Genomic DNA, 72089 nt, shown 5'->3' on the forward strand with positions numbered 1-72089 from the left:
AAAACATCCTAGGAAGAGAACAGTGTCTCTACCACCTGCAAAGTGTGATATTCAATCACACAGGCATATATTTAGCCTCCTGGTGTTTCGTTTTGAGACTGACAAACTTGGATGGAGTTTCCAGGAGAATAATAAGGATGTAAGGACAAATATTCTAGCACATCAGTTAAAACAGGTCTGTCTGGAATACTTACTTATGTCTGTTTATGAAGCAGTGGGCCGCAGTTAAAATCCACCACCTGCTGAGGATCGATCCTCCGCAGATATGTCTCCTGCGGTGAAGAATACTCACCTGCCATGGAAAATCTGTAATGTCTGCAGGTTCCCCGCCTACGATTTCCAAAGTTTCTGACTTCTCAAGCCTGCTACTTTTTCTTTGGCCACAGGTCACTGAAAGCAAAAAGAAGGAAGAGGGACAAGAGAACCAGGGCTCGACTGTCAAGGTTGGTTGGCTTGGAAGAAACTTAAGTTTAGTGCCCCTTCTTCTTGCCTCCCCAGCACACAGATAGCAGTGGCTTAGCCAGGTTAACTAGCACCAGGCAGGAGATCCATCAAACAAGAATGATACTTCCTAATGCTGGTGAAAGGCATCACAATTGTAATGATGTGTTTATCGGGAACAATGGCTCCTTCTTTCACCACAGCTTTGCTTTTTGGAAGGCTCTCCCTCTGAGGGCTTGTGCGAAGGGAGACACTACCACAAACCCTGGAGCTGGATCTTTTTATTGCCTTTCAGTAAGGAAGCCTAAATGGGAATATTCATTTATTTGAAAATAGGCCCCAGTGTCCTCTGAAAAATAAGGCCGTGGTATGGTACCTTGGCATAGACCATAATAAAATCCTTCTCCTTAGCTCTGGACTTATATTTTCAATTCTATACCTGGATGACACAGACACCAGAAATTCTACAGGCAAAGGGAAATTGATCAGCCCCTTCCTTCCTGATTGCTGTCCTGTATTTCCTACTGTGATTAGTGGCACCGCTTTTCATTTAATTTAATTCTAGGAATTCCAATTGCACCTTAAAAGGAATGAAAATTTTGGCATTTTCTATGTGGTAGGATTGTTTTGAGATCTTTTATTGTCTTCTAAATGTCATTTGAGTAATGAGAAAAATAAATATCATAAAATCTAAAACATCGAGTGCTTACTACTTGCCAGGCACCATTCTGTTTTGCACAAAACAATTTAATTATCTGTTAGGGTTAGGACAGCTGGCCAAAACCCAAAAGTTTGTAACTGAACCAAGATTTGAACCTAGGTAGTCTGGCTCCAGAATCTCTTTTCATTACCACTGGGCAAACTGCTTTCTAATTGCTAACCATGCTTATGCATAGGGAGAAAAGACAATGACATTAAAAAATTTCCATAGACATGTATAATATGAAAGGTATACCTATTCAAACCATCTCCACACCACACATCACTACCACCCATGTTACCATCACCAAATATCACCATAGCCATACAACTCCACCACCACACAATACCAGTACTACGTATCCCCATCACATATCCCCACATCACAGGTTACCACACCACACTACCTTGCCACCACACAACACAATATACAACCTCACCACCACATGTCCCCACCATGTCACCCTCATCACACCGCTCATTACTACCACATTTTCCCACAACCAATGCATGTCACCACCACTGCCAAGCACCAGCCCTGCTACTGCTTATCTCTGCCTTTGGGTTTCTCTCTTCCAACTTTCCTGGCCCTTCAGCAACCCAGAAGTACCATGCTCCTTCCTACCCCAGGGCTTTTCTCCATGCCTCTACCAGAAAGACAGGCTTCTATCTCATATGCCGCTCTTTGCCTGTTTAATTCCTGTGTATCCCTCACATTTTAGCTCAATTATAAAGTCCTTTAAGAAATCTTCCTTGCCTTTCAAGATTACATAAGCTACCCTCCATATAACTTTCTTTCCTGACACCCTACTTTCCACTAACAGCAGAAATTAACTATTTGTGAAACTGCTAAAGTCTATTTCCTCCATTAAATTCTAATCTCTATGAAGGCAAGAGACATGTTTTGCTAATTTTCGTATCCCCATTATCTGATTTAGAGACTGGTACATGGTGGAAACCCAATACATACTTATGAATAAATGGATGGATGGGTGGATAGATGGATGGATAGGGTGGACAGTAAAGGTCTTAATATCAGTGGTAAAATCCTTGACATACTAATGACCTGTACAGGTGATCAGGAATTGAGGGACCTTAGTTCAAAATGCTGCCCCCCCCCCACACACACACCTAAAGAATTGGCTGTTCTTTGAGTTCCTAATTCAGAAAGCCTTGGGCAGGAGGAGAATAAGTGGCTCATACAGGTGTCATTTCATTTGAAGATACAAAGAGAATAAGGAGCTGTTGCTTAGGAATATCTTCCTCACCCACATTGCTCCTGTCAAGAAAGACATTTAGGAATTCTCAGTGGAACACCACACACGGCAAGGACCCTGAACCCGAACCTCCAATGAAAATGTTGAGTTTTCAGGGTCGAAAAGGGAATCTTGGAATTAATCTACAATAAAGCAAAGTTGGATCTCTGGGAAATTTTCTAAATACTTGAATAAGATAATGATTTTTGAAAGTTTAAACAAAACTACTGAAGATTAAGATTCAGATTGGATTCATGGTTAAAATCTCTAATATATCAGTCTTTTGCAACATAATAACTACTACTTATTGAATACCTACTATGAGTCAGCTTCTGCATTTTGCATATGTGTGAGACACTTAATATTCCCAGTGAAACTCTAAGATATGTTTTATTATTCCCATTTTATAGTTGAAGAAATCATCTCTGAGACATCATGTGATTGCCCATGATTATTTAGCTTGTATGGGGCAGATGGGGATTTTTCAGTCGTGTGTGTTTGGTTCTGAAGTCTAATTATTTATGTTTCTTGCCCATAGCTTTCACAGTATATCTATATTTCAACAAAGTCTCTGCTCAATTCTTTGAGAATCTTATTGGCTAAAATGATTGTATGTGATTTGATGACTGCTCTCTAAGATGAACATCAAACAGGTTGAGACATTATATCCAAAGCATTGGTCTTCAACTCTGTGTGTACCTGCAATTATGGAGTGAGATGGAGAAAAGATTTCACCTGGAGAGCTAAGTCTGACTGGGAGGCAGTGGCTATCTGTAGTCCTCTATGTAAGACAAGTTTAAAGGTGCATCTAAGTGCAATAGAAAAAAGGACTATGATCTATCAGTAGTTTTTGCTAAAGGTCTGGGGATGTTAGATTGGCAGTAGGATACCAAACCAGGCTAGTGCTAATAGATACCTTTAAAATTTAAATGGGTAAAAACTCATCTTAATCCTGGGGGAAAAGTACACAATAAGGCCTGACATGAAACTGAGCAAGAACTAATATTACAAATGAGAGAATTGAGATTGAAAGATATCTGGGCCAGATCTGAATCCTGGCCATGGGCCATCAATATCAAACTCAATAAAAGCCTTGCAACTCCAGATAGAAAAATAATAGATCCAAAGCTCTAGACTGTGAAGGGAGCTTGGAAGTTTTCATATGAAAATATCAACCATAAGATGCTGATAACATGATATCACTGCTAAGTTCTCTACTTCATAGATGGCAGCATTTGAATGGTTGTCAGTCTGGAGCCACACAGGCAAGAATGACATTAACAATTGGAGTATATTCAGAGATGAGTGGCCAACATAAGAAACCTTACAAGAAACATGAAAGGAAAGAAGACTCAGATGGGCCTTCAGATTCTTGCAGGACTTTCTTAAAGATGAGGTATCAGGGTTGTTCAGATCCACCATCAGTGGGTAAAAACTACAGAATGATATAAAAAATCTTACAGAAGTCTAAAACTTCTGCCATATTGTTATATTCCACATTGTTGTTATTTGCACAGAATTGAGGCTGATCTGGACAATCTGAGACTGTGAACATGAAATTCAGGAGAGTCCAGAGCCCAGTTATATATTCTTTGTATTAAATATTTGTATATTATTTGCGGGATTTCTCTATAGGGGAATAGGCTACCTGTAGAGTCTTTAGTTTTCTCAAGGAGTGCACTTGTGATGAGCACCAGGGGTTGTATGGAAGTATTGAGTCACTATATGGCACACCTAAAGCTAATATTAGACTGTATGTTAGCTAAGTGGAATTTAAATAAAAACTTTAAAAAATGAGGGGATTTAATAAGATTATCTCTAAGGTTCTTTCCCATTTTAACACACTGTACTTTTACAGTTCAAAATGGTGAGAGGGAAATATTTTTACCTGAATTACATTAATGTAAAATGTCATCTTTATTTAAATTCTTATATTTAAAATATATATTTTAGCCTCCTTATTAATTTTTCCTTAAGAGGTATATCACTTCAATTACAATGTTTTAAATGCTTTATTGATATTGATGTCAGGCTGCCAAACGTCATGCATACTGAAATGTCCATGTATTTACATGAAAAGTCTCATGCAAGTACAATGATTTTTTTTATATTTTCATATGTTAATGGTTCAACTTCATTGAAAATTACATAGAATTGGGACTGACTTGAAAAATAAAAGACCTGTGGTTGTGAATTTTAGGAGAATCCCTGGGAGCCCAGGGGGCTCTATTTTCTGTAGATAGAGAACCAAATGAATTTTTGAGTCTGTCAGCACCACAGAGCAAAATTCCTGGGGGTGTTTCAGAGATGTCCCTTTGCAAGTCCCACCTGAATGAAATAACTTCAGACTCTAGATTTTTCCCAAGGGACTGACTGATCCAGACCCAGGGATGTGACCAAGCAGATTAAGATAGGAAGGTCTCATTTCAGCTTTTTAGTCCAAAGTGTTTTCTCTTTGCTCATACTATCAAGCTGTCTTAGACAAATAATCTTTCTCCCCAAAGATTCTACGGATATGTTGGTGACTATGAGAGAACGAGAAGAATGACCAGAGAGACAGAACTCAAATGTGCAAAAGGCACTCTGGTCGTAGCATGAAACTTCCTGATTCTGCCCTAGCTGGCAGGGCACCTGGTGAAGAGGGAAGGAAATGAGTTTTGGAGTCAGAAGTTCTGCGTTGCTTGCATTATTTGCTGGCTGTGTGACTTGGAGCCGGTGATTTAACATCTCTAAGCTTCAGTGTTCTCATCTTTAACACAAATGTAAGTTAATGTAACATTTCATGTGACATTGATTTAGAGGGATGGCATTTGGCTTCACTCTAATCTGGATCAAGGAGAAAGAGGTCTGAGTTTTGCCCAAAACCCTTGGTGAAATCTGAGGTCATCACTGGGCAAAATTTTAGTGGGAGAAAGCATTTGCTGGTTGTCTTCCTACATCAATGGTCATATTTATGCTCTTCTGCTAAATCTTCCTGTCCTTCCAAAATCCAAGGCTCAATTCTTAGACCACCTCTCTCTCTTTGCACTTTAACAAAGTATGTCCTGGGGTATCTCCTCCCAGCCATAACTTTGAATATCATCTTTATACAGAAGATCTCACATTTGACCTCTCAGATCTCTTCACTTAGCCCTCAACTCTTTAACCAACTGCCCTACTCACAAGAATGTCTAAGAGGCACCTCAAACTTAATGTGGCCCAAATAGAACTCTCAGCTTACTTGACCCCAGTAAAGTCAAATCTGCCTTCCTATATGCTTCCCACAGTTATATTTTGCATCTGTTTGCTTAGGCAAGAAATTCATCTGGGAGTTATCCTTGACAACTCCTTTTCTCTGTCTCCTGGCATCCAATGCATCAGCCAGTCCAGTCAGCATTATCAAAAGATATCCAGAAACCAACCACTTCCCTCCATGCCTGCTGCTCTAAACCCATCCAGACCATCACGCCTTCATGCTCACTCACTCTTGCCCCTGCACACATTTCCTCTGCAGCAACCGGTGTCTCTTTCTCAAGTACCTCTCATTTCTCACTCTCCTATTTAGGCTCTTTGATGGCTTCCCATTGTAACCAGAATAAAATCCAAAGTCCTTCCTCTGCCTTTATAAGGCTCAGCATGGTCTGGACCCCACTGGTCCCTCTGAGCCCATCTCTCTTCAGTGACCCCTTCCCATTCACTCTGTCTGCCCCAGTGACATCAATCTGTATGCCTCCAAAACATACTGAGCTCATTCACTGCACAGGGCCTTTGCACTTGCTGTCACATCTGCTTGGAAATATGTCTCCTTCTTATCAGATGGCTCTCGATGCCTTTTTGAGGTTTCCTGAAAGCCTTCCTGAGACCACCTACTAGTAGAGTCTCAACAACCACCTACAGGCCTTCCATCATATAAGCCCATATTTGTGCTTTATACCATTTAATAAGAACTGAAATTAACTTATTTACTCATTTTATATGTTTAATATGTCCTTCCCCTCATTAGATAGTAAAACTGCCTGAGTATAGGAAATGAATATGCCATTCTCTGTTATAAACCAACTCCTAAAACAACTCCTGGCACATGGTAGAGGTTTATAATATTTGTCAACCAACAACTGACTGAACATAACACAAGTCTCCAGAAATTCTCAGAACCCAGGGGGAATCCATAGTAGCTATTAATACACTGCCTTCATTATAGTTATATCATGTTACTGTTTTGCATTAGGCCAATAAGGCTCTACATGATCCTTCAGAATGTTTTCAAAGAGAAAGCACCCTTACTCATGACCTTGAAGCTGTAGGAATGTGGCTAGTTTCATCTCCAGCTTGATGGCTGGTTACCCCTCTCAAAGGCTTGTTACCCCTCTCAGCCATCCACTATGGAAAACTCTGGGACCTAACATACACATAAAATACACACATGCATGCATACACACACACAGAGACACACACACACACACACACACCTCAGTCTTCTCCACATATAACTTCAAAGTTGAAGGTGTTGTGGGAGCAATGATCTGAAAGTCTGGTCCATGTGCCTGGGAGGGCATCAGATTCACTTTAAGGACTTAATAAAAGTGCAGTTCCCTGGATCCGCTCCCCCCCCCCCCGCCCTGAGCTGTGGAATCAGCATCCTAGAACGTGACCTTTTGAACAAGGTCCCCAGGTGATCCTCCTGCACCCCAGTGAGCAAGGGCCCCAGTGAGGCACAGACACAAAAACACCACGAGCCACCTACATTCTAGGGAGCTGTGTATCCAGGGCAGCAGCAGGGCAACCAGCAGCAGAGTACTGCTTTTCCATCCCTCCATCCTTTCATTGGCCCTGGTCTTTACTCAGGTCAATGGAAAGCCTTCAGGTGAGACTGTACAAATTCAATTCAGTGGGACCAAGTCTGAGCGTTGCTCTGTGTGCCTACTATCTCACAGCCTGACCATCAGGGTCACAATAGAGCATTGGGTGAAGCAGCCATGGTCCAGACAAAGCAGCCAAGTGGCATCCTGCCTCCAGGACCTGATGATTTCCATGAGCCAATCCTCTGGGATGTGGAGGCCAGTTTGGAACTGGGGACAGGGGCAGGAGAGTAGGAGACCTCCATACCAGTTGGGATCCTGTAAGTCGAGGCATCTCAGATTCACTAATGCATCAGGACAAAAGAGCTGAAGCCACTCCCTAGGAGAAAGGATCTGAGGCTTCTGGTCCAAACAGCTCAGGTGATACAGCAGAGTGAGGATAGCCTCAGACACCTAAACAAGAGAACTCGCATCACCTGGGGGACCTAAGAGGAACTACTGAACTTTGAGCCTCAGATTACTCCTCTGCACAATAGAGATAACAATGATACAACATTATATTGTTGGGAGGATTAATGAGATAATGTGTGTATCTTAGCACAGGCAAATACCAAGCCCATGATTTTAATTCTCTACTAATATCATTTCTACCAATGTCTTCTCCCTACTAATTGCATCTCCACAGGCTCTGGCAAATGAGGTTACATTGACCAGCACTGTCTAAAGCAAGACCTGCATAAAGTACATCTCCATGCAGGGTGGTTTTCATTGATACAGTTCATTCACTTGTTCAATAGTTTAGCTAGCATTTTATGCAGCACTTTCTACATGCCAGGCTTGTGAGATGATGCAAAGATGAACAATATTTGTTCTCTGTCTCCTAGAAGCTCTTTCCCATCTGGAAGAGACATGTGACCAAAGACATCAACAATACAGTGGCTTAAGTGTATCACTGTGAACTGTAGAGAGGTGCCCAACCCAGTCTGGGAGGAACATGTGTATGTGGTGGATGGTGGAAAGAGGATATTAGGGAAGATTCTCCAGAGAAAATAAGCTCTGTCTGGGCTGAGTCCGGCTACAAAGAGAAATGGTATTAAGGATGGACAGACAGGCATTTGTTATGGGTTGACTGGTGTCTTTCCAAAAGTCTTCTTTTGAAGTCCCAAACCATAGTACCTTAGATTGTGACCTTATTTGGAAATAGGGTTGTTGCAGATACAATTAGTTAAGATGAGGTTGTCCTAGAGCAGGGTTGGTCCCTAATTCAATATCACTGATGTCCTTGTAAAAAGGGAAAACTTGGATACACACATACACAGGGAGAATACCAAGTGAAGATTAGAGTTAGGCTGCCACAAGACAAGGAACTACCCAAAGCTAGGAGAGGCCTGGAACAGATCCCTCCCTAGTGCTTTCAAGGGAGCATGGTTTCCTGACACCTTGATTTTGGACTTTTGGCCTCCAGAACTCCAAACAATAAATTTCTGTTGTTCTGAACTACCCAGTTTGTGGTACTTTGTAATGGCAGTCCTAGGAAACTAATGATGGCATTCTAGAAGGGCAGAAAACATGTGCAAAAATACCAAGGTGTATGGGAACTACAGTATCTTTTTTTTTTAAAGATTTTCTATTTTTTATTTTTAAAGATTTTATTTATTTATTTGAGGTGAGGGAAGGCAGAGGGAGAGGGAAAAGCAGGTTTCCCACTGAGCAGGGAACCTGATGAAAGGCTCGATCCCAGGACTCTAGAATCATGACCTGAGCTGAAGGCAGATGCTTAACCAACTGAATGACCCAGACACCCCAATATTTATCTATTTGTTTTAGAGACAGGGAGAGAGAGAGAGAGAGATCATGAGTGGGAGGGGCATAGGGAGAGCAAGAGGGAATCCCAAGCAGACTCCTCGCTGAGTGCAGAACCTGATGCAGGGCTTGACATCAGGAGATCACTGCCTGAGCTGAGACTGAGTCAGACGCTTAACATACTGTGCCACCCAGGTGCACCCTATGGGAACTTTCAAGTTAAACCATATATAATTGCTGTTTTAGAAGCTCCAAAATAGTCTTAATATTGGCAATTTCAAATGGTACACTAAAACATTGAGCTGGAATAATGTACAAGTTTGAGCAGGAGAAAGAGGTCAATTTATTGAATAAAGCTCAAATCTAAATAAACAGTCTTCCCTACTATGCCGCCACTGAATAATTCTCAAAAGAAATCACCATGCATATGACAGGTATATGGGGAGCAAGGATTATTACTAAAGACTGGCAAGGAGCTAGAGATGTAAACATTCTCCAAAATTCTATACATAATGGATTTCCATTTCAGGGGAAAAGACTATAGACATTTTTCTTTGCCTTACTGTCTAGAGGCTTTAAAATTTATCTTTAAAACTCTGGAAATATCCCATCAGAATAAGAAAAAGGCAGATGAAATATTAGGAAGTTAGTTCATGTTATTGGGTATAGACTTTTCACACAATAAGCATTTACAATACTTCTCATAGCTGTAAGCAAAGCATCAGAATTCATCCACTTAGCTCATATTTTTCTATGCTAGAAGGGGGCCTGAAATGGGAGAGAAAGCTTCCTCACTACTGTTCTTTGGAAAACAGCATGAAGTTGAATTTCATTGAGGCTATAAATGTTTTCATCCTTTGGGGTGCTGGAGAGCTTGTGTGTATGAGGTGGAACAGGGCAGAAATAAAGAAATCCCAGTGTCATCCACAATCCTGCTCAATTTAACCACACCGTGTCCATGGCTGGTCCTGGAGTCCAGAACAAGAAAACACAGCATATGCATTATCTACTTAGACCCCAAAGAATCCTCAAATCTCCCAGCACATCAGTAGGTGAATTCACACTTTTATCAAAACACCATTATATAAAGATGTGTCCGCCATAAAGTCTCACAATGTTTATAGTAGCTTCATTCATAATCGCTAAAAACTGGTAAACCCTACATGTCCTTCCTCAGGTGAATGGATAAAACTGTGATCCAGACAAGAGCACCACTATTCAGCAAAAACAAAAACAAAAACAAAACAAAAACAAAACAAAAACACAAAAACACACAAAAAACAAAAAAAAAACCCTATATATACATGCAACAACATGATCTCAGATTCATTATGCTAACTTGAAGAAGCCAGACACAAGACACTACACTCTGTATGATGCCATTTAGATGGCATTCTGGAAAAGACAAAGAGCAGGCCGAGAGAATATATCAGTTGTTGTCAGGGAATGAGGTTTGGGGAAGGGGATGGGTTACTAGGGGCAAGGGGAACTTTTCTTGGGAGGATAGGAAGTTTCTGTGTCTGGATTGTGGTGGTGGTTACACAGCTGTTGATATCTGTCAGGATTCATAATACCATACAGACTAAAAAGGTGAATTTGCTAAATAAATATAAATTATACCGTATAAATCAGAGTTTTTTAAAAAAAGCCTTAACACTTTGTGCTCTTCGAAAAAGCCACTGATGTGAACCATAAAAGAATTGTCCAGTTTGTTGAAGGCCTTTTTGCTGTGACTTCAAGGGCCAAACTTGTGGGGGGGAACCATTTTTTAATACTGTCTTAGTCTGCTCCAGCTGCCATAGCAAAATGCCACAGACTGGGTGGTTTATGCAACAGGAATTTATTTTCTCACTGTTCTGGAGGCTGGGAGTTTGAGATCAAGGTGCCAGATTATTCAGTTCCTGGTGAGGACCTTCTTCCAGGCTTGCACAAGGTCAGCTTCTCACTGTGTCCCCACATGGCCCTCCACAGTGAGTGTTCATGGAGGCAGGAAGAGATTCAGAGAGACAGAGTGAGAGAGAGCACACACTCTGGACTCTCTTCTTATAAAAACACTAATCCTACAACATCAAGGCTCCACCCTTATGACCTCGATTAACTTTAATTAATTCTTTATGTAATTACGCCTTATTTACTTATTGGGCTCCATCGCCAAATACAGCCACACTGGAGGCCAGGGCTCCTACATATACCTTTTTCGACCGTAACACCCAGCAGACAGGACACTCCGGTGCCCCCGAGGCCGCAGTACCCATCCGGGTTCTTGCTCAGGTACTGTTGATGGTAATCCTCCGCGGAGTAGAAGGTTTGTCCCTCCCGAATGTCGGTCGTGATCAGGCCATAGCCGTGCTCCGAAAGAACCTGGGGAGAGAAAGGCGCTGTGAGGACTGGATGCTGGGCAGAGAGGGTCTGAAGGAGGGCTGTGGGGTCAGGCCGTGAGGGAGGCAGACGCGGGCGGCTTGGGGTGTACCGTGGGTCCTTGTGGGCGCGGGCTCTGCTGCTTCCCAGCTGGGTTATTCTGGGCAAGCTCCTACTGCCCCGTGCCTCAGGTGACTGGGGATGAAATCCAGTTTCCTGACTCTGTAATTTGCCTTCTACCCATGACACAGCGCTGCCCCTGGAGCAGGCTGGGAGCCTCGGTTTTGGCCCTGGGGGGTCTGTGTGGAAAGGACGCCAGGGTTTCCCAGGGGAAACAGCAGGAACATGTGGTTCCCAGGCTGTCCTGGGAAGAAGGGGCCTTCCTGAGGGCACTCCAGCAGGGCTGCGGTAGGAGGGGCTGGAGGGGCTGGCAGGATGGGAAGGGAGGGCTGCGGCCCAGCCCAGTGCTGTCCTCTCTGCTGCCAGCTCAGAACAGGCGCCCTGCCACTCACAGGCTGGACCGAGGAGTCCCCGCTCGCTGTGGTTCTAGGGAGCTCGGGCCCTGCCAGGGGGCCTCGGAGAGCACGGGGTCCCCTGGGTCTGTGCTCTGCCACTCTGACTCGGGAGCCAGGGGACTGAGCTCAGGAGAGGTCGTGGCCTGAGGGCCTTTGTGGGTTCATCGCTGCCCTCTGTGACCTACTTTAATGCCTCATGGCATCTGCTGCCACAGAAAGAAACAGACCCGGTAAACACAAGTGGGGGAGGAGAGCAGAGCTATTTGGGGCAGGAGACAGATTAAGAAATAGACATTGTTCCCCGTGGATCTTAGCCCGTTTCCTTTCCCTTCTGGATTTCAGCTGTGCCCTAATTCTTTCTTGTTGCAGGCTGCTCGGAGCATTTGGGCACAAAGCTACAGAGACTCGACCCCTAGGTTTGCGGATTCCATTTTGGACAGGGGCGCAAGGTGGGTCCTCGGACTTCTTTTTCCATGAGGGAACTACCTGTTTGCTGATAGCTCATCTGTCAAGAGGGGTGGGTGAAGTCCTTGTGTTCCCCATCCTTCCACTGCTGGACCTGCCACTGAGCACTCCCCTAACTCAGAGCTTCCATGCAGGCCTCTGACGGCTCTAAAGCTGCAGGCCCCATGGTGAAGGGAGATAACCCTGAGTGTATCAATTAGGGAGGGTCCAGAGAAGGAAACAGAATTCCCCTCAGAAAGTTCGAATAAAAGTACTTTAGTACTTAGTACTAAGTACTTTAGTACTAAGAAAGAGTTATGGACATCTTAAAGGACCCATATGTAGGAGGCATTCCAGGCAAGAGAAGGTAAGACAAGGAGAGAAAATATACTTACTGGAATCCACTGAGAATAGCAGGTGTGGAGGAGGGGCACCAAGCAGGCATCAAGTCAACGAGGGTCTCCACCACTGGCAGCATAATGTCTGAATGGAAAGGGACAGGGAGGAAATACCTTCAAGCTCCCTCACCTGCTGCCTATACCTTCTGTCAGTATCAGTATCTCACACTGCTGAGGGCAAGCCAAGTAACATTCAGTATCTCAGCTGACTCGGCCCCTAGGAGCTGGCCTACCTGACCCAGGGAAGGGAATCTGCAGTAGGGAAATGGGGGACAAATGGAAATTAGCTATATGGAATCATCTAGTGCTTATCCCAGAGAATGGAATTGAAAGCTATAAGGCACTCTTATCTTAGGGCTGATAAAGATATCAGGCTCATTAAGCTTTTTCATGTACAGTATACTGTGCTCAGGGCTTTGCCAGTGTTATCTCACTTAACCCTTATAGCAAGTGTCTGAGAAAATGACTCTTGCTTTCCACATTCAGTAGACCAACATGCCAAATATTGTATTGATACAATACAATATCTATGGTTGATATTGGGCACCCTCTCTGCCTTTCTAAAGTCCCCTAAAAATTATAGAAGCTGAAAGCTTGGGGCTACATTTCTGAGAATTCCAGCAGCTTTCAAATTTGGAACCATAGCTAAGTTTCAGGAAGCAGAGAACAGGGAGAAACCATTATTTTCCAATAGCAGCTAAGTGCAGGCACACATATTTTAGCAGATGACAGTTGTGAGGTTCTTGCCATTATCTTTGAGTATCCTCCTGCAAATGGCCACTCTAATGCTGAAGAGAGTAAGATCATTAGCAGTGGGTTCCCACGATTTTTGAAGTTTGTTAAACTCTGAAAAGCAAGCAACTTTTTCCTGACTTTTGCACTCAAGCCCTTTTAATAGTTCTGTAAGCTTCTGTTTTTATGCCCTAAATCCCCTTCTACTTGAGATACATTGTGTTTTCTGTTATCCTGATAGAATATTGTTGGATATAGTATTTGGTACTAAAAGTAATTCCAGGGAGTTTAGCTGCAAAGATGGGAATCTATTTATTGTCTGGCCTGGTTTGATGTGCAGACAGTAATGACCTTGTCACTGGCAGAAAATGGGATTCTGGCACCAAGGAAGTGTTGAAAAAGAAAAACAAAGCTGAGGGCATCATGTTGCCTGATTTCATGCTATATTACAAAGCTATAATCACCAAGACAGCATGGTATTGGTATAAAAACAGACACATAGATCAGTGGAACAGAATAGAGTCTCCAGAAATGGACCCACAATTCTATGGTAAACTAATTTTTGACAAATCAGGAGAAAATATGGAAAAAAGACAGCCTCTTCAAAAAATGGTGGCAGGAAAAGTGGCCAGCCATATACAGAAGAATGAAACTGAACCATTCCTTTACACCATTCACAAAGATCAACTCTAAATGGATGAAAGACCTCAATGTGAGACAGGAATCCATCAAAATCCAAGAGGAGAACACAGGCAGTAATCTCTCTCTTCAACATGGGCTACAGTAACTTCTTTCATGACACGTCTCCAAAGACAAGGGAAACAAAAGCAAAAATGAACTTTGGGGACTTCATCAAGATAAAAAGGTTCTGCATAACAAACAGGCAACAGAACTAAGCGGCAACCCACAGAATGCGAAAAGATATTTGCAAATGATATTACAGATAAAGGGCTAGTATCCAATTTCTATAAAGAACTTCTCAAAGTCAACACCCAGAAAACAAATGATTAAGTCAAAAAATGGACAGAAGACATGAACAGACTCTTCTCTAAAGAAGACATACAAATGGCCAACAGACACATGAAAAAATCTTCGACATCATTAGCCATCAGGGAAATTCAAATCGAAACCACAATGAGATACCACTTTACACTAGTTAGAATGGCAACAATTAACAAGGCAAGAAACAACAAGTGTTGGTGTGGATGTAGAGAAAGGGGAATCCTCTTACACTGTTGGTAGGAATTCAAGCTGGTACAGCCACTCTGGAAAACATATGGAGGTTCCTCAAGAAGTTAAAAATACAGCTACCCTATGAGCCAGCAATTGCACTACAGGGTATTTACCCTAAACATACAAATGTAGTGAAAAGAAGGGGTACATGCCCCCCAATGTTCATAGCAGCAATGTCCATAATAGCCAAACTGTGGAAGGGGCTGAGATGCCCTTCAACAGATGAATGGATAAAGAAGATATGGTACATATATACAATGGAATATTACTTAGCCATCAGAAAGGATGAATACCCACCATTTGGGTCAACACAGATGAAACTGGAGGGGATTATGCTAAGTGAAATAAGTTAATCTTGAGAAAAACAATTATCATATGGTTTCACTCATATGTAGAATATAAGGAATAGCACAGAAGACACTAGGGAAGGAAGGGAAAACTGAAGGGTGGGAAATCAGAGGGGGAGACAAACCATGAGAGACAATAGACTTTGGGAAACAATCTGAGGGTTTCAGAAGGGAGGGGGTGGGGGAACGGGGTAGCCCAGTGATGTATATTAAGGACAGCACGTGTAGTAATGAGCACTGTGTTATGTACAAACAATGAATCACTGAACACTACATCAAAAACTAACATAACATAATAAAAAAAATCCTACTGCTGGGATTACCTAACATAAAAGATTTAGCATATATAAGAATAAGAGCACACAGAATAGAGGCAGGAATGGAGCTATACTGGAGGGAGGATTCAACACCATACAGTGATGTTAATCCAGAGGAAGAAATAAAAAGTACTCAAAACAATTTAAAAAGTGAGATTCTGGGAGCTCATGGTATGCAATGTCAAAACAGCTTCTCAAGTTATTACTTGCCTTTCCTGGAATCAGTTACCTATTAAGAGAGATCAGGTGGCTTTTGCAATAGAATACTCTGGTGGAAGAGATAAGTACTAGGACTACAGCAATGGACAGCTTACAGAAAACAAACCCAACTATCTTGGGGCTTTTCAACTCAAAGGTATTATCCAAGGGACAGAGAAGCTTCTACAATTGCACTAAAAGAATCTCATATCTATCCTATCAAAAATCCAACCCAAAGTAGGTCCTGTAGGTGGCAGAATTACAACATAACTTCAATTCACAGCTTCTTTAGATGCTCACATAAAAGTGATTAATTGGGAAAGAAGGTGACCAAGAAACTTGCAATAGCATATTTGGATGGATTAAGATTAATCAGTGTATTTTAAGACCCCAAATCCCATTGAGCTTTCCATCCTGTCAGAGGCAGCCCTCTACCTCTTTCTTGGAAGGTCTGTCTTCCCTGCTCGAAGACTATAATGACTTGGCTGAAATAGTCACTTTTCCCAGGTGATGCTGATTCTCTCAACACACTTCTACCGCACCTCTCATAGGAGTCAAAACTAAAAGTAGAGTCATTCTGATAGACTTTGTAGGGGATCAGTTCAAATCTGACCCAAAAAGTATATGCATTAAAAGAACTATATTCTGCTAATGTATGAGAATGAATTATGACAGGGTTAGGTGAGGGATAAAGTAAAATGTGATTAGGCCAAATTTACACATAAGAGAAATTCTGTATTTAAATGAGTTAGCTGAATCAGCTGGAAATGACTCTGACAAATAATGTCCTACCTGAAATGGGATTCCTTTGTGGAGTCTAAAAGAAGGCATCCAAAACCTTGGATAAGACTGTCAGAATGGATTTATTAAATGTGACCTTCTCACCCACCCTCTAACTCTATCCCTCAGATGAGTCCCAAGGACACTGTGTTAGATTAGGCATTGAAAAATCATTTCCGAGAGGCGCATCAGCATTCTTACAATACCCTGTCGTGACCATCATCTGCAGGCTGAGGATGATGTGACACACAAACAAAGATTGGGGAAGATTGACTACACTTGACCTCTTCTTTTGTGGAATAGACAACAATTTTTTTAAATCATAGTAATAGACGTTTATTTTGTATACAGATGTGACCACTTTGCCCACATGCTTTTGCCACCCCATCACACATAACTTACTAAATGCTGTTATTCATCATATGGTTTTCCATTTGGCATAACTTCTGACCCTCTGGTTATAATGCAGTAGAAGTGAGGCAATAAGCTGATGTCCATGAGATTCACTGATCTTACCCTGCATCTTACCATTCAGGAGCAGCATGTCTTCTAGAACAGTCGAATGGCCTATTGAAGGTTCCATAACCGAGCCTATTGTGTCTAACAATATATGAGGTTGGAAAGCTCTTTTACAAAGAACGGTGTATATTAAGAACCTGTATTCAATAGATGGCGCCAATTCTCCCATGTCTGGAAAACATAGGTTTGTAAATCAAAGGATAGAAATGGGACTGGTTTCAATTACTATTCACCTAATGATCCATTCAAAAATGTTTTACCCATTTCACCACAACTTTGAGCTTTGAAGGTTTAGCGGTCTTGGTTTCCAAAGGAGGGTTGCTTCTTCCAGGAAATGCAATGGATCTATTGACCTGTGCGTTGGGACAGCTACCTGCCCATTTGGAGCTCCCCATGCCATTGAACCAAGAAACTAAGAAGGAGTTAAGATGCTGACTGAAATGATTGACACTGCTCATCAAGAGAAGAATTTTACTGCAAGTAGACATTAGACAGGGAGGAGTCCACGAAATCTTCCAGGGATGCTCTTAGTATTTCATTATCCCAAAGGAGAAACTGAAAATTGTAACAACTCAACATAGGCAAAACCACAAAGAGCTCAGAAATGAAAGTTTGGGTCAAACCACCAAGTAAAGAGCCACAATCAGCTGAGCTTCATTCAAGTTGGATGAAGGAATTCACACACACCAGCCATGACTCCAGTTTTTTACTCAAGAACTGTAGTAGCTGCCCAGATTTTCTTGTTTGTGTATAGCAATTTCCTTTTTTTCCTTCCCACCAACCTCCTGTTGGTGGTCATTAAATTTATTATTCAGTCTTTTTTTAAAAAAAGATTTTATTTATTTGAGAAAGGGAGAGAGAGCATGAATAAGGGGGAGAAGCAGAGAAGAGGGACAAGCAGACCCCTTGCTGAGCAGGGAACCTGATGCAGGGCTCAATCTCAGGACCCTGGGACCATGACCTGGGCCAAAGGCAGACATATAAGTGACTGATCCATCCAGGTGTCCCTATTATTTAGTCTTTAGATACAAGGTTGGGATGGCCAAGGAGCTGAACCATTCAGATCTGCTTTGGGAGAAGCGGTTGCAAGAGTGTAGTTGATAACAACTTTCAGCTGCTGCTCCTTTGGGTCCATCAGGCAGTCAAGCCAAGAACACCCTTTTCTTTTCTTTTTTATTTTCAAAAATTTTATTTATTTATTTTACAGACAGAGATCACAAGTAGGCAGAGCAGCAGGCAGAGAGAGAGGGGGAAGCAGGCTCCCCGCTGAGCAGAGAGCCCAATGTGAGGCTCGATCCCAGGACCCTGGGATTATGACCTGAGCCGAAGGCAGAGGCTTAACCCACTGAGCCACCCAGGCGCTCCAAGAACACAATTTTCTTGGGCTTCACCCAGGCAATGATTGAGAGTCACAGGCAGGGGGTACTAGAGCAGGTCCATTATTATCCAACATGGCAATCTTTGCTCAGGAGCTCACATCAATTGATCAAGACTTCCTCAAGCCTGCCCTGGGGTTTGAAGATGCCCTGCATACTGCCACTTCCCTGCATTTTAGTCTTCCTAAGCATTTCCCCCAATAAATCCTTTTTATATATAATTCTTAGTATCTACTTCTTGGCGGATCCAAAGTGACACAAAGACCCAAGTGGGAATTCCTGAAAGAGGAATGATTATCACCCAGAGATGGATATTGTGATTTATGAGACTTTTGGTTCCTGCTTTGAGGAAGAGGATCAGAGTGCTTGTGTTTCTATGAAAAATATTTGTATTGTGTTGGGCAGATGCCTGTTATTGTTGCTATTCTTGTTTTCTAGAATTTTTAACTAGTGGAAGTTTGTGTATGTAAGCTGAGAAGCCAAAGTGGTCTGGGTTTTCTAGCTAGTTTTTAGTAGCTCTCAAAATCCAGTTCCCTAAATCCTAAATCTTCATTTTTCTGTTTTGTGAGATCTATTAGCCTATGAATTGCAGTTTCCAGCTCCCTTGCACTGACATTTTAGATGTGATTTGGGGTCCAATGAGATGCACCTTAACCAGTATTTGAGATGTAGAAGGGAGGCAGTAGCGGTGGTCACTGAAACTGGGTTCCAGTAGAGACAAGTTTTTATCGTGACTTAACTCTTCATTCCCTCCATGTCATCAGCCTCAGGGCTGTGAGAGAACTGGGCAGGGGACAGAGAAAGCTGCATTTTTTGCTTCTTCCCAATTTCTGGCTGCAGCACCAGCCGCCTGGCCTCAGGTCAGAACCACAAAGATGTGGCCTGAAAATTAGCAGAGACTCATGACTTATGCTTATAAAATCCTGGACAAATGGGAGAAAAAACCGTCTAAACGAATCCTGCTCTTGTAGTGAGATTCTATCTGCTAACTTTACCCAGATATGCTTTGTTCTTTTATCCTTATTTTCCCTTTAACCATCTCTCATAAGTACTAGTTTTGCTCTTCCTTATGCATCTTGCCTTGCCAAATGAGAAGAGATTATAAACATTTAAAGTGTTCTTTTTCCTTTTCATTTCATCTTATAAGTTATGGTAAGATATTTAAGACAAAAGTGGTACAAATGATAATATAATAAACACCATGAATACTTCACACTTCAAGAAATAAAACACTATGAACCTACTTGAAGGTCTCTGTGGGTCTCTCTACCTCCTCCAGTAATAATAAATGGCCTAAGCTGTGTGTTTATCAGTTGAATTTTTAAAATTTATTTTTTATTTAAATTCAGTTTATAAGTGTATAATGTATTATTGGTTTCAGAGGTAGAAGTCAGTGATATATCAGTCTTTTACATTTTTACAAAATTCTTTAATTTCTGACTTAACAGAAGAACTACATTCTCATATGTCTCCACATTCAATGCACGGGAACATCACATATGCAATTTTATATTTTGAACCTATGATTTGCTGAACTTATCTGTGGGCATCTGTAGGGAACTAGAGTTGCTAGTTTAGAGGAAAAAACAAGATACCTAGTCAAATTTGAATTTCAGATAATCGATTAATACTTTTTAAATATTCTTCAGATATGTCATGCTGCATATTTATATTAACATTTTTTTCATTGTTTATCTGACATTCAAATTTAACTTTGCGACATATATTTTATCTGGCAGCTCTACCTATATGAAGATACTTGTCTCTAGAGAAGATTTGCTCCTATTTCTGAGAGATTTCCTGGGATACACCCAACTGGGACCATTTTTTCAGTTTGGTGTTTTCTGGGTTATGTACAAGGTTCACTTTGAGCTGCAACACCCTTATGAGGATAGGGTCATGTTTACCCTTTCTCTGAGAATGCTTTTCCCATCTCTTGCTGAGGCTGTAACAAAGAACAATCTCCTTTTGCAGAGGATGGGTTTTTTTTCTAACTTGTAATCCTTTAAGTGTCCATTCTTTGAGAAGAGTTCTCAGTTTATACCACGTACCTTCCAAAAGCTTGTCCCCCAAATGACCATTAAAATCCAAGAGTCTAGATTTATGCAACCTGTTCCTATATCTTAATGTTCTAGACCTCTTGTTGGATTTTCATTCTTGATAACTCTGGACTCCTACTTCTATTTTGTATTTGACTCCCTAAACTTTTCTTTACTTTCTTATGGGATCAGCTGTGCATTTTGAAGGATGTCTGTTGGATTTTAGCTTTCATTTGTAGATGTTTACTAAAAAGAATTTTTTTTCAAATTATCTTGTAGCCCATATTAGCTCAGAAATATTCCATTTTTATTTCCTTTAACAAATGTGAGAAAGATGCCAAAAAAGAAATTGATCTGAAAGTCAAGAAATATGAATTTTAGTCCTGAATCTGTTCATGACTTTTAACAAAACCTTGACTTCTTTAGAGCTCAGTTTCCTTAAATATAAAAGGAAGGTTAGGATGGATTTCCATTAGTGTTTTTCAAATGGTGATTCACATTTCACGTCCTATTATTATTGAGCCATGCAATTTAGTGGATGGCAACTAGTATATAGGAAGCATATGTATTGTTTCATGAAAATTTACCTTCAGATGTGTATGTGTGCGTGTGTGTGTGTGTCCTAGGCCATGATTTTGTATCTACTCCTTACTGTGTGTTACATAGGTTATCATTAGAGGCATTGATCCCCCTCATTGGTCAGAACATTCCCTGCAGTGAATACTCTCTAGTGGGCATTGATGCGAAACACAGAAGTTTCTCCTCAGGTCCACTCACATGCCTTTTTTCCAGACTTTTTAACTTTAGATATTTCCATCTTGCTTTCCCAAGCCCTTGACCAGCCAGCCAAGCTGTTTACCACTGCCCATGAGGTCTTATTTCATACTATCTATTTCTCCATACAAAGGAGATGACCAAATGCACTCTTCAGAGCTCTGCCGACAAGGGTATTGCTCCTCGTCGTCACATCATTCAAGGTCAGCCCTGAGAAGGTCTCTATTGTGGCAGAAGTCCACCTTCATGGCCTCTGTGGAACCAGAAATGAGAGCTTTTCCTCTGTCATCAGCTGGCATAGGGCCTCTTATTAAGTCAATATATAAGCAGAGAGAGAAGCTTTGTTGCAACAAAGAGAGGGGACACGGGGGCCTAAGCAAGCTGTTTGTGTTAATTACTTAGACTTGCTTGTGCTCAATCTTAAATTTTCATTAGAATATGGAGTGTTTCTAGCCTGCCAAACCATGTGAATTGGTGGTTTATTATAGGTAGTTCTTGTCTCATAGTTACTTGGTGTCTCATGGCTAGGTACTCACTCTGCTATAACTCTAGCTCATCAGGAATTGCTTTACCAATTCTCAGCTGCAGAAGGCAGATTGCTTCAGATCCATAACAGTCTACAATTGTCTTATTCTGGCTTGCTAGAGACTCCATACAATGTCTATATCTATCATAGTAACATTGACACACATACATTGTGGGATTGATTGGGGTGGGGAAGCTATAGTGGAGAAGTATTAGAATACACACGATCCCCTGAACTCTCATTACTTTAGTCTGAGCACAGACGGTCTGTAAATACCATCATTAGTATTCCAGGAGAGAGGACCTCTGTGGCCATAATTCTCTACATTTTTACTAGATGGGGGAAAACAAGGAACATCTCTGGAACTATGTAATATTTGATGCTTCATGGATTGAGAAAGTGATCTTGTTTGAAAAGAGGAATTTCAGGAGCTCAGCAATAAAGAGTGTTAGCCTCTTCTTTTTTTTTTTCCCTATTTATTTATTTATTTATTTTTTATAAACATATATTTTTATCCCCAGGGGTACAGGTCTGTGAATCACCAGGTTTACACACTTCACAGCACTCACCATAGCACATACCCTCCCCAATGTCCATAACCCCACCCCCATTCTCCCAACCCCTCTCCCCACAGCAACCCTCAGTTTGTTTTGTGAGATTAAGAGTCACTTATGATTTGTCTCCTTCCCAATCCCATCTTGTTTCATTTATTCTTCTCCTACCCCCTTAACTCCCTATGTTGCATCTCCACTTCCTCATATCAGGGAGATCATATGATAGTTGTCTTTCTCTGATTGACTTATTTCACTAAGCATGATACCCTCTAGTTCCATCCACGTCGTCGCAAATGGCAAGATTTCATTTCTTTTGATGGCTGCATAGTATTCCATTGTGTATATATACCACTCTTCTTTATCCATTCATCTGTTGATGGACATCTAGGTTCTTTCCATAGTTTGGCTATTGTAGACATTGCTGCTATAAACATTCGGGTGCACGTGCCCCTTTGGATCACTACGTTTGTATCTTTAGGGTAAATACCCAGTAGTGCAATTGCTGGGTCATAGGGTAGTTCTATTTTCAACATTTTGAGGAACCTCCAGGCTGTTTTCCAGAGTGGTTGCACCAGCTTGCATTCCCACCAACAGTGTAGGAGGGTTCCCCTTTCTCCGCATCCTCGCCAGCATCTGTCATTTCCTGACTTGTTAATTTTAGCCATTCTGACTGGTGTGAGGTGATATCTCATTGTGGTTTTGATTTGTATTTCCCTGATGCCAAGTGATATGGAGCACTTTTTCATGTGTCTGTTGGCCATCTGGATGTCGTCTTTGCAGAAATGTCTGTTCATGTCTTCTGCCCATTTCTTGATTGGATTATTTGTTCTTTGGGTGTTGAATTTGCTAATTTCTTTATAGATTTTGGACACTAGCCCTTTATCTGATAAATGATTTGCAAATATCTTCTCCCATTCTGTCAGTTGTCTTTTGGTTTTGTTAGCTGTTTCCTTTGCTGTGCAAAAGCTTTTGATCTTGATAAAATCCCAATAGTTCATTTTTGCCCCTGCTTTCCTTGCCTTTGGCAATGTTCCTAGGAAGATGTTGCTGTGGCTGAGGTCGAAGAGGTTGCTGCCTGTGTTCTCTTCAAGGATTTTGATGGATTCCTTTCTCACATTGAGGTCCTTCATCCATTTTGAGTCTATTTTCGTGTGTGGTATAAGGATATGATCCAATTTCATTTTTCTGCATGCGGCTGTCCAATTTTCCCAACGCAATTTATTGAAGAGGCTGTCTTTTTCCCATTGGACATTCTTTCCTGCTTTGTCGAAGATTAGTTGACCATAGAGTTGAGGGTCTATTTCTGGGCTCTCTATTCTGTTCCATTGATCTATGTGTCTGTTTTTGTGCCAGTACCATGCTGTCTTGATGATGACAGCTTTGTAATAGAGCTTGAAGTCCGGAATTGCGATGCCACCAACTTTGGCTTTCTTTTTCAATATTCCTTTGGCTATTCACGGTCTTTTCTGGTTCCATATAAATTTTAGGATTATTTCTTCCATTTCTTTGAACAAAATGGATGGGATTTTGATAGGAATTGCATTAAATGTGTAGATTGCTTTAGGTAGCATAGACATTTTCACAATATTTATTCTTCCAATCCAGGAGCATGGAACATTTTTCCATTTCTTTGTGTCTTCCTCAATTTCTTTCATGAGTACTTTATAGTTTTCTGAGTATAGATTCTTGGCCTCTTTGGTTAGGTTTATTCCTAGGTATCTTATAGTTTTGGGTGCAATTGTAAATGGGATTGACTCCTTAATTTCTCTTTCTTCTGTCTTGTTGTTGATGTAGAGAAATGCAACTGATTTCTGTGCATTGATTTTATATCCTGACACTTTACTGAATTCCTGTACAAGTTCTAGCAGTTTTGGAGTGGAGTCTTTTGGGTTTTCCACATATAGTATCTTATCATCTGTGAAGAGGGATAGTTTGACTTCTTCTTTGCCTATTTGGATGCCTTTAATTTCCTTTTGTTGTCTGATTGCTGAGGCTAGGACTTCTAGTACTATGTTGAATAGCAGTGGTGATAATGGACATCCCTGCCATGTTCCTGACCTTAGCGGAAAAGCTTTCAGTATTTCTCCATTGAGAATGATATCTGCGGTGGGTTTCTCATAGATGGCTTTGAAAATATTGAGGTATGTGCCCTCTATCCCTACACTTTGAAGAGTTTTGATCAGGAAGGGATGCTGTACTTTGTCAAATGCTTTTTCAGCATCTATTGAGAGTATCATATGGTTCTTGTTCTTTTTTTTATTAATGTATTGTATCACATTGATTGATTTGCAGATGTTGAACCAACCTTGCAGCCCTGGAATAAATCCCACTTGGTCGTGGTGAATAATCCTTTTAATGTACTGTTGAATCCTATTGGCTAGTATTTTGGTGAGAATTTTTGCATCTGTGTTCATCAAGGATATTGGTCTGTAGCTCTCTTTATTGATGGGATCCTTGTCTGGTTTTGGGATCAAGGTGATGCTGGCCTCATAAATGAGTTCGGAAGTTTTCCTTCCATTTCTATTTTTTGGAACAGTTTCAGGAGAATAGGAATTAGTTCTTCTTTAAATGTTTGGTAGAGTTCCCCCAGGAAGCCGTCTGGCCCTGGGCTTTTGTTTGTTTGGAGATTTTTGATGACTGTTTCAATCTCCTTACTGGTTTGGGTCTGTTCAAGTTTTCTATTTCTTCCTGGTTCAGTTGTGGTAGTTTATATGTCTCTAGGAATGCATCCATTTCTTCCAGATTGTCAAATTTGTTGGCATAGAGTTGCTCATAGTATGTTCTTATAATTGTCTGTATTTCTTTGGTGTTAGTTATGATCTCTCCTCTTTCATTCATGATTTTATTTATTTGGATCCTTTCTCTTTTCTTTTTGATAAGTTTGGCCAGGGGTTTATCAATCTTATTAATTCTTTCAAAGAACCAGCTTAATTGATTTGTTCTATTTTTTTTTTTTTTTGGTTTCTATTTCATTGATTTTTGCTCTGATCTTTATGATTTCTCTTCTCCTGCTGGGTTTAGGGTTTCTTTCTTGTTCTTTCTCCAGCTCCTTTAGGTGTAGGGTTAGGTTGTGTAGCTGAGACCTTTCTTGTTTCTTGAGAAAAGCTTGTACCGCTATATATTTTCCTCTCAGGACTGCCTTTGCTGTGTCCCACAGATTTTGAACCATTGTGTTTTCATTATCATTTGTTTCCATGAATTTTTTCAATTCTTCTTTAGTTTCCTGGTTGACCCATTCATTCTTTAGAAGGATGCTGTTTAGTCTCCATGTATTTGGGTTCTTTCCAAATTTCCTCTTGTGATTGAGTTCTAGCTTCAGAGCATTGTGGTCTGAAAATATGCAGGGAATGATCCCAATCTTTTGATACCAGTTGAGATGTGATCTATTCTGGAGAATGTTCCATGTGCATTAGAGAAGAATGTGTATTCTGTTGCTTTGGGATGAAATATTCTGAATATATCTGTGATGTCCATCTGGTCCAGTGTGTCATTTAAGGCCTTTATTTCCTTGTTGATCTTTTGCTTGGATGATCTGTCCATTTCAGTGAGGGGAGTGTTAAAGTCCCCTACTATTATTGTGTTATTGTTGATGTGTTTCTTTGATTTTGTTATTAATTGGTTTATATAGTTGGCTGCTCCCACGTTAGGGGCATAGATATTTAAAATGGTTAGATCTTCTTGTTGGACAGATCCTTTGAGTATGATATAGGGTCCTTCCTCATCTCTTATTATAGTCTTCGGCTTAAAATCTAATTGATCTGATATAAGGATTGCCACTCCTGCTTTCTTCTGATGTCCATTAGCATGGTAAATTGTTTTCCACCCCCTCACTTTAAATCTGGAGGTGTCTTTGGGTTTAAAATGTGTTTCTTGTAGGCAACATATAGATGGGTTTTGTTTTTTTATCCATTCTGATACCCTGTGTCTTTTGATTGGGGCATTTAGCCCATTAACATTCAGGGTAACTATTGAGAGATATGAATTTAGTGCCATTTTATTGCCTGTAAAGTGACTGTTACTGTATATTGTCTCTGTTCCTTTCTGATCTACTACTTTTAGGCTCTCTCTTTGCTTAAAGGACCCCTTTCAATATTTCCTGTAGAGCTGGTTTGGTGTTTGCAAATTCTTTCAATTTTTGCTTGTCCTGGAAGCTTTTTATCTCTCCTTCTATTTTCAATGATAGCCTAGCTGGATATAGTATTCTTGGCTTCATGTTTTTCTCATTTAGTGCTCTGAATATATCATGCCAGCTCTTTCTGGCCTGCCAGGTCTCTGTGGATAAGTCTGCTGCCAATCTAATATTTTTACCATTGTATGTTACAGACTTCTTTTCCCTGGCTGCTTTCAGGATTTTCTCTTTGTCACTAAGACTTGTAAATTTTACTATTAGGTGACGGGGTGTGGACCTATTCTTATTGATTTTGAGGGGGTTCTCTGTACCTCCTGGATTTTGATGCTTGTTCGCTTTGCCATATTGGGGAAATTCTCTCCAATAATTCTCTCCAATATACCTTCTGCTCCCCTCTCTCTTTCTTCTTCTTCTGGAATCCCAATTATTCTAATGTTGTTTTGTCTTATGGTGTCACTTATCTCTCGAATTCTGCCCTCGTGGTCCAGTAGCTGTTTGTCCCTCTTTTGCTCAGCTTCTTTATTATCTGTCATTTGGTCTTCTATATCACTAATTCTTTCTTCTGCCTCATTTATCCTAGCAGTGAGAGCCTCCATTTTTGATTGCACCTCATTAATAGCTTTCTTGATTTCAACTTGGTTAGATTTTAGTTCTTTTATTTCTCCAGAAAGGGCTTTTATATCTCCCGAGAGGGTTTCTCTAATATCTTCCATGCCTTTTTTGAGCCCGTCTAGAACCTTGAGAATCGTCATTCTGAACTTTAGATCTGACATATTACCAATGTCTGTATTGATTAGGTCTCCAGCCTTTGGTACAGCCTCCTGTTCTTTCTTTTTTTGTGGTGAATTTTTCCATCTTGTCATTTTGTCCAGATAAGAGTATATGAAAAAAGCAAATAAAATACTAAAAGGGTGGCAAAGACCCCAGGAAAATATGCTTTAACCAAATCAGAAGAGATCCCAAATCATGAGGGGGGAGAAGGGATAAAAAGAGGTTCAGAAAGGAAAAAAAAAAAAAAGGAAACAATTAAAAAAAGAAAACGAATAAAAAAAAAATAAAAAAAAAAAAAATATATATATATATATATATATATATTCTTTTCTTTTTTATATTTTTATATATTAGATAAACTAGTTAAAAACGTTAAAAAAGAAAAGGGTAAAAGTTAAAAAAATTAGCAGAAGAAGAGAGAAAAAAAATTGAAAAAGAAAAAAATTAAATTAACTGCAAGACTAAAGAATCATGGGGAGAAAGCCATGAGTTCCGGTTGCTTTGCTTTCTCCTCCTCTGGAATTCCGCCGCTCTCCTTGGTATTGAAACTGCACTCCTTGATAGATGAACTTGGTCCTGGCTGGATTTCTTGTTGATCTTCTTGGGGTGGGGCCTGTTGTAGTGATTCTCAAGTGTCTTTGCCCCAGGCGGAATTGTACCGCCCTAACCAGGGGCTGGGCTGAGAAATCCGCTTGGGTTTGCTTTTGGGAGCTTTTGTTCCCTGAGCACTTTCCCTAGAGTTCCAGAGGACGGGAATGAAAATGGCGGCCTCCAGGTCTCCGGCCCAGAGGAGCCGAGAGCTCGGGGCCCCACTCCTCAGTGCGCCCTCAGAGAACAGCGCCCATTTACTCCCGTCTGCCTGACCTCCAGCCACGCTCCGAGCTCACTGAGCCTGCGACCGGTTCAAGGTAACCCCGAGCTGTGAGCTCACTCCTCGGCTCTGTCTCTGTAGCCGGCTTCCCCGTTCTAATACCTGAAAGCTTTGCGACACTCAGACACCCCCGATCCTTCTGTGACCCTGCGGGACCTGAGGCCATGCTGACCCCGCGTGGGCTTCACCCCGGTTTAGCCTCTGGAGCGATGTCCCTCAGCGGAACAGACTTTTAAAGTCCTGATTTTGTGCTCCGTTGCTCCGCTGCTTGCCGGGAGCCGGCCCCTCCCCCCGCGGTCTATCTTCCCGCCGCTTTGGATTCACTTCTCCGCCAGTCCTACCTTTCAGAAAGTGGTTGATTTTCTGTTTCTAGAATTGCTGTTCTTCTTCTCTTCGATCTCCCATTGGATTTGTAGGTGTTTGCAATCTTTAGATAAGCCATCTAGCTGATCTCCTGCTACCTGAAGTAGTCTCAGTCTGCTACTTCTCCTCCATCTTGACTCTCAGCCTCTTCTTTTTCTTTTTTTTTACAATTTTTAAAATAATTTTTTATTATAATATTGTCCTTCATTGAGCTAACTCAGGCCTACTGAACCAGGCCTCTGTTGAACTATCAAAAATAGGAAGAAAATGAGCCTTCAGGATCATTCAAATTTTTATTCTCACATTGATGTAGTATCATTGGATCTACTGATCATCTGGCCAAAGTGACAGGTCAGTTTGTACTGCATCTTGAATTCAATGCAAAATCTTCTCTTGCTTTGAGCTCCACAATCAACTGGAAACCTTCTGAGGTACTGATAAGTGGGTTGGAGCATTATTTTCAATGATAGTATATGCTATCTACAAGCCCCAAGAAGGACTCACCAACTGCTGTGCCCCTTTTTTTAGTGACAGGAGGTGTAAGTGCAGTAAGTTGTCCTCTCTCTTAGAGTGGATGCCCTGAGATGTTCCGGCCATTAGACCCCTAGAAACTTTACTAATGTATTAGGCCTCTGAATCTTTATCTTTCATTCTCTGCTCTGGAGTGATAAGTCTAATCAGGACATTCAAAGTACTTTCCAATTCCTATTCCCCAGGGCTGATAAGCAAGATGACATTAATATAGTGGAGTAATGTGATACTCTATAATGTGACAGAGAGCAAGACAGTTAACATGGTCCTGGGGCAAGATAGTGGATATGAGCTACTATACTTTCCAGGTCAATGCAAACCAATTTTAATCTTCTTTTTTAGAGGAAATGGAAAAGAATGAATTTTCCAGATCAATAATTACATATCATGTGCCAGAGTATGGGTTGTAATAATGATGCCACATAAGGCATAACAGCTCAGTTGGGGCTGCCAATTGATAAAATGTATGGCAAGTATATTATTGTCTGCCATGATTCATCTGGATTTCTGCAGGGACCTTTCCAGTAAATTGAATGGAGATATAATGGGGATTCTTCTTTAAGTCTTGAGAGTGGCATTAATATTGGCAATTTCACCTGGGATGCAGTACTGCTTCTGGATAACTATCATAGTGGAAATTGTGATGTGGTGCTCAAATTCTCCATTTGAATCTCTCTGACTTATTACCCTATCTGTCAAATCTCTTTGGGAATTGCCTTGGCTGAAGAGAGCCTCTTCATCTAAAGTCATGACTGAAGTTTTCTGAAGGAACCCCACATTGAATGACTGATCAATATAGGGAATATAAAGTTCTAGCTTCCTCACCTCCATTAGAAACAACTGTGGAAGGCCATCCCAGCTTCAGAGGACCTCATGGAGTTGTTGAGGCCTTTACTGAATTTGTATCACAGTCCAGGATTTCCTTTAGCTGGTCCTACTTCATTCTTTCCACAGGTGTTTATCCTAAAGGCATTCCTTAACAAACCTCTTAGATAGTCTCAGAATCTGTTTCCTAAGGAATCCAAACTATGACAACTATCTTGTTCAATAGTGACATTATCAGGGTTTTTCTACCATAAATGTTCTTAAACTAGAGATGAATAGAAGGGTCCGGGTTCTGCTTGCTGCCAAGTATAACCATCCTTGTGTGCACCCAAGAACCAGAAAAATGAATCTATTAGATGGGGTTCATAAATCTGTTGTATCTACTTTAACTCAAACTTGGGCCAGAACCATAACAGGGAGGTCTTAATGAGATTTTGGGTCCCTATTAACAGTATCATCTCAGATGACATATCCAACTGCTTTCAAAATATCTGAGTAATCTCCTTTCCCCCAGAGTACAGGTACCCTGGCAAGTGAAAAGGGTGTTGACCCAAGAAGGGATGAAGGACAGGGCCAATAATTCAATCTGCTACAGCAAGCATGAATGTGTATAAAAGAACTGAGAGTAGGAGGGAAAAATTTTCAGATTGAGTGATGAGGGACTCTAAAGAAGTGATGTTTAAAAATGAGACCTGGCTAATAAGCAAGAGTTAGCATAAGGAAGATTGGTGAAAAGAATGCTCCAGGCAAAGGACAAGAATGTGGAAAGGCCCTGGAGGAGAAAACTTGTCCCATTGGAAGAATGGAAAGATCAGTGTGGTTGAGCCTGGTAAATGAAGTGGAGACATCAGTGGGAGAGACAGGATTTGTGGGCTACATCAGGAATATCCAGAGTTACAGTCAAGAGGTTTTCAAAAGTAGTCAAGGTTCAGGATTTCATAAGCTTCTGAGTGATGTGTATGAAACAGGAAATATTTGGAAAAATGTTTGTTATCCAATTTAAATAAAGCTCCATTACTTCAATTTAAAGGCTTCCCTATTTAATGACATAATAAAGTATGAACAAGCCTCTCTTAGAGAAGTAAAATCTTTACTCCTAGGCTACAGCTTCTGTGAAACACTAATGTTTCCCTTTGAAGTATCCTCTTAAATGTCATCCCCTGAATCATGCCCATTTTCACATCCTTCCTACCCTGCAAGCCCCAGACACCTCAGGAAGATCTACCTGGCCCCCTCTTAATGCACAAAATACTTCATACTGTGAAGTGAGTTATTAATACACATATTAGCACAATATGTGCACATACATATAGCACAACTATTCTTACATAGGATTTAAAACTGTCTACTTATGTCTCACTACAAAAGAGGAGTTAAGTTTACCCATGGGTAACCCCAGAGAATAGTCTAAAGTTTGTTCAGAAAGTAACTCCACCCCGTCCCAACAAGTGCCATAAACAAGGAAAGACTGAAATACAGAAGAAACGAAGAAAATATGTTCATCTCTACATTTTGCCTCCATTAAAGCAATAAACTGGTAGTTCTCAAACATCAGCTACATGAATATGGCCAAATGATAGCTCATAATTTTTTATTTGTATCTTTGAAAGATAACTGTTTAAACAAAATTAGAAACCATTTTCTCTTTCTCTTTCTTTTGGTTTATAATGTAAATAAGCAAATTGTATGATAGCAATTGAATAAAGGTTAAAGATGAGGGGAAGAAGGGTACTATTAGAAGGTTTTTATACTAAACATGGATTGTTCACTAAACATTCACTAAACATGTGAAGCTAGTCTGTCACAAGTTAAAAATGTATAATGTAAGCCAGGGTAGCAAATTTTTTCTTAAAGGAACAGATAGTAAATATTTTAGATTTGTGTGCCATAGAGTGTCACAGTTTGCTTACCTCTTCTGTTTTAACTTGAAAAAAGCTATAGACAATGTAAATGAATGGGTGTGGCTGCCTTCCAATATCTGATTTACAGAAACACCCACAGGCCATAGTTTCCCAACTCCTAGTATAAACCTTAAATCAGTCACTAAAATAAAACATTTATTTTTTTATTTTTATTTTTTTTTAATTTTTAATTTTTTAAATTTCTTTTCAGTGTACCAGAATTCATTGTTTATGCACCACACCCAGCACTCCATTCAGTACGTGTCCTCCATAATACCCACCACCAAGCTCACCCAACTTCCCACCCCTCACCCCTTCAAAACCCTCAGATTGTTTTTCAGAGTCCATAGTCTCTCATGGTTCACCTCCCTCTCCAATTTCCCTCAACTCCCTTCTCCTCTCTATCTCCCCATGTCCTCCGTGTTATTTCTTATGCTCCACAAATAAGTGAAACCATATGATAATTGACTCTCTCTGCTTGACTTATTTCACTCAGCATAATCTCTTCCAGTCCCATTCATGTTGATACAACACATGAAAAAATGTTCATCATCACTAGCCATCAGGGAGATTCAAATCAAAACCACACTGAGATACCACCTTACACCAGTTAGAATGGCCAAAATTAACAAGACAGGAAACAATGTGTGTTGGAGAAGATGTGGAGAAAGGGGAACCCTCTTACACTGTTGGTGGGAATGTAAGTTGGTGCAGCCACTTTGGAGAACAGTGTAGAGATTCCTTAAGAAATTAAAAATAGAGCTTCCCTCTGGCCCTGCAATTGCACTACTGGGTATTTACCCCAAAGATAAAGATGTAGTGAAAAGAAGGGCCATCTGTACCCCAATGTTCATAGCAGCAATGACCACGGTCGCAAAACTGTGGAAAGAACCAAGATGCCCTTCAATGGATGAATGGATAAGGGAGATGTGGTCCATATACACTATGGAGTATTATGCCTCCATCAGAAAGGATGAATATCTAACTTTTATTTTTATTTTTTAAAAAGATTTTATTTAGTTATTTGAGAGAGAAAGTGAGTGAGAGGGAGAGAGAATACAAGTCAGCCATGGGAGCAAGGTGGAGGGAGAGGGAGAAGCAGACTCCCCACTGAGCAAGGAGCCTGATGTGGGACTTGATCCCAGGACTCTGGGATCATGATCTGAGCTAGAAGCAGATGCTTAACTGACTGAGACACCCAGGATCCCCAATAAAAATTTTAAAAATTTCTAACTAGTAAGCCAAAAAAGATGATACAATGGGGTCATAAAAAATAATTAACTCAAAAAAGGTATTTTTAAAAGGACAAGTAGGAAAGGAATTGCAAGGTGCTAAACTTAAATTCAATCATATCATGAGTTACATTAACTATAAATACACCAATTAAAATGCAGATGTTGCCAAATTAGGTAAAACAGCAGTATCCAATTATCTACTGCTTATAATTAAGTCACATCAAATATAAAGACACAAATTGATTAAAAGTAAAAGAATGGGAAAAGTTATATCATGATAAAACTAGTCAAATTAAAGCTAAAGTGCCTATCTTAGTATTAGAGAAAATAGACTTTAGAGCAAAGAATGTAACAAGAATAAAGGTTATTTCATAATTATAAAGTGGCCAATTAAGAGGAATAAAAATCCCAAACCTTGTGCACCCAACAACTTCAAGAGACCTAAAACAAAAACTGATAGATTTTTGAGAAATAATAGACAAATTTAGTTGCAGATGTCAGTACTCCTGAGTAATTGGTAAATAAGTATATCAGTTCATATATAGAAGTAATTGACAATATGATCAACCAACTTGATCTAATTTATATTTATCAAACACTCCATCCAATGACAACAGAGTACACATTTTCCCCCTGAGTACCTCAAGGCATTTATCAAGATAGACTATATTCCAGGTCATAAAAATAGTCTCAATAAATTTTAAGCAATTCAAGTTATACAATGTATATGCTAGGACATATTTTAAAAGGACAATTAAAGATTATAGAGATATTTAAAGAGTAACATTATGAAAACACCATTTGCCCAAAAAAGTTGATAACTTAGATGGAAATAGACAAATTCTTTGAAAGACACAAATTACCAAACTGCCAAAACTCACTCAAGAATAAATAGATAGGCGGCGCACCTGGGTGGCTCAGTGGGTTAAGCCTCTGCCTTCAGCTCAGGTCATGATCCCAGGGTCCTGGGATCGAGCCCCGCATCGGGCTCTCTGCTCAGCAGGGAGTCTGCTTCCTCCTCTCTCTCTGCCTGTCTCTCTGACTACTTGTAATCTCTGTCTATCAAATAAATAAATAAAATCTTTAAAAAAAGAATAATTAGATAGGAGTGCCTGGGTGGCTCAGTTGTTAAGTGTCTACCTTTGGCCCAGATCATGACTCCAGGCTCCTGGGATCAAGTCCTGCATCAGGCTCATTGCTCAGCAGGGAGCCTGCTTCTCCCTCAGCCTCCCACTCCCCCTACATGTGCTTTGTCTCTCACAATCTGACAAATTAATAAATTTAAAAATCTTAAAAAATAGATCATTACATGCCTATTAAAATAGTTAAAATCTAGAATACTGATAATATAAAATGTTGGTGAGGATGTGGAGCCACAGAAACTCATTTATTGCTGGTGGGAATGCAAAATGGTACAATCTGGAAAAGTTTGGCAGTTTCTTACAAACTTAATTTGCTGGCAATTATGCTTTATGGTATTTACCCAAATGAGTTGAAAACTTATGACCACACAGAAATTTGGCATGAATATTTTATAGCAGCTTTGCATATAATTGCCAAAACATGGAAGTAAACAAGATGTCCCTTGGTAGGTGAATGGACATCCAGTACATCCAGAAAATGGAGTCATTTTCAACAATAAAAAGAAATGAGCTATCAAGGTAAGAAAAGACATAGAGAAAACTTAAATTCACATTAAAACAAGTCAGTCTAAAAATAAGCCAATCTCAAAAGTCCACACACTGTATGATTCCAACTACATGACACTCCAGAAAAGGCAAAACTACATAGGCAGTAAAAAAATCAGTAGTTGCCAGGAATTTAGGAGTAGAGGATGAATAGGAGGAGCACACCTCATTTTTAAAGCAGTGAAACTATTCTGTATGATATTGTAATGGTGGACATGTCATTATACATTTGTTAAAACCCATAGAATGTGCCACATAAAGGATGAACTCTAAACTATAAACTTCAGTTAATAATCTACCAATATTGAATTAGTAATTGTAATAAATGTGCCATACTACTGCGAAATGTTAAAAATAGGGGAAATTGGGAGGGGGTGGCGGTATTTGGGAACTCTCTGTACTTTCTGCTCAGTTTTTCTGTAAACCTGTACCTACTCAAAAAAGTATATTAACTGGTGGTTGCCAGAGGGAAGTGGGTGGGTAAAAGGTGAAATACATAAAGGAGACCAAGGGTATACTTATCTTGATGAGCACTGAATAACATATAATATTGTTGAATCATTATATTGATTTTTTTAAAAATAATATCACACTGAATGTTAATTATACCCCAATAAAATTTTTTTGAATACCAAAAAGTCTATAAAATTTTTAAAATGTTAAAGTGAAAACAAAACAAGACAAAACAAACAAACAAACAAAAATGGTCTTTGCAACTTTGAGTTAGGCAAAGATTCCTTAGTTACAACATCAAAGCATGAACCATAGAAAAAAAGTTGGTAAATTGGGATTCATGAAAATTTAAAACTTTTGTGTCTCAAAAGTCATGAGGAAAGCTTTGGGTTAATAGGTACATTCATTCTCTTGATTGTGGTGATCATTTCATGAGTGTATACGTATGTCAAAACTTACCTAATTCTATACGTCAATGTGTACAATTTATTGTACATGCAAAGCTGTTAAAACTTTAAAAATTTAAAAGAATGACCCAGAGAGCTTCTAATGCAGATGCCTTGGGCCTCACCCCTAGAGCTCCTAATTTTGTAAGGCTGAGATAAAATCCAGGAATCTGCATTTTTACCAGACATCCAGATAATTTTAGTCCTAGGGAGGAAGGAAAAATTCCTCCAGACTGTCTCAGACTCCACATTGCAACATCAATCCTTCTCTGGGTCTCCAGTCTGCTAGTCTTCCATTCAGATTTCAGACTTACCATCCTCCATAATTGCATGAGTCAATTTCTTAAATAAAACTCTAATTCTCTCCCTCCCCCTCATACACAATTTTTTCTGTTTCTCTGGAAAACTCTAATATGGTCAGTAAAATAATAATATCCCATAAAAATAATCACTTTGAGACTCCTTGAAAAGATTCATAAATTTGATTGTGGCTACATAAATGTGGTTCATACACATTTGAAGACATGAACCTTACATATTTACATCCCTTTATTTTTACAATGCCCAATACACATTCATTATTCACAAGGTATCTGAATGAATGAATGTTTTTCTCTTTATGGACTCCCATGGGGTGACGTATTGTTGATTGTCTTCTTTGCATCTTCTAATTTGGGTCATGTCCATGTCAGGTTGACTCAACCAAGAAAGAACCTTGGAAAGACTCTACAACTGGTCTCTGACTGCACTTTATAGCCCTGATCTTTAAATATTGTTTCACAGTTTTCTAAGAACAAATTCTTATCCTTTGTATTTTTGTTTGGGCACACCAGCTATTCTGATTCCTCTTAGTGACAGGACCTACTGGCTTTCTTGTCCTTGAATTTTCATCCATTCCCATTTTAGAAGTAATGACTTTGACCACTCAACAGTGGCCCTCATTCAGTTACCCATGTCTATGGAAAGGGCAGATTTTGCTGATTCCTCCAAGCCACTTCATTAGGCTAACATTTTAGTTGGTGATATTAAGAGGAGGGAAAGAAAGGTATGATCTCTAAGTCTCAAGTCATAATCACCCTACTTTCAACTCTAAATAGGACAAGAAACTCCTGATCCTAACTCTACCATAGACTTTACTTCATGACTGGCCCAGGATGAAAGCATTTTTACCTCAGCTGGTCATCTCCCTGTGTTTGGGTCTGTGTAAAGCACTGGGATGATGGAATTAAAGCTGGTCACATGTTTGGCAATACTATGTTCCATGAAAGAAGTAAAAGAATTTACTCAATAACACAAAATGTCAGTGATGAAAGACCTTGAAATTCATGTGATCAAATCTCCTTACTCATAGATAAAGAAATCAAGGTCCAAAAACATAAGTGACTCCTCAAGGTTTGATTTCCAACACTATCCTGAAGCCTTCTTTGACCTTTTTGGAGGTCATCTTTATTCCTCTGAGATCCCCAATGTACTGCTTGTACCTCTTTTTAGTGCTGTATCTGGTCTTGCTTCATTAGATTTGCAATATGCAATATTTGGGAGACTAAATGTCTAACTTCCAGGGTTTAGCAGAGAAGATAAACTCATATCAATGTTTCATAGATGTTTTTGTAAAAATGGGAGGGGAAAAAAGGAGGAGGAGAAGAAGTAAAGATGAGTCTAAAGCTTAGTGATTTGATTTATCACTAGTAAACATGGTGGCAAACAACATTTGAGAACCCACGCCCAACAATAATGGATATATTGGAACATGAAGCAGGGAGCTTCTCCAGGCTCCTGAGATGGTATAGGCTTTTCCCTCCTTTTCTGTTTCCTCCTGGATCCATTGAATAAATTGAGCGACAGACACAAACATACCGGGCCTCCCCCTGAAGCCAGATCTTGTACCCCAACTGAAGACACCCACTTGGAAGAGCCTCTGGGTTCCATGAGTAGTACAGACCATAGGTGCCCCACTGTCTCCCTGAGAATGAGAGAATGAAGAAAGTACAGTCTGCAAGGAATCAACAGTAGCTCTAAAAAGAAGGCAGGATGAGGGGGCCCTAGTGGCATGGACTAGGGGCCTCTCTCCAGGGTACTATCCTGAGAACCTAGAAAGTGGTGGGACGTGGAAGATGGGGCTGAGGCAAGGGCTGAGTACCTGGCAATCGCCTTTGGTGCCTGGTTCCTTCCAAGCACAAACCATGTTCCTAGAGAGCTGGTCTACTCTCTTGCTGCATTCTCTCCAGCTAATCTGCATCACTCTCAGCTTCTGCAGGTACACGTTTAAGTTGTCCTTTAGGTCTGGGAAATGAGGAAGCTAGTGTGAGAATGAGTGCTGCATCAACCACTGAAAGTGGTTGATCAGGGTGGAAGCCACGGAATGATGCAAACACTTTGCAAACCATAGACTCACAGGGTACAAAGGCCTTAGAGGTGACCTAATGTAATGCCCCACTCAATCTCCTCCTCAAGATCTCCAATAAGTGGTTCTTTCATTTATGCTTGTATGTATTCTCTTTGGGAAACTCATTCCTTCTGGAAGCAGTCTACTAAACTCACAGCACCAGTACTTGCCAGGTAAACTTAGAATAAACTTTCTCCATGGCTCTACTATCTCTCCACAGGCATGGTTGGTCCCTGTGCTGAGGTTCAGAACAACACAGCTTCTGAGTCAGTGTTGTCCAGTGTCTCTGCTAGGTCAGTGGAGAAACCAGGAAAATGACCCGCCTATTACTGCCAATTTGTGGAAAGGAAAAAACTAATTCTAGAGGACCTTCTAGCTTCCCCATCCCATTCCCACCCTCCCAGAGGTTCTCACTGTCTGGCCAGCCTTGAGCCCTGGGGAAAGAGTAGAGTCATTGATGACAAAGCTTGGTTGAAGAATCACTGGTTCAGTTTGATCACTGACTTTCATCAAATGATAAACAGATGGAGAGATGTACATTATAAAACAACCCATGAAGGAAGAATCCAAATTGGCTTTCTAGTGCCCAGTGTTTCTGCCCCCCCCCAAATTATCACTCTCATATTTTGAGATTCTTCTATATTCCAGGCTTTCACTAGGGACTTTACAATATAATTGCGTTTAATTTAATCCACATAACCGATTTGAGGGAGACATTGCTGTCATTCTACAGGTGAGAAAAGGTGAGGGTGATGAAGGTGGAAGAACTAGCTCAAGATCACAAAGCTAGAGTCATGAGACCAAAATTCAGACCTGAGTCTTCCAAAGCATCATGCTGTCTAGCCCAGGGAAACATAAATGTGAACTTTCTATGGATTTTGAAGGGAAGACACATACCATGCTCATAAGCTGTCACCCACTCTGCCATCCAACACCGGTCCCAGATCCTTTCCTTCTTCTGCAGACAGATGGGCATTTTGAAGTTAGTGAATTGTACTGGTGTGGCAAGCAGGAGCAAGGAGAGATCACTGTCAAGGTGGGATGGTTTATAATCTTTGTGAATAATTATCTTCTGCACTTGCTTTCTCTCCAAGTGGACATCACTGAATCTTTTGGTTCCCATGACCACGGTAATATTTCCCAATGCCATTTTTAACCTAAAAAATGAAAATAATAACTCCAAGCTATAGTAACAGTTACACTACATTTCACATTTATAGACGCATTTGTAAACAGCAGAGTTCACAAGTGATACTGAGAAATCTGAAGAAGTGGACGTGTAGTGCCCTAGAGACTGGCTAAAGATCAGAGTGGCAGGAATCAGGAGTCCAGGCTCAAGCAAATGTCTAAGCTAGTGAATCATTGGCCCAGGAAGATTTCCCCGACCCAAAGAAAGACGAATGAATCCATTCAAGAAAATAGAATGTGAATTCCTTGACAATAGGGATTTTGACTGTCTTGTTGATTGCTATATCACCAGCACTTGGAACAGCCCATGGTAGGTGTTTAATGAGTATGTGTACAATGAACAAACATAGTGCATTGTCTGCACATATGGCAGGCAGGAGAAGGAAAAACTTGTACTGATTTTCCAATACTGGGTGCATAGTCACAACTAGCAGCCAACCTTAGGATATGGTTCACTTAAAAGGAGAAAGTAGGTATAGAAAAGAGACTTTTTGATACAAAGCCAATGGGAACAAACTGGGTATAGAGTCCATGGGTTCATAACCCTTGTGACTAATCCATTAAACTATGCAGCCCAGACAAAATGTTGAGGAAAGGGGCCCCTGGGTGGCTCAGTGGGTTAAGCCTCTGCCTTCAGCTCAGGTCATGATCTCAGGGTCCTGGGATTGAGCCCCGCATCGGGCTCTCTGCTCAGCCTGCTTCTCCCCACTCCCCCCACCGCCCCTACCTGCCTCTCTGCCTACTTGTGATCTCTCTCTCTGCCAAATAGACAAAATCTTTTTTAAAATGTTGAGGAAATTTGATGCAAATTAAGACAATGCTTCAGAAACTTACAGGGTTCTTGGGAAGCAATGGGCAGCTGTCAAAACCCACCACCGATGTATGATTGAGCCTCCACAGAGGTGTTTCCGTGAGATCTGGATACTCACTTGCCATGGGAACTCACCTTCCTGGACTTCAAACAGTTCACGAAATGATAACAATGATGAATTTGAAAAGGCAGGTCGGTGGCCACAATGAACTTTGAAAGAGAAACAAAAGAGCCATTTGTACATGAGGAGCATGGAGAAATCCTTCTTATCAGGTATTCTCACCATCTTCCAAGTTTAGACTGGTAATGAAGCTGAGTGAAATAAATGAGCAGGCACAGAAGGGCACAGAGAGGTAGAGTCTCAGAAAACACCAGCAAAACACTCCTCCTTTAATGTCGATCCCTTACATTCAAAACCACTGTGAGACCTGGAGATGTCAGGGAAGAGATCCATCAGAAGCTATAAAGGGTTTGGGGTGGCAATGCAAAAGGGCCAAAGATATGTAGGATCCATTCAAGAGACAGCAACCATGTAGAATTTGAATAGGGAAAGTCAATATCAAGAATCAAATTATAACAGAGGAAGAACTATAAACGGTCAAGAGGACTCCAAGAATACCATAAGTCTAGGGTAGAGTGAAAGGACTGAACATGACAGAGGAGCCTCTCCCTAAGTTTCAGGTTCAGAAATCACTGGATAATGTGAGTTTGCAGCCCAAGGGAAAACAGAAGGTTGCTAGTTCTATTGCTACACAAGCAGGAGACATCCCTTTAAAGTACAGCTAGATTGAAGCTATAACACCCCTCCTGGTAAGCAGGTAGAGGTGAGCAGGAGGGAGCTTAGGTATCAAGAGCTTGCTCATTAGCCAGAGGGCACAAGGCCTGGGATGTCCATGTCTGTGTTGGGACAGCTGCAGTGAGAAGGTTTAAGGAGACTGGAAGGATTTGGGGGACCTGTCAAAGAAAAAGATATGACCACAAGGTGGCAGTAGCACACACAAGCTTCATTTAAGTTGGTCTGTTTGTCCTAGAAGCCCTTTAACAGCAGGAGACCATCTAGAAACTCCAAGGGCCACCATCCAGAAGGGGAGGAGGACAAGGGAACTCCCAGGGGAAGAGATCAGAGAAGGTGCTTAACATCTAGGTAATGTTGCTCAGCAGCAGATATGGGAGTCTCTGAGTCAAAGAGCAATTAAGGGCAAATAATGGTGTGGGTGTTGATAATCAACAGGCTTTATCTTATCTATGACTAGCACATATTGGGTGCAGTTTCACCGGGTATGCAAAACAGGCAGGCTCTCAACATCTAAAAACTGCTAAGTTGGGCTTTATTGAAAATAAATGGATGGGGCACCTGGGTGGCTCAGTCAGTTAAACAACTGCCTTTTGCCCAGGTCATGGTCCTGGGGTCCTGGGATTGAGCCTCACATCGAGGGTTCCCTGCTCCGTGGAAAGTCTGCTTCTCCCTCTGCCTCTTCCCCTTACACATGCTCTCTCTCTCCTCTCTCTTTCAAAAAATAAATAAATAAAATCTTAAAAAGAAAAAGAAAACAAATGGATGTGTAAAAAGTTAGAAGCCATTTTGGAGCCATTTACATATCAGCAGGTCACTAGACAGGGGACAAGGCTCAAGCTTATGACCTATGGATGGAGCCAAGCACTTCTGGATGTCCTCTCCCCCTGCAACAATCATACTGTAGGAACAAGGAGAAACAAACAGAAGCATGCCAGACAAGAACCAGGAAAAAAGTCCCTTCCTTCTGCAGTATCTAGTATCTAGTGTCTTCTGCTGAGGATGATTTTGTTTTCCAGATTAAGATATAACTGACATAGAACAGTGTGAAACTTTAATATGGACAACATTTAGATTTGATACACTTGTATATTGCAAAATGATTATCACTATAGCATTAACTAACAACTCCACCACATCCCGTTACCATTTTTTTGTAGTGAGAACATGTAAGATCTACTCTCTTAGCAACTTTCAAGTATATACTATGGTACTATTAATCATAATCATCATATTATACACTAGGTTCCCAGAATTTATTCATCTTCTAACTGAAAATTTGGATCATTTGACCAAGCTCTTCCTATTTCTTATACCCCTGGCCCTTGATAACCACCATTCCACTCTCTGTTTCTATAACTTTGTTTTTTTCAGATTCCAAATATAAGTGAGACCATACAGTCTTTGTCCTTCTCTGTCTTGATTTATTTCACTCAACATCATGCCCTCAGAGTCCAGTCATGTTATTGTAAATGGCAGGAATTCCTTCTTTCCTATGACTGAATAATAGTCACATATATATCACATCTTTATCCATTCATCCATTGACAGACACTTAGGTTGTTTCCATATCTTGGCTGTTGTGATTAATGCTGAAATGAATGTGGAAATACAGACAACTCTTTGAGATCCTGTTTTCCTTTCCTTTGGATATATACCCAGAAATGGGATTGCAAAATCATATAACAATTCTATTCTCAATTTTTTAAGAAAACCCCATTCTGTTTTCCAAAATGGTTGCACCAATTTACATTCCCACTAACAGTGCACAAGAGTTCCCTTTTCTCTACATCCTTCCCAATTTTTGTTAACTCTTGTTTTTTTGATAAAAGCTACTTTAGCAGTTGCGAGGTGATATCTCATTGTGGTTTTGATTTGAATTTTCCTGAAGATTACTGATGTCAGTGTATCTGTTCATGTTTCACCTATCTGTTGGTCATTTGTATGTCTTCTTTGGGAAAGAAGTTCCCAAATTCAGTTCCTCTATTTTTTAATCAGAAGAAAGTTAAAATTGTATGAATTCTTTATATAATTTGGATATTAAGCCTTTATCAGATATATGACTTGCAAATACTTTCTCCCATTCAATATGTTGCCTTTTAGTTTGTTGACTTTTTCTTCTGCTGTGCAGAACTTTTTGGTTTGATATATTCCCTCTTACTAATTTTTCCTTTTATTGCTTATGGTTTTGGTATCACAACCAAAAAATTATTGCCAGTAACAATGTCAAGGAATTTTTTCCCTTTGTTTTCTTCTAGGAGTTTTATGGTTTTAGTTTTTATGTTTAAGACTCTAATCCATTTCAAGTTGACTTTGATGTGTGGTGTAAGGGTCCCATTTAATTAATGTGACTAACCTGTTTTCCAGAACCATTTATTGAAGAGAGTTTTTTCCCCATTGAGTATTCTTGAGTCCCTGTCAAATATTAGTTGACCCCGTACGTGAGGGTTTATTTCTGGGCTGTCACTTTGTTTCCATTGGTCTTTCTGTCGGAGTTTATTCCCTGAAGCTTTGTGTGATGCCTCCAGTTTGTTCTTCCTGAGAATTACTTTGGCCATTCAGGGTCTGTGATGATTCCATACAAATTTTAAGTTTTTTCTTTCTATTACTGAGAAAGATGTTGGAATTTTGATAGAGATTGTATTGATGCCATAGATGGTTTTGAGTAGTATCAACATTTTAACAGTATTAATTCTGATCCATAAACGTGGGATATTTTTCCATTTGTTTGTGTTTTCTCCAATTTTTTTTAACCAAAGTTATAGTTTTCACTGTAGAGATCTTTCATCTTTTTGGTTAACCTTATTCCTATTTTTTTATTCTATTGTGAATGGGATTATTTATTTCATTCTCAGATATAATGTTGTTAGTCTACAGAAATACAACTGATTTATGTATGTTGATCTTGTATCCTGCAACTTTGCTGAGTTCATTGATTAGATTTTTGGTGTTGTAAATATATTTTCTATATAAAAAATTACATCATCTGTATCTAAAACAATTTTCCTTTTTCATTTGGATGCCTTTTGTTTTATTTTCTTGACTGATTGCTCTGGCTAGGACTTCCAGTGCTTTGCTGAGTAAATGAGAATGGGCACTTTTGTCTTGTTCCTGGCCTTAGAGGAAAAACTTTCAATTTTTCCCCATTGAATATAGTATTGGCTGTGGGTTTGTCATATATGACTTTTATTATGTTGAAGTATGTTCCTTCTATACCCAATATGTTGAGGATTTTTATCATGGAAAGCTAATGTATTTTGTCAAATGTTATTTCTGCATCTATTGAAATGATCATATGATTTTTATCTTTCATTCAGTTAATGTGGTGTGCCACGTGTATTGATTTGTGAACCATTCTTTAATCCTAGGGATAAATATCACTCAGTCATGGTTTATGATCCTTTTAATGTGCAATTGAATTTTGTTTGCTAATATTTTGTTAAGAATTTATATAATTATATTCATCAGGAATATTGGTCTGTAGGGTTTTTTTCCCTTTTATTACATCCTTATCTGGCTCTGGTGTTAGAATATGCTGGTCTTGTGAAATGTTTGGGAATGTTCCTTCCTCTTCTATTTTTTGGAAGAGTTTGAAAGGATTGGCATTAATTCTTCTTTAAATGTTTGGTAGAATGAACCATTGGAACTGTCAGGTCTTGTCCTTCTCTAAGTTGGTTAGCTTTTGATTACTGATTCAAACTTTTTTTTATGTTAGTCACCATATAGTATATCATTAGTTTTTGATGTAGGGTCCCCTGATTCATTGTTTGCATATAACACCCAGTGCTCCATGTAATACATGCCCTCCTTAATACTCATCACCAGGCTAACCCATCCCCCCCCCACTCCTCCCCTCTAAAACCCTCAGTTTGTTTCTCAGAGTCCATAGTCTCTCATGGTTCTTCTCCCCCTCTGATTCCCACCCCCTTCGTTTTTCCCTTTCTTCTCCTAATGTCCTCCATGCATTCCTTATGTTTGACAAATAGGTGAAAGCATATGACAATTGACTCTCTCTGCTTGACTTACTTCACTTAGCATAATCTCCTCCAGTCCCATCCATGTTAATGCAAAAGCTGGATTTTCATCCTTTCTGATGGCTGAGTAATACTCCCTTGTGTATATGGACCACATCTTCTTTATATATTTTTCTGTTGAAGGGCATCTATGCTCTTTCTGCAGTTTGGCTATTGTGGACATTGCTGCTATGAACACTGGGATGCATATCGCCCTTTTTTTCACTACATCTGTACCTTTGGAGTAAATATCCAATAGTGCAATTGCTGGGTCATAGGGTAGCTCTATTTTTAATTTTTTAAAGAACCTCCACACTGTTTTCCAAAGTGGCTACACTAACTTGCATTACCACCAATAGTGTAGGAGGGTTCCCCTTCTCCACAGCCTCCAACATATGTTGTTTCTTGCCTTGTCTATTTTTGCCATTCTGACTTGTGTAAGGTGGTGACTTAATGTGATTTTGATTTGAATTTTCCTGATGGCCAATGACAATGGACATTCTTTCATGTGTCTGTTAGTCATTTGTATGTCTTCTTTGGAGAAATGTCTGTTCATATCTTCTGCCCTTTTTTTGACTTAATTATTTGTTCTTTGGGTGTTGAGTTTGAGAAGTTCTTTATAGATCTTGAATATCAGCCCTTTGTCTGTAGTGTCATTTGCGAATACCTTCTCCCATTCCGTGGGTTGCCTCTTTGTTTTATTAATGGTTTCCTTTGCTGTGCAGAAGCTTTTTATTTTGATGAAGTCCCCAAAGTTCATTTTTCCTTTTGTTTCCCTTGCCTTTGGAGACGTGTCATGAAGAAGTTGCTGTGGCTGATGGTGAAGAGGTTCCTGCCTATGTTCTCCTCTAGGATTTTGATGTATTCCTATCTTGCATTGAGGTCTTTCACCCATTTTGAGTTTATCTTTGTGTATGGTGTAAGAGTATGGTTGAATTTCATTCTTCTGTATATAGCTGTCTAATTTTTGCAGCACCATTTATTGAAGAGACTGTCTATTTTCCACTGGATATTCTTGCCTTCTTCATCTAAGATTAGTTGACCATAGAGTTGAGGGTCCATATCTGGACTCTCTATTCTTTTCCATTGGTCTACATGTCTGTTTTTGTGCCAGTACCATAATGTCTTGGTGATTACAGCTTTGTAATATAGCTTGAAATTGGGCAACGTGATGCCTCCAGCTTCGTTTTTCTTTTTTAACATGTCCTTGGTGATTTGGGGTCCTTCCTGGTTCCATACAAATTTTAGGATTGTTTGTTCCAGCACTTTGAAAAATGCCATTGGTATTTTGATCGGGATGGCATTGAAAGTATAGATTGCTCTGGGTAGCATAGACATTTTAACAATGTTTATTCTTTCAGTCCATGAGCATGGTATGTTTTTCCATCTTTTTGTATCTTTGATTTCTTTCATGAGTGTTCTGTAGTTCCAAGAGTATAGATCTTTTACCTCTTTCGTAGGTTTATTCCAAGGTATCTTATGGTTTTTGGTGCTATTGTAAATGGAATGGTTGCTCTAATTTCTCTTTCTATAGTTTCATTGTTAGTGTATAAGAAAGAAACAGATTTCAGTGCATTGATTTTATATTCTGCCACATTACTGAATTGCTGTATGAGTTCTAGTAATTTGGGAGTGGAGTCTTTTGAGTTTTCCACACAAAGTATCATGTCATCTGTGAAGAGAGAGAGTTTGTCTTCTTCTTTGCCAATTCGAATACATTCATTTCTTTTTGTTATCTGATTGTTGTTGCTAAGATTTCTAGTACTATGTTGAACAATAGTGGTGAGAGTAGACATCCTTGTCGTGTTCCTGATCTTAAGGGAAAGGCTCTCAGCATTTCCCCATTAAGAATAATATTCACTGTGAGTTTTTCATAGATGGATTTTATGAAATTGAGGAATGCTCCTTCTATACCAATACTCTGATGGGTTTTAATCAGGAAAGGATGCTGTATTTGGTTAAATGCTTTTTCTGCACCAACTGAGAGGACCATGTAGTTCTTCTCACTCATATTAATGTGTTCTGTCACATTGATTGATTTGTGAATGTCAAACCACCCTTTATTCCCAGGGAAAATTCCCACCTGGTTGTAGTGGATAATCCTTTTAATATACTGTTGGATCCTAGTAGCTAGGATCTTGTTGAGAATTTTGGCATCCATGGTGATCAGGGATAGTGGTCTGAAATTTTCCTTTTTGATGGGGTCTTTGCCTGGATTGGGGATCAAGATAATGCTGGCCTCATAGGAAGAGCCTGGAAGTTTTCCTTCTGTTTCTCTTTTTTTGAAACCGCTTCAGGAAAATAGGTATTATTTCTTCTTTGAATGTTTGGTAGAATTCCCCATGCAATCCATCTGGTCCTGGACTCTTTTTTGAGGTTTTTGATCAGTGCTTCAATCTCCTTACTGGATATTGGTCTGTTCAGGTTGTCAGTTTCTTCCTGTTTCAGTCTTGGAAGTTTATAGGTTTTCAGGAATTCATGTATTTCTTCTAGGTTTCTTAACTTATTGCATATAACAGTAGTGATAATAGTTTTTGATTATGGTTTCTATTTCCTTAGTGTTGTCAGAGGTGATCTCTCCCCTTTCATTCACAATTTTATTAATTTGGGTCCTTTCTCTTTCCTTTTGGGTAAGTCTGGCCAGTGGTTTATTGATTTTATTAATTCTTTCAAAGAACCAGCTTCTAGTTTCGTTGATATGTTCTACTGTATTTCTGGTTTCTAATTCATTGATCCGTGCTTTAATCTTAATTATTTCCCTTCTTGTGCATGGGTTAGGCTTAATTTGTTGTTGATTCTCCAGATCTTTAGTGTCTAAAGACAATTTGTATATTCAGGATTTTTCTATTTTTTTGAATGAGGCTTGGATGGCTATGTATTTTCCCCTTAGGACCACCTTTGCTGTATCCCATAGGTTTTGGATGGATGTGTTTTTGTTCTCATTGGTTTCCATGAATCGTTTAAGTTCTTCTTTCATTTCCTGGTTGACCCAAGCATTCTTAAGCAGGATGGTCTTTAGGTTCCAAGTGTTTGAATTTCTTCCAAACTTTTTCTTGTGATTGAGTTCCAATTTCAAAGCAATGTGATCTGCGAATATGCTGGGAATAATCTCAGTATTTGGTATCAGCTGAAACCTGATTTGTGACCCAGTATGTGTTGTATTTTGGAGAAAGTTTCATGTGTGCTCGAGAAGAATGAGTATTTTGTTGTTTTAGGATAGAATGTTCTGTATATGTTTATGAGGTCCATTTGGTCCAATGTGTCATTCAAAGCTCTTGTTTCTTTGTTGATTTTTTGCCAAAATTATCTGTTTGTTGTTTAGAATGGAGTGGTAAGGTCTCCTACAATTAACATATTCTTATCAATATGTCTCTTTATTTTGGTTAACAGTTCACTTATGTAGTTGGCTGCTCCCATGTTGGGCGTGTAGATATTTACAATTGTTAGATCTTCTTGTTGGATAGACCTTTAAGAATGATATACTGTCCTTATGTATATCTGACTACAGTCTTTAGCTTAAAATCTAATTTGTCTGATAAGAGAATCGGTACCCGTGATTACTTTTGCAGTCCATTGGTATGAAAGATTGTTCTCCACCCCTTCACTTTCAGTATGGATGTATCTTTAGGTTCAAATGAGTCTCTTGTAGATTGCATATGGGTGGGTCCTGTCTTTTTATCCAATATACAACCCTGTGCCATTTTATGGGAGCATTTAGGCCATTCACATTGAGAGTGATTATTGAAAGATAAGATTTTATTGTCATCATGTTGCCTGTGATGTCCTTGTTTCTATAGATTTTCTCTGTAAAGTTCTGTTCTGTATCACTTTTGGGGTCTTTCTCCTTTTACAGAACCCCCTTAATGTTTCTTGCAGGGCCAACTTTAGTGGTCACGTATTCTTTCAGATTTGCCCATCTTGGAAGCTCTTTCTCTCTCCAACTATTCTAAACGACAGCCTTGCCAGATAAAGTATTCTTAGCTGTATGTTCTTCTCATTGAGTACCCTGAATATGTCTTACCAGCCCTTTCTGGCTTGCCAGGTCTCTGTGGACAGGTCTGATGTTGTTCTGATGTTCCTTCCTTTGTACATAAGGAATGTCTTCCCCTCAGCTACCCTTAAGTTGGTTACTTTGGTTTTGAGATTCACGAGTTTTACTAGTACATGCCTGGGTGTTGATTTATTCTCCTTGATTTTGGGAGGTGCTCTATCTGCCTCTAGGACATGAATGTTTGTTTTATTCCCCAGATTAGGGAAGTTCTCAGCTAGGATTTGCTCAAATATATCTTCTAGTCCTCCCCCTCTCTCTACACCATCTCAAGGATCCCAGTAATTCTGACATTGGAACATTTCATGGCATCATTTATTTCTCTAGTTCTGTTTTCATGGATTCTAAGCTATTTGTTCCAGGCCTCCTCCGGATCCTTCTTTTCTATCACTTTGTCTTCTAGATCATTAATTCATTCTTCTGCCTTATTTACCCTAGCTGTTAGAGTATTTAGATTAGATTGGTTCTCATTGGTAGTATTTTTATGTTCTGCCAGATCAACTCTCACTTTTGCCCTTAGAGAATCTATGTTGTCTTTAATAGTTTTCTCCAACCTAGCTATTGTCTGCATAATTGTTATACTGAAGTCTATTTCTGACATCTTGCTTATATCTATATCCATTAATTCTGTGGCAGAGGTCACAGTCTCTTAGTTTTTCCTGTGTTGGGGGTTCCTCCTCTTAGTCATTCTATTGAAGGATGGTTGAGGGAATGTACAGAGTCCAAATTATTGACCACAACCCAAGCAACATACACTTGTTTTATAGGGAACGTAGGGTTGTCTGCCTTTTTTTCTTCCAACCTGTCTTCTGGGGGAGGGGCCTGCCACACTGTTACTCAGGCAACCCTGTTTGAGCAGAGTCCCCCCTGTGAGGGGGATGGGCTCAGTGAAAACTGGCTTTAGGGGGGCTTTTGTTCTCTGGCATCTTTCCCTGACAGCTTTCTGCATCCCTTCTGAGAGTCAAAACAGGAGTGACCCGTATCCAAACTTCTGTCTCAGAACAGAGCGATCCCAGTCTGTTCTCCACCAGAGAACCCTCCAGGCCACATTGTCTCCATTTTTGTCTCTCCTCCTAAAAACCACAGCATTCTGTGTTGTGCTCCCCACAGCAGCACTCCCAGCCCTCACTTCAGGTCCAGGCATGTCTCTGCCCTTTGTGCTTCTAAAACTGCCAGCCACCCTCAGTTTGCATATGTGCCCCCACAGCTCAGGATTTTAGTCTGGGGGCTGCCCTAAAGTCCTTCCCCTGCTGCTACTGGTCTGCAAGTCTGTGCCTGGTCCCCAGCACAGGAGGCTTTTGTGCTCTGGTGGTGCAGGATCTCAGAGGCTCCCATCCCCTTCTGTTTATCTTCCAATATCTGCCAGCAGAATCACGGCTCCACACTTCACACCTCAAAACCAGCTGCCAGAGATATTCTGTTGGTATAGATCCAGATATATCTTCTTACATCTCAGGCTAATTTTGTGGGTGTTCAATGTGGTCTGGTAGATATCCAGCTCAATTCGGGGGACCGGTTGAAATAAGATCCTCTAATCATCCACCATCTTGCACTCCTCTCCTGATTCAATGTTCTTACTCATTATTTGTCTTCTCAGATTTTCTATTTCTCCATGATTCAGTTTGGTAAGTTTTATGTACTAGGAATATGTCCAATTTTCTAGGTTATCTAATCTGTTGCCATATAATTTTTATGAACCTATGTATTTTTGTAGTATAAGTTGTCATGTCTTTTTTCATTTCTAATTTTATTATTTGAGTCTTTTTTTTTTCTTAGTCTAGCTAAAGATTTGTAAATTTTGTTTACCTTTTTAAAAAAAACTGACTTTTGGGGTGCCTGGGTGGCTCAGTCTTTGGGTGTCTGCCTTCAGCTCAGGTCATGATCCTGGGGTCCTGTGATCGAGCCCCACATTGGCTCTTGGTGGGAAGCCTGCTTCTCCCTCTCTCACGCCCCCTGCTTGTATTCCCTCTCTTGCTGTGTCTCTCAAATAAGTAAATAAATCCTTTCAAAAAAACCTGACTTTTAGTTTTGTTGACACTTTGTATTGTTTTTCTGATTTCTATTTCACTTATCTTCACTCTGATCTTTATTATTTCTTTCCTTCTGCTAACTATGGGCTTGATTTGTTCTTCTTTTTTAAGTTCCCTGAAGTATAAATATAGGTTGTTTATTTGAGATCATTCTAATTTCTTAATATATCCATTTATCATTATAAACTTTCCTCTCAATTACTTTTGCCCCATCACATAATTTTTTTTAAATTTTATTTATTTATTTGACAGACACAGAGAGAGAAATCATGAGGAAGAGAAGCAGACGGGGGTGGGGGGGAGGGAAGCAGGCTCTCCACTGAGCAGAGAGCCCGAAGTGGGGCTTGATCCCAGGACCCTGAGATCATGACCTGAGCTGGAGGCAGAAGCTTAACCCACTAAGCCACCCAGGTGCCATCACATAATTTTTGATACACTGCATTTACATTTTCATTTGTTTTGAGATATTTGTAAAATGTCTCTCTCTTTCTCTCTCTTTTTAAAGATTTTATTTATCTATTTGAAAGAGAGAATGAGAGAGAGAGAGAGAGGATGAAAGGGGGAAAGATCAGAGGGTGACACACACTCCCTTATGAGCAGGGAGCCCAATGGGGGACTTGATCCTGGACTTCAGGATCACGACCTGAGCTGAAGGCAGTCTCTTAACCAACTAAGCCACCCTGTAAAATGTCTCTTTTGATTTCTTCTTTGACCCATTGGTTGTTCAGAAGTCTGTTGTTTAGGTTACACATACTTATAGATTTTTCAGCTTTTCCCTTCTTCATTTCTAACTTCATTCCATTGTTGTCAGAAAAGATAGTTGATATGATTTCAGTGCTCTTCAAACTTCTAAGATTTTTTTCGTTTGTGCCATATCATACAATCTATCCTCAAGAATGTTACCTGTGCACTCCAGAAGAATATTCTCCTGCTGTTTGTTAGAATGTCTATACATGTTTATTAAGTTCATTTGTTCTGGATTATGATTCAATTCCAATATTTTCTTTTGATTTTTTTCTGGATGTCCTAGCCATTGTTGACAATGAGTTAATGAGATATACTACTACTATTATTATATTTTTTTCTATTTCTGTCTTCAAATCCATTAGTATTTGTTTAATATATTCCACTGCTGCAATGTTGGGTACATATATATTTACTATTGTTATATCTTCTTGATATATTGACTTTTTAATCATAATATAATGATCTTCTGCATCTCTTGCTGTCTTTTTTAGCATAAAGTCTATTTTATCTGATGTAAGTATGGCTACCTTCATTTTTCTTTTGTTTTCCACATGCATGAAGTATCTTTTTCTATCCCTCTACATTGAGCCTAGGTGTGTCTTTAGAGCTAAAATGAGTTTCCTGTAGGCAGCATGTAGTTGGTTCTCGTTTTTGTTTGTTTGTTTGTTTTTGTTTTTGTTTTAATCCACCCAGAATATTCTGTGTCTTCCTATTGGTAAATTTGATTCATTTATATTTAGAGTGAATATTGGTATGTTAAGGCATACTACTGCCATCATATTATTTGTCTTCTGGTTGTTTTGTATCTCCATTGTTTCTTTTTCCCTCTGTTTCTGTCTTCTTTTATAAAGTGGTGGTTTTCCATGGTGATTTACTCTCCCCTTTTATGTTTTGTGGCTCTTCTCTAGGTTTTTAGTTTGTGGTTACCATGTGGCTTACATAAAACATCTCATATATAAAATAGTCCTTTTTATGCACATAGCACCTAATCTTCATTTGCCTATAAACTTCCACTTTTACTCCTTTGCTTTTATATTTTTCATGTCACAATTTACCTTTCTTTTTTTTTTTTTTTTAATTTTCAGCATAACAGTATTCCTTGTTTTTGCACCACACCCAGTGCTCCATGCAATCCGCGCCCTCTCTAATACCCACCACCTGGTTCCCCCAACCTCCCACCCCCCGCTGCTTCAAACCCCTCAGATTGTTTTTCAGAGTCCATAGACAATTTACCTTTCATTGAAAGGTAAATTCATTGAAAATTTCATTGAAAAATTATAGTAGCTATAGTTATTTTAATGTTCCTTTCCTTTAACCTTTATAATGTAATTGATTAACCCAGCATTTTAATATAGAGTTCCAGTTTTTTAATTCTATTTATTTTTCACCTTTGCTAGAGTAGTGTGTACTTTCATTTGCTTTTATGTCACTAATAAGGTTTTTTTTTTTTTTTTCATTTCAACCTGAAGAACTCCTTCCAGCATTTCTTGCAAGGCAGATGAAGTGGTGGTGAATTCCCTGAGCTCTTGTTTATCTGGAAAAGGCTTTATTTATCTTTCATATCTGAAGGATACCTGGCTGGATAAAGTATTCTTGGCTTGCGAGTTTTATCTTTCAACACTTTGAACATGTCATTCCAATCTCCTGGCCTGTAGATTTTCTGCTGGGAAATCTGAAGATAGCCAAATGAGGGTTCCTTTGTAGATTACTTTCTTTAAAAAAAAATTAGTCTTGAATTCTACCTTGTATTGTACATAAAATTTAAAACCAAATTGCATATCTAAATGTAAAAGATGAAAAATAAAACTTCTAGAAAATAACATAGGGAAACATCTTTATCAGCCTGGGATGGGAAAAATGTTAATTTAAGATATAAAATCATTTAAATTCTGGAATAATGAGAGCTAACAAATTTTCAGTACCTGCAAAGTGTCTGGCATTGTTCTCAGAGATTTAGGCATATGTAATCTTCACAAAAACTCTAATATTGCCATTTTACAGGTAAGAAAACAAATACAGAGATATTTACTAACTTATTCCGAGATTACATAGCAAGTATGTGAAGGAAATGTAATTAATTGCTGTCAGTCTAACTTCAGAACTCATTATGCTGCTACAGGTCTGATTGTGTTTATAACCTGGGATGAAAAGGTCCTTCTAGTACATCAAATAAAAATACTGATGAATTTTTTACATAAATTTAAAATTTTTACATTTGGTCCAAAATAGACTTTTAAGAGTGTTAAAAAAAATTAGGAGAAAAGATTTTGCAACACACATAAGAGACAAAGGGTTAATGTCATTAAAATTAAAAAAAGGTCCTACAAACCAATTAACAACACCCATTCAAATAGGAAAAATGAGAAAGTTATAGGAACTGGTAATTCTGGATAATGAATAAATGGAAAGGATAAAGGATAAATGGAAAATGTTACAACTAAAAAAAATTCTACAAATAAGGGGGTAAAAGGTGGTCTTGTGACCAGATATATTTAAGAAATATCAGATTAAATAAAATTAAACTATTTTCTTCACATTAAGATTTCCCAAAACCGTTAATATGTGAATATTCACTGTGACTCTACAGAAAAAGTATGAAATAGAACATTTTAAAAATCTTATTTAGCCATGAGGACTTTTCTAACAGGACAGGAATTCTATTGAACATACTTGAAAATGCTGCATTAATTCATTTGCTCCTATAATAGTCCTATAACTTTTCCCACTTTATGAGGTTACATAATCTCATACAGGTGGTCTAAATTAATGAGGTCTTTATTCCACCACAACTCTGTTACTTGTCCCAGAGTGTTGGGCCTAGAAAGATCCTTAATACATTTATAAAGAAGGGAGTAGAGACTTTTTATAAAGACTTTTTATAAAGTCAGTGGAGACTTAAGACTGGAGAAGCAGAGGCAATTTGCTAAACTCTTGCTCCAAGTCCCCTGTATTTCCAGAACTCTGGGTCCAGACCCTGGGGTATCATTTTAAGTGGCATGTTCACTAAGCCCAAAACATCTACATTGATTAATCAGTTGTAATCTCCTCATTTCCTGAGCCATTTCCTCTAACACATCATCCCCTCAGGACTCTGAATCAAGTCTACAGGAATCAGGTAAGAGGTTGTAGGCCTCTTTCTATCCTCTGCCCTGGGTTAGCCTGGCACAGACCTGGCTCTTCCAGGGCATGTCCTTTGAGCACCATAAGCAGTGGAATTAGAAGCTGGAGCATCTTCTTTTCATCCCAGTCCAGAATTGCCCAACCTATGCATTTAACCAAAGCTGATAAAGGGCTAGCTGCAGCTGCTTCAGTTGGGACCATCACAAATGCATGGCAGAGCTAGTCTTGGGTGACATCACAGTAAGCCCAGGGTTACGGAGGAAATAGGGGATGCAGGGCAGCCTGGCTTAATGAGTCTGTGTGCCTAATCCTTCCCTATATTCCCTCCATAGTGGGGAATAAAGGGACACCATGTTAGGCAAACTTTTGTTTGCACACTCCCTTCCCACTTTTGACTCTGAGCCTCTTGAGGAACCATGTACTCTATCATACGCTTTGGCATCAAAAAGCTATGGGTCTTTGGGTGAGTTTTCATATTTTTTATCTCAAAGTCTGCTATGACTTTTTAGAAGATTGAATTTTATTGTGAGGTTAGTGGGGAGAATGGTGGAATGAGAGTGGGTCACATAGTCACATATGCATGAAAAGATTACTCTGAGTATTACACAGAGATTATTTTAGAGAGGATTAACTAGAAAAGAGAATATAATTTAGGAAGTGGCTCTAGAAATGTAGATGAAAGATGATGATGGCCTAGAGTAGTAAAGAGGGTTTGTGCATTAGTTTGCTAAGGCTATCATAAAAATGTACCACACAGTGGTTGGCTTAAACAACAGAGATTTCTCAGTTCTGCAGGCTGGTAAATCCAAGATTGAGGTGTCAACAGGGTTGGCATCCTTCTGAGGGACATAATGGAAGGATCTGTTCCAGGTCTCTCTGGTTGGTGTGTGGATGCCACCCTCTTGCTGCCTCTTCACATGGTCTTCTCTCTGCACATGGACCCCTGGTGTCTCTTCCTCTGTTTTTTAAAATTAAATTAAATTAAATTATTTAATTTAATTTTAGTTTCAGTGTAGTTAACATATTATAACATAATAACATATAACATAATATAATATGTTATATTAGTTTTAGGTATACAACATAGTGACTCAACAATTTCATATATCACCCAGTGCTCATCACAAGTGCACTCCTTAATCTTCGTCCTTATTTCACCCTTCTCCCTGCATACCTCCCTTCTGGTAACCATCTTCCTCTTTTTATAAGAACAACAGTTATATTGGATAAGGGCCTTATTTTAACTTAAGCATCTCTTCAAAGATCTTATTTCCAAATATGATTACATCCTGAGGTACAGGGGGCTGGGATGTCCACATAAGAATTTTAAGAGGGACACAATTCAGCCTGTAATAGTGGAGTTACCAAGAAACAGATGTAACTGAGAGATACCCAAAGAGGTTGAATATAAAAATAATGTGATTGATGAGCTCTATAAGATGAGCATTTAGATCCAAGTACAGATCTGAAATTTTGGGGTGGGGTATAAATTGGAAAGTTATCAGCCTATTGAAGTCATGGAGTGGATGAGATTGTTCACTGAGAAGGTTTGGAGAGAGAAGCAAAGAAGGCCTCGGGGTGAGCCTAGAAGAACTGACAACATTTATGGTGCTATATAGGAAGCAGAGCTGGAATAAGAAGCTGGCAATTACCAGAAGTACTGTAGAAAAATTAGAAGACGGTGTTGGTGTATAGAATGCTACTAAAATGTCCCAAAGAGGAGCAATGCCTCCTGATTAAAGATAATCCCTCCATGTGTCCTCTGAACCTCTCAATCCTCCCAAAGCCTTGGGAATCTGATACTATCAATTATTTGTTCCCTCCCTAGTCCTCATGCTCTTTTTCTCTTTCACATCTTTCTCATCGGCATTTAAATGTGGCTCAGTTGGTTAGGCGTACCCCTTGGTTTGGCTTCGGTAGTGATCTCATGGGGTCACGAGATCAAGCCCTGTGTTGGGTTCTGTTCTTCGCATGGGGTCTCCTTGGAGATTCTCTCCCTCTGCCCCTTCCCGCACATATGCACATGTGTGCATGAGCGCCTGCTCTCTCTCTCCAAATTAAATAAGTGAATCTTTAGAAGAAAAAAGTTTGGTGTGTCATCAACACATAAAATATATGTATATACTAGACTATTATGTCATTTAGTGCCATAAAATACACACAAATCTTTTACGAAAAGTTAAGATTTGTCAAAACTTATGCACACACATAGAATTTACAGACTCTACATGGAATCATTCATGGTCAGGAGAAATATAAGCAAATGGAAAGATGCAATATTAAATCATAACTGTAAAAAATTAATAGTAGTAGTGCATACTATATTACTGTATTACTATACAATAATATACTATATTACTGTAGCATATATAAAATATATTTATATTTTAATTTTGATATATTAATATTTAATATTTAATTCATAAATTGAGTTAATAAATAATTCAATTAATAAATCATTAATCAAATTAATTAATGTAAAATATCAATTTAATTAATTTAAATATCAAATATTGAAATTTAAATATCAAATATTAATATTAATAAATATTAAATATATTAGACATTAATTTAATATTTTTAATTTAATAAATTTAATAAATTTAACAATTTAATATAAAATAATATTAAATATTTTAAATATATTAAATATTAATATGAAAATATTTTAAAATACTAATTTAATTTATTTAAATATTAAATAGATAATGATTAAAATAAATAATTTAATTAATGAATTAATTTATAAAATTAATAATATTTATATTTTTATATTTTATATTTGATTTTGATAGTTTTATATATAATATAATATATAAATAGATATACAGTATATATACTATATAGTTTATTACTGTAGTAATATACTATACTATATTACTATATTACATATAGTAGTGCATACTATATTACTGTAATGATTTCATAGCCATCTTCTGTTGCTATTGCAGTGAACTCCAGTGTTGGGAATATCTACTTAAAGTGCTGTGATGTCAATCATTTCCATGTAAACAGCTGGTCTTTGCAGTAAATTGTGTATTGCATTTAAAAAGTGATCTCTCATGGTTCTTGTGTATTTTTCATTGTGTTTAGTGCAATACTGTAAACCTAGAGTAACACTATGGACCCATACAAAGTGCTACCAGTGATGCTGAAAGTGCTCCCAAGAAGCAGAAAAAATTCCTGACATTACAAAAAAAAAGTTTAATTCCCTCATATGTGCTATAACCTGAAGTCTGTAGCAGTGGTTGCCCACCATTTCAAGATAAATCAATCTAGCATAGGACCATCGTAAAAAAAAAAAAGAAAAGGAAATCCATAAAGTCATCACTGTGGCTATGCCAGCAGGTACAAAAAACCTTGTACTTTTTGCAAAATGCCTTTTTATCTCATATTGAAAATGCAGCTTTTATATGGGTGCAGGATTTCTATAAAAAAGGCATACCTCTAGACTCTACTATGACTTGAGAAAAAGCAAAGTCATAATAACTTAGCGCAAAAGGAAGGTAAAGGATCTAAAACTGGAGAATTTAATGCCAACAAAGGATGGTTTGATGATTTTAGAAAGAGGTTTGGCTTAAAACATGTCAGGATAACAGGAGAACCAGCTTTTGCTGACCAAGAGGCAGTAGCTGAGTTCCTAGATGCCATTAAGAAAATCACTGATGAGGGGCACCTGGGTGGCTCAATTGTTAAACATCTGCCTTCAGCTCAGGTCATGATCCCAGGGTCCTGGGATTGAGCCCCACATCAGGCTCCCTGCTCTGTAAGAAGCCTGCTTCTCCCTCTCCCACTCTCCCTGCAGGTGTTCCCTGTTCTTGCTCTCTCTCTCTGTCAAACAATTAGTAAAATCCTTAAAAACAAAATTACTGATGAGAAAAGATACCTACCTGATCAGATTTTTTTTTCATGCAGATGAAAGTGCCCTATTTGGGGAAGAAAAAAAGCCACAAAGGACATTTATTAGTAAGGAGGAAGAGTGAACACCAGTATTTAAGACAGGGAGGGACAGGCTAGCTCTACTGTTTTATGCCAATGCTGAGCTTATAATGAGGAGTGCCCTTATCTATAAAGCTACTATCCCCTGAGTCTTGAAGGAGGAAGGATAAACATCAGCTACCAGTCTTTTGGTTGTACAACAAGAAGGCCTGGACAACAAGAACCCTTTTCTGGATTGGTTCCATTGATGCCTTGTTCCTGGAGCCAGGAAATACTTGCTGGTAAGGGGCTGCCTTTTAAAGAAATGCCATATGATACTGGAAATTCTCCTGGCTATGCAGAGCCCCATGAGTTCAATACAAAGGTACTGAAGTGGTCTACTTGCCCCCAAACACAATGTCTCTAATTCAGCCTCTAGATCAGGGGATCGTAAAGATTTTTAAGGTCATTATACATGACAGTCTGTAAAGCTTTGCCAACATAATGGAAGGGAACCCCAATAGAGAGAACATCATGAAAGTCTGGGAAGATGACACCATTGAAGATGCCATCATTGTTGTAAGAAAGGCCATGAAAGCCATCAAGCCCGAAACAATAAATAAATTCCTCATAATTGGAGAAACTGCATATCACCCTATTATCACAGGTTAAGTGGTTTTTAAAAAACTGTAACATTGTTACTAATACTATATTATGAATATGATTGTAATACTGCATGCCATAACATTTTTACAACAATTCACTCATTAGTGTATAAGTGAGGCTACTGTGAAGCAATCATATCAATTACACTAGGTTACCACAGAGCAACCATATTGCTGCTTCAATGCATAGATCAGTATACCTATAAAAAACATGACTTTCTTTTTCACTTTCTCTTTTCATTTTTTATGTTTACTCTTACTAATATGTATAATATCTGCCATGTTTTGTATCATATAGGACGGTTGATGTAGAGACAATTCATCTTGTAAACAGATGATGTAAACTTGTGATGCTAATATAGTACAGTACTGTAAATATATTTTCTCTTCCTTATGATTTTCTTAGTAACATTTTCTTTTCTCTAGCTTACTTCATTACTATTATACACTTACAGTGTATAATATATGTAGCATACAAAATATGTATTAATCAACTGTTTATGTTATTGGTAAGCTTTTGCAACCGTTAGGGTTATAGTCCAACAATAACAATGGGTTTTGTCTGATCGTCTGGTAACAGCTGCCTAAATGGCCATATTGTGGCCAATCCTTGGCTCAGCAGAAAGGAGTTATGATCAGTTGGCCGCATCGATTGTGAGAGCTGTGGGTGGGGGGTAGCGGTGGGTGGAGCATGGCAGTCCTACCAGACATTTGTCTACCTGAGCTAGGTGACTTGCTCATGCTTGTATGGATGAATACATTCCCCACAGTCGCTGTTCAGCAGACTGCTGTAAATGGAGAAATCATGAAGTTCCAGCCAGACCATTCCCAACTGTAAAGGCACTGAAGAATGCAATGGGTAATACAATTACTACGTTTGAACCAGTGCAATGCATGGATTGTGATCAAAACACAGCTTTATTGTGTCCCTCACCATTTTTTTAAACTCCATTTAGGAGGGATGATTTGTCCTGCCCAGATTAAAAAAAAAAAAAAACAAAAAAACAACTCCAAGTATACCTTTTGATTGTTCAGAGATAATAATCCTATAGGAACTTGAGTCCCAAATCCAGTTTCCATGTAGACGTTAGAATATCTAAACCCTTAGTCACACTCCAGAGGCTGAAATCTGACTGTTAAATCTCCCTCCCCTAGTCTGGGTCCACTTAGGGACAAGGGCCTTTTCTCACCTCTGTTCTGCTCATCTTCCTCCACCTTGAGCTGCTCTTTCACTCCTGGCAGGGATTGAAGTTGGGGAGAGGGTGCAGATAAAGGTGAGCTGGCCCAAACATCAGCTTCCTGACCTCTGGGCCTAGGAGGAATTTCCTGCTGACTTATAAGGGTGATGTTTTCATGGGCTCTTCTGTGGTTCCCTGAAGGCCTCCTTTTTCCTGCCACTGCCAGGCCTGGAAACACATCCCCAGCCTCTTTCCTGTGGGGCCCTTGCCCCCTCTGGGAAACCCTGTGGGTGGATCCTCAGACACCCCTGACTGGCTCTCTCTCCTCTGCACCCCACACTGCACAAACTAGGGGATCAATCAGTCCCTCTACACAGTACCGTCCCAGAGCCTAAGTGGTTGGCCAGCCACGCTTTTTCTCTCCCGATTTCCCAGGTAGAGTCAGACTCCAATCCTAGCTTCCCAGAAACCCCAGGAAACTCTCTACCCTAGGCCTGACTGACATTTCTCTAAGTGGCCCAGGATAATTTCCACTGGAATCATCTGGAGACCTCTGTTAAAATACTTAGATCTGGCTCTCCTCCCCTCTCCAATCCACTGGATAAGAATCTGAAGAAAGAAGCCTGGAAATCACCACTGCCATTGCCAAATAAAATACAGAACTCCATGGGCGCCTGGGTGGCTCAGTGGGTTAAGCCTCTGCTTTCGGCTCAGGTCATGATCTCAGGGTCCTGGGGTCGAGTCCTGCATCGGGCTCTCTGCTTGGCGAAGAGCCTGCTTCCTCCTCTCTCTCTGCCTGCCTCTCTGCCTACTTGTGATCTATCAAATAAATAAATAAATAAAATCTTAAAAAAAATATAGAGCTCCAGATACATTAGGATTTCAGGGGAAAAAATAAATATATACATATTTTTAGTGTGTGTATGTTCTAAACATTTCATGGGGTACACACATACAAAAATATACTTTTTTTTAACCTGAAATTCAAAATTAAGTGGGCATCCTGTATTTTTCTTTGATAAATCTGGTAACCTTAATCTGCACTGAACAAGTTCCCCAGGCCGCACAGTGAAGTTAGAGATCCATTGGTCAGGACCGTGGGGTAAATAATGACCCCTGGGGGCCTTGGAAGCATCAGTCAGGCAGTCGAACCTGGGCAACCTGTGTCGTCATGTGTCTTTTGGATTTCTCTAGATTCCTTATAGAACACTGAAGCTTCTCTTCACACCTGATCCCCTGTGTTTGCCCAATTCCAGGGCAAGGTAATCCCACTGTGGTCTATGGGAATGGTGTCCTCTGGAGATGTGGATGTGCATGGCAGCTCTGACCCTACCCATCTCTCCCCTCCATCAGTTCAGGCATTTTGCAATCTATTGTTATTGTAAAGAAGCTTGGCACACACACAAAATAAACAAATAAAAATAATAAAATAATGCTGGGCAGTGTATGAGTATTTCACAAGAAATAGAGCCCAGTTGTGTTAATAAAAGGGATAGAGACCCAGAAGGAAATGGATCTTCCTAGACATGAGCATTGCTTTTGTCCAGATACTTCTGTAGAAAATGAGCAGCAGTTTAGTGTGGGTCTATAATTCCTGCTTCCCCACAAGCGGGATTAGCACTCATCCTCCTTTCTCCCAATTGACCTAGGGCCCAGGCTCCTCCTCCCCTCCACAACCTACCCTCAGCACTTGAGCAAAGGGGAAAGCCACCAGAATTCAGCAGGGGTGGGAGGAGCAGGTCCAGGGGAGGGAGAGAGGTGAGTCGAAAGGAAGAAGAGAGGGAAAGCTCAGAGCTTCCTGGTGGTCAGACTAGGGCCCCGTAACCCAGTATGCTTTGGTACTTTTATCCATATGCCAGTAAAGAAGAAAAGGGTTAGCCACTCGTCAGCCTCCTCTGTTTGAGGAGGCAGATTACATATTATTCAGAACAGGTAGGGATCATGCCACCCTATGACCACACAACAGGCCCTGGCCCAACACTCAGAGTGGACCCCTGGGTGCCAAAGAACAGCTATCTCCAGGGGCCCATGGGATGAGAGAAGGAGTAAGTCACCTACCCTGGAATTTCTCTTCTCAGGAAGTAGTTGGAGCCACATCCTCGGTAAAGTGAAGAGGGGCCAGCACCCGAGTCACATAATCTGGTTTTGAGCTTCACAATGACTTTACGGATGGACTTTATTATTCCTTTTCAGCAGGTAAAACCACAGGAGCTAGGCTGGGAAGAGTAGACACTCTGGTCTGAAAAATGAACTATGGTCACTTTAGGAACTGAAATGAGTGAGATTCTCTTCCAACCACTGGGCCTGGCCAGTGGCCAGGAAGGCAGTACTGAGGTTGCTTGGGTAGAGTCCACCCCAGTCAGTGTGCTTAAAGTATGCAAAAAAATAGTAAGGTCCAAATCCTATGACTGAGCTGCTGATAGGAGAAGCCATAGACCAGGCATTTCCACCTTTGAGTCTCATATTCCCATCTATAGACATGGACAGGGGATTATCTGAAGATTTGGGGGCCATGTATAATCAACCCAGAAAGTGGTGGTTGCAAGGATTTTTACCTGCTGGGCTGTGCATGAGGGAAGCCAGAGCCTCTGAACCCAGCCTAGAAGGTTCATGCCAGCAGCCCAAGATCAGAGGTCTGAGCAGAAAACTATTAGGGCAAACGTATTGGGTAGGGTGGTAGTGCTGGGAGAGGCCTCTGGGCCTCCTGGATCTCCTCCCCAGTCTACAGGCCCAGCCTGGCAACCTTTCCCTTAGGCATTATGCACACATTCACAGAGAGCCCCTTACATGACAGGCTTTGTGAAAGAGGAGGCATTTGAGCCTTAAAACACATGGGAGTGACAGGGGCCAAAAGCAAGCTGTCCGCCAAGGACTCAGTGAGAGGTGGGTCCTAACCAGATCAGTGGGAAGGGAAGCTCAGACTAGATGCCTTCAAGATGAGGTACCCCTGAGCAACCATCTTAGAAACAAAATGGCAAGAAGAGAAGCCTGCATGACCTGAGTTCTTAAACTCCACAGCCCATTGTGACATCGTTGGCCAGGGACTGGCTATAAGAAGGGAGGCTCTATCAGCATCATATCCCTGATCCCTGGCCTCCATCACCTCCTAGGCCAACATCAAAGCCAAGGGCCATGCTCCTGTTATCAATTCTCCTGCTCATGTCCCAAGTCAAAGGCGTATATTTTGGTATGTGGTCTCTTCTCCCAGTGGCCAGAGCAGCTCTCCCAGGTGGGGTTGGGCATGACAGTGGCCCTGCTCACATCACTTTCATCCAGTCAGTGGTGAGCATTAGGGCTAAGGGAGAGATGTGGTTATTGAGCTCATTAACTAGCTAATTGGTCATTAAGAGGCTGGCCCACAAGGGCACAAGAGTAGTAGCTTCATGTTTTCCTTCATACCACTCCCCTACAAAAAATACTACCCTCTCTTCCCCTCTTCCCCAGCCCAGAGTTCAGCCTGTCTGATCTTAAGTTTCAGTTCTGAAATCCTAAACTTTATCTCTGAATGAGTAATGGAGGGCCTAGAAGCAAGTGCCCAGAATGAGCTGAGCATCAGATCTCCAAATCGGGGGAAGAAGAGCATGGGGGTCAGGAGCATGACAGAGCTCCGGGGAACTGCAGGTACAGAGCAGAAAACTAACTGTGCACATTCACATGTGTGCATGCAGGCGGAAGGCCAGGGCCTTCTGTTCTTAATGGGCAGCTCCTCACCATTGGTTCCTTGATGGGTTCTCTCTCTCAGGCACGGATGAGGTTGGAGGGGAGCTGGGTTACTGAGTGCCTCTCATGGGTAAGGTAATTCCCCATGTTTAATTTCCACCCCATTATAGTGGGGTCTCCACTCTCAGCCCCATGCATTTGTGACCAACTCTGTGCCTTATGAAGGTTGAAGATTTGTCCAAGTCACATAGTGGGGAAGTGGAAGGGCAGGGATTTTGCACCCATCTGACTCTGGGCCTGTATTTCCCTCTCCGCACACTACCCCATGAAAAAAATACAGCCTATTCACCGGCCTCCCTCATTCTGGCCTGTGTGTTAGCTGAATGTGAGTCAGGGATCAGAAGAGAACCAGCAGAATGTGCCCGTCTACAGTGTTTACAATTGCAGCTTATTCTCACCTATTTCAGCATTGCCTCCATCACTGCTCAGGGGTTTTATGCTCTAGTATTAATTGACAAGTCTACACAATTCTACACTGGTGATATTGGTTGTTCTCAGGATGAAAATGGAGAATGAGGCCCATGGATCCTTTGGGGCAAGATGAAATGAGAAATTCTAACAGCTAATGTAGCTTGAGGATTTACTTTGTGCCAAGCACTGTGTTGGGCACCTCAATGCCCACTATCTCTTTTAATCTTTAAAACATCTGTTTTATAGGGTAGGTCCATTTTAATAATGAAGAAAAGGAGAGTAAGCAAGGATAAGTAGTTTTCCCCAATGCTTACTGAAATCATTCAGTCAATAAGCACCAGAGCCAGGATTCGGTCTTGGGCTGTGGGACCCGAGCCCACCCTCTTAGCAAATGCCATATTCTGCTTCTCAGAAATGTCACAGGATTGGTACCCATAGCAATCCTCCATCATTTGATCAAGCTTCAAGCTCATAATCACTCTAGTGTCACAACACATTTCCTCCCACAAGCATCAGTGCAGCTTGTTAACATGATTAAAACAATATGTTCATATATGTTTTTTTATCCTGACTTTTCCCTTTCAACATTGTATCTTAAACATTTGGCTCACATCATTAAAAACCCTTCATAAGCATAATTTTTATGGCTGAATGCATGTGCCCTACTTTAGTCATAACATTGAGGATGCCTTCAATTTTTGCTGTTATAGAGATCACTGTAGTGAACATCTTTCAACTGCTGCCTTCCAGATTCTTCCCTTAGGATAGTTCCCAGCAGTAGAGCCACTGAGTCAGAGGATTGCTCATCACTGTTGAGTGTCCCCTCCACGCCAGTTGTGATGCTATCATTCTTTTTGTTGTTGTTTTTTATTTATTTATTTTTAAATTTAATTTCTTTTCAGCGTACAGAATTCATTGTTTATGCACCACACCCAGTGCTTCATGCAATATATGCCCTCCATAATACCCACCACCAGGCTCCCCAACATCCCACCCTCCACCCCTTCAAAACCCTCAGATTGTTTTTCAGAGTTCATAGTCACTCATGGTTCATCTCCTCCTCCAGTTTCCCTCAACTCCCTTCTCCTCTCCATCTCCCCATGTCCCCCGTGCTATTTCTTATGCTCCACAAATAAGTGAAACCATATAATTGACTCTCTCTGCTTGACTTATTTCACTCAGCATAATCTCTTCCAGTCCCATCCATGTTGCTACAAAAGTTGGGTATTCATCCTTTCTGATGGAGGCATGATACTCCATAGTGTATATGGACCACATCTTCCTTATCCATTCGTCTGTTGAAGGGCATCTTTGTTCTTTCCACAGTTTGGCGACCGTGGCCATTGCTGCTATGAACATTGGGGTACAGTTGCCCCTTCTTTTCACTACATCTTTATCTTTGAGGTAAATACCCAGTAGTGCAATTGCAGGGTCATAGGGAAGCTCTATTTTTAATTTCTTAAGGAATCTCCCCACTGTTCTCCAAATTGGCTGCACCAACTTATATTCCCACCAACAGTGTAAAAGGGTTCCCCTTTCTCCACATCCTCTCCAACACACGTTGTTTCCTGTCTTGCTAATTTTGGCCATTCTAACAGGTGTAAGGTGATATCTCAATGTGTTTTTAATTTGAATCTCCCTGATGGCTAGTGATGATGAACATTTTTTCATGTGTCTGATAGCCATTTGTATGTCTTCATTGGAGAAGTGTCAGTTCATGTCTTCTGCCTATTTTTTGACATGATTATCTGTTTTGTGTGTGATGAGTTTGAGAAGTTCTTTATAGATCCTGGATATCAGCCTTTTGTGTGTACTGTCATTTGCAAATATCTCCTCCCATTCCATGGGTTGCCTCTTTGTTTTGTTGACTGTTTCCGATTTCAAGCTTTACTACAAAGTGATCACCAAGACGGCATGGTACTGGCATAAAAATAGACACATAGACCCAGTAGAACAGAGTAGAGAGCCCAGATATGGACCCTCAACTTTATGGTCAAATAATCTTCAACAAAGCAGGAAAAAATATACAGTGGAAAAAAGACAGTCTCTTCAATAAATGGTGCTGGGAAAATTGGACAGCTATATGTAGAAGAATGAAACTCGACCATTCTCTTACACCGTACACAAAGATAAACTTGAAATGGATAAAAGACCTCAAAGTGAGACAGGAATCCATCAGAATCATAGAAGAGAACATAGGCAGTAACCGCTTCGATATCAGCCACAGCAACTTCTTTCAAGACATGTCTCCAAAGGCAAAGGAAACAAAAGCAAAAATGAACTTTTGGGACTTCATTATGATGCTATCATTCTACTATCAACAAGGCAGGCATGTCTTCTTCTCCAGATGAAGCTTACATTCTGATATCAGAGGCAAAAAGGGATCAATAGTCTCCAACTTAATGATAAAGTGATGAAGAAATATAATACAGGGTAGGAGATAAAGAGGGACCAGGACAGGAGGGGTTGGGGAGACTTTCCAAAGAAGTGATTCTTGAACAAAGGCCTGAACAAAGTGAGCCACACACCTATCTGAGAGAAGAATATTCCAGACAGAGAGGGGCACTGAGTAGTACCAAGAGCACCCACTGTGAAGTCAGATAGCCTAGGTTCAAATCTTGATCTGGCCATAACTAGCTATGTGACCTTGGGCAAATTACTTAACCTCTCTGTCCCTCAGCTATCTCAATTGTAAAGTGGGGATGATAATAACAGTACCTATCTCATAGAATTATTATGAAAATTAAGTAAATTAGTCTTTGTAGAGTGTTTGTAACAATGCATGACACATAGTAAGCACTCTGTGATTGGGAAATTAAAGAGTGCAGATCCAAAAGTTTTGAAAAGAGCCTTTATAGATTACTGACAGCTGAAGTCTTTTGATGCAAATTGCTGAATTTTCACTCTAGTTTTTTTTTTTAAGCAAAACATGACCACTATTTGGTCAATCCAACCCACACTACAAAATCCTCAAAACGTTTATTGACTGAAAAATTGCAAAAGTGGCATCAAGAAAGAGACAAGAGGAGATCTTAGGCTCCTTAGAGTCAAACTCTTTCCTTGTTCCAGAGTACAAAGTAAAGTTCAAGCCAACCAACATAAATGGAAAGGCTTCTCCTCCTGGGGGCAAGGTGCTGGATCTGTACTCTGTCCAGAGGTGAATATCTCTTCTCTGCAAGAGCAGCCACAGCCTTTGCTCTCAGCTTCTCAGGGCATGGAGCTCCTCTGCCTGGAATAGAATGTTTTAACCTAAAATGGCTTAGGCTCAGGGCTTGCAGAAGGTCCACACCCTTTCTGGGCCATCTTTTTGGTTTCCTGCATGTATGTTTCCCAGGGTTGCTATAACAAACAACCACAAACTTAACACCCATTTCTCATCTTTCATTTTTGTAGGATAAAAGTGTGCACAGGTCTCACTGGGCAAAGATCAAGCTGTGAGCAGGACTTTGTTCCTAATCTGAGGCTTTAGGGGAGAATCTTAGCTTTGCCTTTTCTAGGTTTACAGGTTATCTGTATTCCTTGGCTGGTAGTCCCTCCATCTTCAAAGATAGCAGCAGGCATCTCTGCATGCCTTTCTTCCATAGTCATATCTATCTCCTGTTTCCTTTCTTAAGGACTTCCTTCCTTAAGGACACTTGTAAGTACACTGGGCCCACTCACATTATTCAGGATAATCTCCCCATTTTAAGGTCAGTGGATTAGCAACTTTAATTCCATCTCCCAAGTCCCCCTTTCCCTGAAAGGTAACATAGTCATAAGTTCCAGGGCATGGTCCATTAGGACATGGACATCTATTGGCGGTGGGGTCATTATTCTGCTAACACTCCAGAGATGGCTCTGGACAAATATTTCCCTCATTTTTCTTTGGCTAGAGCTTAGAAACAAGCTCAACGAAGTGACTTTACTGAGATCACAATGCTAAAGAAGGGACAGAGCCAACACTTCTGTCCCAGACCCTGTGCAGCAAAATAAAGCATCTGTTGGCTTACTTGTATTCCTAGAGGTGCTTCACTGGGCCAGCCTCAGTTTCCACATCTCTGGAATGGGTATAATAATAATTACTTATAAGCCTTCGTGGACATTGACAAAATGTTGCATCTTTTCCTGTTTTTTTTTTTTTTTCCTCTTTCATCCACCAGAATGTGGTAAAAGACCAATTTTTGAGGAAGGAGCTCAGTATTCCAAAATCATAGCAGGGATGGAGGCTGAGGTGGGTGAGTTCCCATGGCAGGTGAGTATTCAGGCAAGAAACGAACATTTCTGTGGCGGCTCAATCATCAACAAGTGGTGGATTGTCACTGCTGCTCACTGTTTAATTTTTGAAGAGCTACTGTAAGTATCAAGAGCCCATCCCTGTTGCTTCTCACACTGTTCATTCCCAGGGCACTCCCACACTCAGCGAAACTTGATTGCTAAGGGAAGTCCTAGACCTGGTCAGTCCTGAGTCAGACAGGAATGACTACCACCCAACCCTTCCAGCCGCAGGAAGGAGGAGGCAGTGAACCTGAAGGTGGCATCTGCTATGCCCTCTTCACTGTCACCCAGGACAAATAACTATTGTTTCCCTGAGGTCACACACTGTCCTCTTCAGGACCATTCATGGTTTAGTAGGGACAAAGGCTTGTTCCATCCACCTCTTCTAGGACATGTGAGTCCTTCTAGGAGCATAGTCAGCTAATTCTGGAAGTCTGGAATCCCGGGCTATCTGACACCATATTTACTTGCTCCTTGGAGAGTTTTCTCTTCACTCCAAGAGACTGGTTTTAAGTCTAACATTTACTGTTTACTAATCATGAACCAGTTACCTGCTAAGAAATTACTTGGATTAACTTATTCATTCTGACATTCAGCTACCTGAACAAGGTAGATGAATAATCCCATTTTAACTCATTCAATCTTTCAATAACACTCTGAGGCAGGTAGAATGAACAATACTATTTTTATAGAGAAGGAAACAGGCCCAATATGGCCAGGCGACTCACCCATGATGCACACATAGTAAACAAAAATAGGATTTAAATCCTGGCTCCAGTGTCTATGCTTTCTGCTATACCTGCTACACCACCTCAAGAAAGTTTGAAGATACACGGAAAGTCTGACTTTTTAAAAGTTAATAAAAAGCAGGAGAAAGTTTCATCATGGCATGTCCAAGGAAACTTGTCACGTATGCTTCCATGATATACTTAAGGATTGGCTATTGGGAAGTTTCTGGCCATTCTGCCCTGAGGGAATGCTTAAATTATTATTAAAGATACTTTATGCTTAATCAATAGTAAGTCTAGATTCAGTTCTGTGCCTGAGTCTCTGAGTGGCTGGTAGGCTAATCAATGTAATAACACCTTACCTATCTGAAGCAAGTTTGAGCCATGCCAAGTGGCCTCCTGTGTATTCTTTGGAATACCCAAAGCTAAGTACTTTCTCGGTAGCATTAGACAGGAGTATCTCATTCACATCTCTAGGACTGTGCTGGAGCAGCAATGTGGCTATAGTCTGACACCCCTGTTGTTTCACTTCCCTCTACCTCTTTCAAATTCTTACATCTTCTGAGCAGCAGCCCCAGTAGGACAAGTCTGAAAGGCCCCTAGAACTATAGGGGATTTAGGGGTTTTGAGCAGCATAAATTCTGTGTTCTTCATGACTCCTCTTCCCCGCCTCCTCCCTCCTCTCTGTTTCTGTGCCACCAGTCCAACAGAATTGAGCGTTGTGTTGGGAAGCAATGACTTAAGCAGCTCATCCCTGGAAATAAAGGGGGTTACCAGTATAGTTCTTCACAAGGAATTTCGAAGACTCAACATGGACAATGATATCGCCTTGCTGCTCTTGGACTCACCCATCAGGTTCAACGGACTGACAGAGCCCATCTGCGTACCCAGAAAGCCCAGCCCTTCTGTGTGGCACAAATGCTGGGTGGCAGGATGGGGTCAGACCAACAATGGTATGTGTCCACTCAGCATCTCCTGAGAGCTGCTGGGGGAGGAGCCACATCATGGGCATCTGAGGGTAGGCCAGTAAATCTAAAGATGTGGGCAGAAGCATGAAAAGAGAGAGAGCGAAGGAAGGAGGAAGGAGAAAAAGACTTGCATTAGAGCAAATCCCTGCATACCTGAGCCTCACAGAGGCCAAATCTCAGCCCCTTCCCAGTGCCAAGGAAATAACTCCTCAAGGTTCCAAGTTGAGATGCCAGGTCCAAACCAGTCACCAGGTGTGGTCATATTCAGCCAGCACAGAACATTCCTGTTTGTTTGTTTAACTGAATTTAAACTCTCCAGTTTGCCGGGGGCCCCCATACTCTTTATTCTCTTACATCCCCTTTGATTCACACATTGATGTTTCCCACCTGATTCCTACAGGCATTCAAGAAGCCTGTCCCAGCCTAGATATTTGATGGTCCTGGAGTGTTGCCCAGCCATTCTTAGAAATGAATTTGTTGTTACTTGTTGTTACATTGTTACTTGGCCAAGATAGGAAGAGCTGTACTAGGGCAGAAAGGGATTATGAAAGCTCCATTGGACTATCCCCAAAGAAAATAGGTAGGGGAATGGATGGTAACAGCCCAGCACTATCTCAGGCCTGAACAAGACCCTAGGTCCATGGGGAGCTTTGCAACCAGCTGGGGTCTGGAAGATGGTAGGTATTTCAGGAGTTTAGTAATGAGAAGACACCTAGAGTAACGCTGTTTCTGGGCTACTACTGGAGAGTTAGAAGTGAGGAGGAGGCAGATGGGTACCTATACAATTAAAACTACTCAATAAGGAGAAGAATTTAGAAATTTACTAAGAAGTAGCAATAGGTATACATGCTGAAGAGGCAGGCTTATGCTGAGAAATGATCAATAGACAGTTTAAAGGAGTCAAGTCTGTAGGGCTGGTTGCAGTCAAGCAGGAAGTCTGCTTGGAAGCAGGAATATGATTTGGAATAAGAGGAATAATCCAAGTAGGTGGGGAATAGTTTAGAAAAGCCTGGGATTGTAGAATGAGTGAATAGCATGGGATTACTGGAAGGAAGTGGAGAGTGGAGGATATGAAGAAAAGTAGACAAGTGGTTGATGGGACACAGGGATACACAGGGTGATCTAGGTGCATTATCAGCACTGGGACTGCTATCTAGTGACTTTTCTAATGTGCTTTCTCTGTGGGCTAGATGACAAAAGCTCTATGAAAACTGATCTGATGAAAGTGCCAATGATCATCATGGATTGGGAGAAATGTTCAGAAGCATTTCCAAAACTTACCAAGAATATGCTGTGTGCTGGCTATGAGAATGAGAGTTTTGATGCTTGCCAGGTAACTAAGGGGTATCCCCAACTTCACCCTATAGGCTCCTATCACCTCGGGGCTGCCAATGCAAGGGTATCTCCTCTTCCCAGAGAATAGACAGTTAAGAGTCTATAAAATGTGTGGGATTCAGGGCTCCACCATGGGAATGGGGACATGAATTGGGAAGTACTCATTATCAGGTCCTTGGAATGTCAGTGCATGTCCGTGAGTCAGTATGTAGCAACACTGTATAAATATTTCTACTCTTCTTTAGATATACTACATAAATAGGACTTCACTGCTTTCCCATTTTTTGGAATTCTTAAAAAATAAAAAGCCAAGCAGGATTTGAGATTCATAGAAGGAATAATTTCATTTCATTAATTTACTGTTGAGCACATTAAGCCCTGGGGAATCCAACAACGAATGAGACACAGTTTCTCACCTAAAGGAGTCCACAAACTCCTGGGCAGGCCATTGAGTAAAGACTTAGAATATTTGGAAA

At 40.2% G+C, this 72089-nt stretch overlaps 3 protein-coding genes across 4 annotated transcripts in view; 1 reads left to right on the forward strand and 2 right to left on the reverse strand.

Moving 5' to 3' along the window:
* LOC116866633 (serine protease 52-like) overlaps positions 1-7239 on the reverse strand; it is a 12862-nt gene extending 5623 nt beyond the window's left edge. Inside the window, exons 1-2 of the mRNA XM_032855724.1 lie at positions 7120-7239; positions 195-390 (exon numbers count right to left, since the gene is read on the reverse strand). Of these exons, the coding sequence (XP_032711615.1) occupies positions 195-390; positions 7120-7192 (269 nt within the window). The 5' untranslated portion in view covers positions 7193-7239. The remainder of the gene's footprint in view (positions 1-194; positions 391-7119) is intronic.
* Positions 7240-36966: 29727 nt separating this feature from the next.
* Positions 36967-54637, reverse strand: LOC116866510 (serine protease 55-like). The gene is made up of 5 exons (XM_032855445.1): positions 54487-54637; positions 39821-39895; positions 38584-38682; positions 37441-37583; positions 36967-37263 (listed from the first exon to the last, which is right to left on the reverse strand). The coding sequence occupies exons 1-5, from the start codon at positions 54635-54637 to the stop codon at positions 36967-36969; spliced, it is 765 nt and encodes a 254-aa protein (XP_032711336.1).
* Positions 54638-63261: 8624 nt separating this feature from the next.
* LOC116866745 (serine protease 55-like) overlaps positions 63262-72089 on the forward strand; it is an 18151-nt gene continuing 9323 nt past the window's right edge. For both annotated transcript variants that reach the window (XM_032855915.1, XM_032855916.1), the window contains exons 1-4: positions 63262-63384; positions 68468-68660; positions 70013-70263; positions 71469-71611. In XM_032855915.1, coding sequence (XP_032711806.1) covers positions 63330-63384; positions 68468-68660; positions 70013-70263; positions 71469-71611 — 642 coding nt within the window. In that variant the 5' untranslated portion in view covers positions 63262-63329. The remainder of the gene's footprint in view (positions 63385-68467; positions 68661-70012; positions 70264-71468; positions 71612-72089) is intronic.

Source organism: Lontra canadensis, unplaced genomic scaffold (genome assembly GCF_010015895.1).
Source record: "Lontra canadensis isolate GAN:19392208 unplaced genomic scaffold, GSC_riverotter_1.0 scaffold10, whole genome shotgun sequence".
NCBI lineage: Eukaryota > Metazoa > Chordata > Mammalia > Carnivora > Mustelidae > Lontra > Lontra canadensis.

Excerpts from the sequence above, each read along its gene's own strand:
- LOC116866510 (XM_032855445.1), bottom strand. The coding sequence starts at position 54,637 with ATGGTCCCAACTGAAGCAGCTGCAGCTAGCCCTTTATCAGCTTTGGTT. Across the intron at positions 38,683-39,820 it reads ACTGTTTGAAGTCCAGGAAG|TACAATTCACTAACTTCAAA; the intron begins GTGAGTTCCCAT and ends TTGCCACACCAG. Across the intron at positions 37,584-38,583 it reads GGTGACAGCTTATGAGCATG|ACCTAAAGGACAACTTAAAC; the intron begins GTATGTGTCTTC and ends CTCATTTCCCAG.